The sequence below is a fragment of the Crassostrea angulata genome, chromosome 2 (genome assembly GCF_025612915.1).
Source record: "Crassostrea angulata isolate pt1a10 chromosome 2, ASM2561291v2, whole genome shotgun sequence".
Classification (NCBI taxonomy): domain Eukaryota; kingdom Metazoa; phylum Mollusca; class Bivalvia; order Ostreida; family Ostreidae; genus Magallana; species Magallana angulata.
This window is the reverse complement of record NC_069112.1, coordinates 19,025,637-19,091,904: the sequence shown is the minus strand read 5'-3', so window position 1 is coordinate 19,091,904 and position 66,268 is coordinate 19,025,637. Positions and strand designations below refer to the sequence as shown.

General features: G+C 32.1%; 3 protein-coding genes, 3 long non-coding RNA genes and 1 pseudogene across 6 annotated transcripts; 4 read left to right on the top strand and 3 right to left on the bottom strand.

Annotated features, from left to right (window-relative positions):
• Positions 1-9,616: 9,616 nt before the first annotated feature.
• On the top strand, positions 9,617-11,012 carry LOC128173396 (uncharacterized). Its single transcript, XR_008242497.1, has 2 exons — positions 9,617-9,770; positions 10,738-11,012. It is a non-coding gene; the product is annotated as an uncharacterized LOC128173396 (long non-coding RNA).
• A 5,569-nt stretch (positions 11,013-16,581) lies between these two features.
• On the bottom strand, positions 16,582-17,414 carry LOC128173368 (putative deoxyribonuclease TATDN2; annotated as a pseudogene).
• Positions 17,415-19,279: 1,865 nt separating this feature from the next.
• On the top strand, positions 19,280-22,267 carry LOC128172876 (uncharacterized). The gene is made up of 2 exons (XR_008242377.1): positions 19,280-21,215; positions 21,717-22,267. It is a non-coding gene; the product is annotated as an uncharacterized LOC128172876 (long non-coding RNA).
• Positions 22,268-23,772: 1,505 nt separating this feature from the next.
• On the top strand, positions 23,773-28,934 carry LOC128173763 (uncharacterized). The gene is made up of 3 exons (XR_008242561.1): positions 23,773-23,930; positions 24,688-28,482; positions 28,691-28,934. It is a non-coding gene; the product is annotated as an uncharacterized LOC128173763 (long non-coding RNA).
• A 2,888-nt stretch (positions 28,935-31,822) lies between these two features.
• On the top strand, positions 31,823-36,673 carry LOC128172938 (multiple epidermal growth factor-like domains protein 11). The gene is made up of 10 exons (XM_052838673.1): positions 31,823-31,965; positions 32,562-32,670; positions 32,753-32,760; positions 32,951-33,219; positions 33,968-34,182; positions 34,440-34,553; positions 34,749-34,859; positions 35,226-35,336; positions 35,879-35,989; positions 36,171-36,673. Exons 2-10 carry the CDS (start codon positions 32,583-32,585, stop codon positions 36,278-36,280), a joined length of 1,137 nt encoding a protein of 378 aa, XP_052694633.1. The 5' UTR covers positions 31,823-31,965; positions 32,562-32,582; the 3' UTR covers positions 36,281-36,673.
• A 2,122-nt stretch (positions 36,674-38,795) lies between these two features.
• LOC128173269 (uncharacterized) lies at positions 38,796-41,084 on the bottom strand. Its single transcript, XM_052838988.1, has 3 exons — positions 40,951-41,084; positions 40,538-40,563; positions 38,796-39,122 (listed from the first exon to the last, which is right to left on the bottom strand). The coding sequence occupies exons 1-3, from the start codon at positions 41,015-41,017 to the stop codon at positions 38,856-38,858; spliced, it is 360 nt and encodes a 119-aa protein (XP_052694948.1). The 5' UTR covers positions 41,018-41,084; the 3' UTR covers positions 38,796-38,855.
• Positions 41,085-50,346: 9,262 nt separating this feature from the next.
• Positions 50,347-53,252, bottom strand: LOC128173484 (glycoprotein 3-alpha-L-fucosyltransferase A-like). The gene is made up of 2 exons (XM_052839185.1): positions 53,053-53,252; positions 50,347-51,702 (listed from the first exon to the last, which is right to left on the bottom strand). Exon 2 carries the CDS (start codon positions 51,689-51,691, stop codon positions 50,561-50,563), a length of 1,131 nt encoding a protein of 376 aa, XP_052695145.1. The 5' UTR covers positions 51,692-51,702; positions 53,053-53,252; the 3' UTR covers positions 50,347-50,560.
• Between the last annotated feature and the right edge of the window lie 13,016 nt (positions 53,253-66,268).

Here is a 66,268-nt window from a genome sequence, read left to right as displayed (position 1 = left end):
CCATGTTGCTCTGGTTAGAATTGGTATTTCGCTTTATGGATTTTAGAGATTGTTCACAGTTTGTTATTGTCATTTTTCATCCAATCGAATCTGTAAAAAGAATATCTAAAATTGCAATCCACAAATAGTAGCCCCCCCCCCCCCCCAAAAAAAAAAAAGAAAAGAAAAGAACGACCCCCCCCCCCCCAAACCCCCCGATTGTTTCAGCAATCAAGATCATTTTATGTTCCAGATTTCCTCTAGTATTTTAGATGCACAGAAACAGAAAGAAATCTCTACCCAACTATATTTACTGAGTGTAAAAGAATAAAAGATATATGAACTCAAAAGATAATTATGCATTACTTTTGACAGATTGTGAAATGTACAGTTACCCTTTTTGTGTATAAAAAAGCTACAACTAAAGTGCAATGCAAGTAACATGCTGTGAAATTTTGGGATTTTTCCCCTGTAGTCCTTGGTGAAATGCAATACTAGCATTTTAATACAAATCAACGTTCAATGTTAACCAGTTAAAAGTTGTAATTGCATTTGCAAGATAATTGTGGTCATGTGCTTATTTGAATTGTTTCGATGTTATCTAGTAATATTTTTATTTGTATCTTAATAAAGTATGACTTGTTCGTGTGGTTTAAACAAATTGTGTGTTTTACAAAAAAAAAAAAAAAAAAAAAAAAAAAAAAAAAAAAATAGAAAGAGCTTTTCAAACACCACCATGATTGTGTTCATTATTAAAATGATAAAATAAAAAAACGATCGAAAAAATACACGTTGATGTACAGTAGTACGTACTGTCTGGAGACATAAAACGTACAATCCATATTGACCTAAATGTAGCATATACTGACTGAGAGTATTCTTTTCCACACATTTAGTTAAAATGACTCCCTTATTGGAATTAAAATCATTATTATATTTTTTTTTCTTACGAAATACTACGTGACCTAATATGAAAACCCCTCCTTGAAATTACATAATAACATGAAAAACACTTTAATCCCGCGACAAGACTTGAAATGCCTGTCCACTTTTAGCTCTTATCCATGAAGGCCGTCTACAAAATGCAATTTCCGAATCGTAATCATTTCACTTGGGTCGTTTATATTATGCTGCTCTGTCAGGTAAGGGCGCCCTGGTCCAGTTTTGTTTAACCTCTGTCATACATGATAACAACAACTCCCAGGATGATTGTGTGTGTGTGTGTGTGTGTGTGTGTGTGTGTGTGTGTGTGTGTGTGTGTGTGTGTGTGTGTGTGTGTTGCAAAAGACTGAAATATGAAAAAGGATACAATGAAACACTTGGAATTTCATATCAAATTAATCTACATACTGTTATTAAGTGAAACTTGAAATAGTTACACAAAAAAAAAAAAATAGTTTTGACCACTGAAAAAGGTGTAAACATGTCGAAATCATCCTTTTTACAGAAAAAAACAAACAAGTTTTATAGCATGAACTGATATGTGGTAGGCTTAACTTGAGGACAAAAAAGGTGAGCGGTGTTCAATTGCAGAAACAAAAAGTGGGCTTCGTATGACAATTTTACCCCAAAACACAAAAAAGTTCTAACACGAAAAATCAATCATTAAGAATGGAAAGAGAACATGCAGAGGAAAAACCTTTTTTTTTTTGGCATGAACACCATATCTATCAATGAATTGTCTCTGGCACTTTCTTGAAAAGGGGAGAAAACGTGAACAAAAAAAAAAAAAATAATAAAAAAAGAATAAAATATATGGCACATTTTTTCTAATGTGTTTTCCTGTTTGTTTACTATTTGGTGTAAATATGATTTGCTTAAGTATAGGTTAATTTCAGCAGACAGTAGCTTATCTTGTAATCCGTTTCTAAGTTTGACTTATTTATTTGACTTATTTTTTAAGCCCTTCTGATGATTTAAATACATACGGTTCTTTTTTTTAAATACCATTTAAACACTATGAATTAACTATAATTTCTTAATATTTGAGTAATGTTGAGTGGGATAAAATTTATTTCCTATATAAAAATGAAACTATGCATTTCTGCTTTAATATGTTTTCATTTTATAATTTTGGATAAAGACTACATCCTTTCATTTTTATATTCATAAAGACATGCAATGCTTTATTTATTTGTTTTGTTTTTTTTCAAAATCGACTCATCCGTTTTAAACTGCACATACGAGTAAGAAGTTAATAGATTATCTAAATTTCTCTTACATGTGTATGATTTATACACTAACCTTGCAAATATTTCAACATATATTATTTCTACTTTAATTAGTTTTTTTAGGAGAATCAATAAACCGACTAGCAATTTTACTCAATTTTACGTATTTAGATAAGTCCGATTCTTTGAAGAATTGAAAAAAAAAATATGTCAATAATGTACATACAACTCCAGTGTAACCCACGCTTTTTTGTAAACAAGATGTTTCCACCTATGTGACTTTCATTAAAAATCATTATAAATGAAATAATTCCAAAAGTTAATTCTTTCCATTCACTGGTGAGATAGATAAGAACCCGTAAAATTCTGAGCATTTTATTCCACTCAGAGTTATGTTTGGAAAAATCAAGTCTGTTATTCAAAACCTTTTCTTTTTAATGAAAGAAAGAAATAGAAAATGGACAGAGATGGAAAATTCACAACAGTCAATGTACCCGTCACTGTGTAAGATATTTATTTGCTACCATAATTTAAAAGTGATTTATATAAAATTTGAAGTGTTCAAAACCTCTTCTGGTTAGAATGCATTTTGTCGGACATTAACCAGACTTTACCTTGTATTGAGCCCATTGGCCAGAAAAAAAAAATAAGAAAGAAAGAAAGAAAGAGGACAAACGGATTTTGCCATTCGTAATATGAAACATACAAGTAGCTGGCAATGTGGTGCTACGCTTTAGAATTTCAAGCTACAGTATACGCATGAACTATACAAAATGTTATAGTTTTTGGAAGCTAAAGAAAGAAACAGTGCAAAGTTTATGTATATGATATTTCTGAGAAACATACTGTAACAATTTCAGTAAAGTAAGTTATCATAATGTTTTTTTTTATATTTTTTTTTTTATTTTGAAGCGCTTTCTGATAAGCTAACCAATTCATTTATATCGTAAAACAATAACACAATTATTAAATGTATCGCGTGCTAGTCTTGTTAGTTTGCATTACGTATCATTACGAAGTAAAAAAGATTTTATGCAATGTTGCAAAATATTTTCAGTACTATTTCATTCTCTTGTCTCTGAAATAACATGAATCTTTGTTGATGTACATTTAACAATATACCAACAAAGCAACTGAAAGTCATAGATGTAACATTCAGTTCAATGACCACTTTTAAGAGTACATGTATATAAATTACATTTTTAGTTTTTTATAAAACGAACCAACAGATTTCAGTTTATATTATTTCAGATGGTCCGAGAATTAGAAGATCTCGGGAGAAGAGGCAATGGTATGCTCGGAGTTGATGGACTGCTTTGCCGAAATCGCCGACCAGGACCATATTGAATACGGTGGAAGCTGCATTGTGACTTTTAATGTCAATGGTTAATAAACCAAAGTTCAAATTTTCCGATCATTTTTACCTTTTGTATACTGGACACATTTTCGAAGAATGATTTTAACCACAATAAAGTTCTGGTCTACAAAGTTACCAAAAAACCTTATGAGATCTGTGGCCATTGAACTATTCTATCAACAAGATGTTTTTGACAATAAAATCTGTTTTCAGTGAAACCGTGATGCAGACAAATATCCTACACATGTGATATAATGTATTACACCTGTCAAAATTATTACAAGTGTTTCATAAAAACTGTCAATTCACACACCCATCCCATCGGACATATTTAATGGCCGTCACCATATACACTGTACAAGAAGACAATTAAACCAGTGACCAATAAGTGGTACAGTTACGCATATCTTTTTCCCCCAACATTTGACGTCTGCTAAATCACATGTATATAGTGAAGAGCTGACACGTTTCTATCAAATGATCCTCCTGACTATTCAAAGTTATGGATTTATTGTGTATCCCATTGTGTATATTTAATATAATTTGCAACATGTACATGTATGGTTTAACAAAATTGACAATAACTAAAAGTCATATTTTGACTATACACACGATATTTTTCAGGTAAAAGAAGCGATGACGAGATATGTGTGACATGTGTATTCGGACAAGTGCAGGAAAACGTAAGTCAAATGAATATTTGAATTGAAATACATTTATGTTGGTTAATTTTATTACAGGTGATCATTATAAAATTTTAGAAATTAAATACATGTTTTTCATCTTACCATTCTGGCGTCTTTTTCTAATTATTCAATCAATCCCAAAATTTGATCAGCACATTATACAGGTCTAGACTGATTATTTAACAAACAAACTGAATTCAACATATCTACATTGCAATTAATTGAATAAAGAAACAGAAAGATATTTGTCATAATAGTACATAGAAATAATTTTGAACGACTTTCAAAGCAATCTTTGATGAATAACAAATGTTTATTAAACTTAAAAAATGCTTTTAGAAAGTACAGAAATAGGAAGATCTTAAAATATAAAAAAAACGCGCAGACTTAAAAAAAAAATACTTAAAAAAATCAAAAACTTTCTTTAAAGCAATTCTACTACAAACATTTATTTATAATTCAATACAAGTAATACTAATCTAACCAAAACTAAATCTTCCACCCACTCTTAAGTTTTAAATACGGTTTACGCAAAGTTTCAAAAACAGGACACGAAAGGAGGTTTAAAAATAACATTGAAATACGTATTATATCAAATAAAGAAAAAATTATTTTTTTTTCCAAAATTACCATCTTGCTAAAGTCAATCTGTCATAATTTAAAAAAAAAAGATATACACCCCCCCCTGTAGAATTCCCTCTAGTCCTTGGTGAAATGCAATACTATCATTTTAATACAAATCAACGTTCAATGTTAACCAGTTAAAAGTTGTAATTGCATTAGCAAGATAATTGTGGTCATGTGCTTATTTGAATTGTTTCGATGTTATCTAGTAATATTTTTATTTGTATCTTAATAGAGTATGACTTGTTCGTGCGGTTTGAATAAATTGTGTGTTTAACAAAAAAAAAAAAAAAAAATTGAAAGAGCTTTTCAAACACCACCACGATTGTGTTCATTATTATAATAATAAAATAAAAAAAAACGATCGAAAAAATACACGTTAATGTACAGTAGTACGTACTGTCTGGAGACATAAAACGTACAATCAATATTGACCTAAATGTAGCATATTCAGACTGAGAGTATTCTTTTCCACACATTTAGTTATAATGGCTCCCTTATTGCAATTAAAATCATTATTATTTTTTTTTTCTTACGAAATACTACGTGACCCAATATGAAACCCCCTCCTTGAAATTACATAATGACATGAAAAACACTTTAATCCCGCGACAAGACTTGAAATGCCTGTCCACTTTTAGCTCTTATCCATGAAGGCCGTCTACAAAATGCAATTTCCGAATCGTAATCATTTCACTTGGGTCGTTTATATTATGCTGCTCTGTCAGGTAAGGGCGCCCTGGTCCAGTTTTGTTTAACCTCTGTCATACATTATAACAACAACTCCCAGGATGATTGTGTGTGTGTGTGTGTGTGTGTGTGTGTGTGTGTGTGTGTGTGTGTGTGTGTGTGTGTGTGTGTTGCAAAAGACTGAAATATAAAAAAGGATACAATGAAACACTTGGAATTTCATACAAAATTAATTTAAATACTGTTATTAAGTGAAACCTGAAATAGTTACACACACAAAAAAAAAATAGTTTTGACCACTGAAAAAGGTGTAAACATGTCGAAATCATCCTTTTTACAGAAAAAAAACAAACAAGTTTTATATCATGAACTGATATGTGGTAGGCTTTACTTGAGGACAAAAAAGGTGAGCGGTGTTCAATTGCAGAAACGAAAAGTGGGCTTCGTATGACAATTTTGCCCCAAAACACAAAAAAAGTTCTAACATGAAAAATCAATTATTAAGGAAAGATAACTCTAACAATGGACAGAGAACATGCAGGAGTAAAAACTATTTTTTTTGGCATGAACACCATATCTATCAATGAATTGTCTCTGGCACTTTCTTGAAAAAATGGAAAAAAAGTGAACAAAAAAAAAAAAATAATGAAAAAAAAATAAAATATATGGCACATTTTTTCTAATGTGTTTTCCTGTTTGTTTACTATTTGGTGTAAATATGATTTGCTTAAGTATAGGTTAATTTCAGCAGACAGTAGCTTATCTTGTAATCCGTTTCTAAGTTTGACCATTTTATTTGACTAATTTTTTACGCCCTTCTGATGATTTAAATACATACGGTTCTTTTTTTTTAAATACCATTTAAACACTATGAATTAACTATAATTTCTTAATATTTGAGTAATGTTGAATGGGATAAAATTTATTTCCTATATAAAAATGAAACTATGCATTTCTGCTTTAATATGTTTTCATTTTATAATTTTGGATAAAGACTACATCCTTTCATTTTTATATTCATAAAGACATGCAATGCATTATTTATTTGTTTTGTTTTTTTTTTCAAAATCGCCTTATCTGTTTTAAACTGCACATACGAGTAAGAAGTTAAGAGATTATCTAAATTTCTCTTACATGTGTATGATTTATACACTAACCTTGCAAATATTTCAATATGTATCATTTCTACTTTAATTAGTTTTTTTAGGAGAATCAATTAACCGACTAGCAATTTTACTCCATGTATTTTGATAAGTCCGATTCTTTGAAGAATTGATAAAAAAAAAAGTGTCAATAATGTGCATACAACTCCAGTGTAACCCACACTTTTATGTAAACAAGATGTTTCCACCTATGTGATTTTAATTAAAAATCAATATAAATGAAATGTTTCCTAAAGTTAATTCTTTCCATTCATTGGTGAGATAGATAGGAACCCGTACAATTCAGAGCATTCGATTTCACTCAGAGTTATGTTTGGAAACATCAAGCTTGTTATTCAAACCTGTTTTTTGGGGGGGAGAAAGAAATAGAAAGGGACAGGGATGGAATATTCACAATAGTCAATGTACCCGTCACTGTGTAAGATATTTATTTGCTACCATAATTTAAAAGTGATTTATATAAGATTTGAAGTGCTCAAAACTTCTTCTGAGCAGAACGCATTTCGTCGGACATTACCGGACTTTACATTGCATTGAACTCATTGGCCAAAAAAAAAAAAAAAAAAAAAAAAAAAAAAAAAAAAAAAGAGGATCGGATTTTGCCATTCGTAATTATAAATATACAGGTAGCTAGCAATGTGGTGCTACGCTAAGCTACAGTTTACACATGAACTGTATAAAATATTATAGATTTTGGAAGCTAAAGAAAGAAACATTGCAGAGTTTATATATATGATATTTCTAAGAAACATATTGTAACAATTTCAGTAAAGTAAGTTATCATCATTTTTTATTTTTTTAAAAAATTATTTTGAAGCGCTTTCTGATAAGCTAACCGATTCATTTTTATCGTATAACAAAAACACAAGTATTAAATGTATCGCGTGTTAGTCTTGTTAGTTTGTATACGTATCATTAGGAAGTAAAAAAAAAGTTTTTACAATGTTGCGAAATATTTTCAGAACCATTTCATGCTCTTGTTTCTGAGAGACCATGAATATTTGTTGAAATACACCAACAAAGCAACTGGAAGTCATAAATATAACATTCAGTTCAATTACCACTTTAAGGAGTACATATATATAAATTACATTTGAAGTTTTTTATTATTTTTTTTTTTATTTTTTTTTTTACAAAACGAACCAACGGATTTCAGTTTGGATTATTTCAGATGGTCCGAACTCGCCGACCAAGACCATATTGAATACCGTGGAAGCTGCATTGTGACTTTTAATGTCAATGGTTGATAAACCAAAGTTCAAATTGCCGATCATTTTTTACCTTTTGTATACTGAACACATTTTCGAAAGATGATTTTTAACCACAATAAAGTTCTGGTCTATAAAGTTACCAAAAAACCTCATGAGATCTGTGGCCATTGAACTACTCTATCAAAAAGATGTCTCCGACAATAAAATCTGTTTTCAGTGAAATCTTGATGCGGACAAAAATCTTACACATGTGATATAATGTATTACACCTGTCAAAACAATTATTACAAGTATTGCATTAAAACGGTCAATTCACATTCCCGGCCCATCGGACATATTAAATGACCGTTATTATGTACACTGTACAAGAAAACAATTCAATCAGTGACCAATTAGTGGCACAATTATACATATCTTGTTTCCCAACATTTGACGTTTGCTAAATCACATATATTGTAAAGAGCTAACACGTTTCTATCAAATGATCCTCCTAACTAATCAAAGCTATAGATTGTTTAAAAAAATTGACAATAACTAATATTCATATTTTGACTATACACACGATATTGTTTCAGGTAAAAGAAATGATGACAGGTTATGTGTAACATGTGCCTTCGGACAAGTGCAGGAAAACGTAAGTCAATAAGAATCGAAATAAATTTATGTAGGTTAATTTTATAACACGTAAGTATTGTAACATTTTAGAAAATAAATACATGTTTTTCATTTTACCATTTTGACGTTTATTTTTAATTATTCATTCAATGCCAAAATTTGATCGGCACAGTATACAGGTCTGGACCGATTATTTAACAAACAAACTGAATTCAACATATCTACATTGCAATGATATGTATAAAGAAACAGAAAGATATTTGTCATATTATTACACAGAAATAATTTTGGGCGATTTTCAAAGCAATCTTTGATGCTTTACAAATGTTTATTTGACTTAAAAATGCTTTAAAAAAGAACAGAAATAGGAAGATATTAAAATATCGAAAAACAATCGCGCAGACTAAAAAATATTACGTGATTAAAATCAAAACATTTCTTTTAAGCGATACTAATATACAGTTCATTTAGAATTCAATACAAGTAATACTTATATAACCGAAACTAAAACATCCATACACTCTTAAGTTTTTGATACGTTTTATGCAAAGTTTAGAAAACGGGAAACGAAAGGAGGTTTTAAAATAAGATTGAAATACGTTTTATATCAAAGAAAAAATTTTTTTTTTTTCAAAATTATCATCTTGCTAAAGTCAACCGGTCATAATTTAAAAAAAAGATATATCCAAAAAATAAACAACAACTCAAATCGCTCAGGCAACGCTTACCTCTTTAGTAAGCGAACAAACTATTAGAAAAGTCTGCAGTCATTTTAAGCAAAGCGTACCGTGGACAAAGCGAGCCGTATCGTGCAAGAAACGAACCGTACCGTTCACATATTGAAGCGTACCGTGCAAAAAGCAAACCGTACCATTTAAAAAGCTATACGTACCGTTCATAAAGCGTACCGATTTACACCTTGCGACTGTTGTAGTGGCACATTTCAGGGTGTCTAGCTCATAATAAACACGTTTGTTTCATGCCACAAACAACCAAGGGTATACTTTAAGATTGAACTTTTTAATTTGTATGTTGATAACATTGTCTTGATAAAAAATCAGGGGAAAGAGCGTGAGTCACGTGACTTTAATACATGTATATAAACTATTACATTGGTCGGGCTTCTTATACATCCTAACACTTGTTGCTCGCCATGAATCGCCAAACGTTTTTCGTTCTTTTGCTTGTTGCGGGGATTTTGTTGACTATCTCCGAAGTTGAAGGAAAACTCGGACATTTCAGTAGCGTGCGAAAACCGTTAAGAAGAAAGAGAGGTATGTTTTTTTAAACGAAAAAGAATTGTACCAAATTTTTTACCTCTTTTTTCCCCCGTTCCTATAAAATGAATCGGTTAAAATGAAGCATTATTTAAAAAAAAAGGACCAAATTGTTTATCTATTTTTTTCTATTTTGTTACAAAATAAACCGGTTAAAATGAACAACCTCATATTTGAACCTCAACATAACTATTAGCCGGTAATTGATAAGAGCTCATAGTTTAAGAAAGCAATGTGTTGTTATTCATACCCCATTTTATACTTTTCAAATATCGTTTCGGCGCTTGCAAACTGAAAAAAAGGTTAGTGAAACTTTTTTTCGTTTTGCTTCAAAAGTTTAACACTTTGTATTGAAATACGATTTCAGGTCTGAAATGTCTATAAGAATAAATCCTTAGATAATAACTGCCAATCGCAATAATCTTCTCATAAATTAGGTATATCTAAAAGGTGTTTAAGATCCTAAAGCAGAAATAAAAGAGCCGTGTTATCACAACTTTACTAATATCTTTGGTTCTCATTTAGTATTATAGAGAGCGTGGCATCTAAGGTACATGTACCATTCTAGCATTAATATTCTTTTATATTCCTGTTTTCCCGATTACTACAAAGAGCACCCGGCGGGTGTGACCGGTCAGCAGAGGATGCTTACTCCATGACACCTGGTCCTACCTCTTATTTTTGCAGAGGTCCATGTTTGCTCTGCCCCTATTTTGTTTTTTTTTCCTTTGGACTTTTGCTTTAAAATACTGTTTGTTCTCGCCACATTCCATTTATTTATATATGTATTTATAACCACTATAGTAAAACCCTGATTTATGAGTAAGCATGCTACCGATATTTCCTATTTGAAAAGTTCTAAAACATTTCCCAGTACTCTGATTTTGATGGCAAATGATTCATCATACGACATATATTTTTTGATGGAGGTTTGTTTTCATTTCTAAAATGTTTTATATTACAGAAAATAATGGTTTCCCTGAAAATGGACGATCCGGTCTTCGCGTTGGTCCAAATAAAAATAGCGGAAGAGAAAGTTCTAGAGACGGTAGCAGTGGTTCTGGGTGATTTGCAAACAACGTATTTTGACTGAAAGAAACTGATTTGGACATTTATTCCTGAAACTATTTTTTCCTTTCAATCTTACTGTTGTGTGAAATTTTGAATTATTCTTGATTTGCTTTTACCCATATAACTCCTTTTTTCTCATAAATTAATAAAGACAATATTCAGCTTTCATATTTTGCTTTAAATTTTTTCTAGTAATTGGCAGAAGTAAGATTCTCAATAAAATCTTATTGTTACAAAAGAAATACTATGGAATAAATTTTATTCGTGGTGACACAATATTCGTGAATTCTATAATAACTACGAGCCAACAAGTTTAATCCTCAACAGATTATAAACTTATCTTTACCGAATATTCATGAGGTGGATTAACATAATTACACCTGATCTAGTTTAATAAAAAAAAAACCTGAAATTGTAATCCATATATAGAAGTCCTAAATTAACGATCTCTCGGTAATCAAGATAAACAATGCCCAATGTTTTGTATGGTATTTTAAATGCACAAAAAATATACTTAAGTGTCTTCACCTGAGTGTAAGAGAAAAAAAAGATATACCTACTCATGCATTAAAATAGCTAAGTGAAATGCAATTCACAGGTTTGAAATTTTGCTTTGTTTGTTCATGGTTATTTCCTAGCAGTCCTTGAAGAAATGTAATGCAATCTTTTTAAATATAAATAAACGTTATATATTAACCAGCAAACGGTTTTAATTGCATTTCCAAGATAATTGTGGTTATGTGCTTAGTTGGTTTGTACCGATGTTATTAAAGCTTCTTATTTGTATCCTAGTAAAGAATAACTTTCTCGTGCGGTTTAGACGGATTTTTTTGTTTTACGAAGAAAAAGCATAGAAAAATAGAAAAAGCGATTAAAATACCAATCGTGTTCATCTGAACGTAAAAATAATAAATTCCTATCGCAAATAAAAACATAGATGTACAATTAAGACTGACGTACGATATTATGCACTGTATGAAGACATGATACATGCAACATTCTCTGACTTGAATCTAGCATATCCTGACTGGAGGTATTCTTAATTTCTTTACTAAGCTGTAATTGACTAACTAGCAATGGGAGAATTTAAGCTCTCTTAAACGTTTCGTTTTTTTGAACGATTTTTTCCTTTATTTATATAATGACATACGCCTGGTTTATAAAAATCAAAACAACATTTGATACTTATCATTAAATATTTACAAATGAAGTTTTCACTATATTTTGCTATGAAATATTGTTATTTATTCATTTCTGTCGTTTATATCACACAGAAGAATATTCCAGAATATTTTTGCACGAACACCACATTTATCAATGGATTGTCTCTGACTTTTTCTAAAAGAAAAAAACAATTCTAAAAGAAAGGGAAAAAAATGTGTAAAAAATCTACGACTCATTTTTTTTCCTTTTCGTATACTTCTCCTGTAAATATGATAGACTGGATAGTCAACAAATAAACAATCAAATTTTCCTAAAATTTTAAGATTTAAATTGTTAAGCTTTGAACTGTGATGTAATAAAGAAAATGTCAATTTATTGGGGTATTTTCCTATAGTTTTAAATTGTTAAGCTTTAAACTATGATGTAATAAAGAAAATATCCATTTATTGGGGTATTTTCCTATAGTTTATATAAAACTCTTCTTTTAAAAGAGGTCAATACAGTCCAAAAATGGCCTTGACCATCGAGCCCTCTTAAGTATAGAATTGATTTCAGCAGAGCGTACCGTATATGACTAACTATTTATAAATTTGGCTTATTTCTTTGACTTATATCTTGCGCACGGGTGTGATTGTAATACACATGATTTATTTTAAATATCTATACAACACTTTAAAATAATTAATTTAAATTGTTTGTTATATGACATGTTTAAAGGGATCACATTCATCTCCTATATTAAATGAAACGATTCGTTTCTGACTTAATATGTTTTCTTTTTATTACTTTGAATAAAGTCTACATAATTTTATTTTTATATTAATACAAAGTCTACGTATTTGCTTCAAACTAAACATAAGAAACTGAAATGAAGAGATATTCTGAATTGCCCTTACATTTTAATGACAAATACACTAACCATGCAAATAATGAAATTGATGACCTTTATTATTACTACTTTAGTTCTTTAGAGAAACAATTAACCGACTTGCAATCTTACGTAACATACTTGAATAAGTCTGAACACTTAAAGAATTTAAAACAAAATGTGTCAAGAATGTGCATGTGATTGAAGTGTAAGCAAAGCTTTTAGATAAACAAGTTGTTTTCTTCCATAGGACGTTAATTTAAAATAATTTTATTATGTAAACGTTGTGACCGTTGGGCCGAGCGCAGATTTTATGGTTTCAGAGACAGTAGTATCCGCCTGCCGACACAAATCATAAGCTAAAGTTAATACCAAAACGTGGCGTGCTCAGTCTTCATATTGTCGTAATGTTTTATACGTAAAACGTAAAATGTTTGTCTTCAGAAATAGCCAAAGAAAAGTACGTGGTTTCGAGAATTTTTTTTAAATTTCTTCTTTCAATGCTTTCTCTAAATAGTTTATCCAGAATCTAAAGGGTCGGTTCCTTAATTGGTGTTAATGGTTTTATTTTCCATCTAATAAGTTAATAAGACATACGTGAAACTAGTTTTATCTACTGATTAAAACACTGATGAAAATTAACTGGTTTGCATAGCAAATATTTTCAATACTTTTAATTGCAATATTGAACAGTTTTTGATAAAGTTAATAAACAGTTAATAAACATCGAAAAGCGTCATTCATTTAGTGAATGAATTAACTTTGTCGAAAAAAAGGGCGGCCACTATAGCAGCCTCAATGACCTGGAAGAAAATTTTCAGCACTTGGTACCCCTGATTCATCTTTTATTTTTAAATGCTTTTCTTATATATACTTGTTACCATTAAGTCTCGCCATTAAGCTTCTCGCTGCACTCGGTTAAAATGAAATGTTTCCAAAAATTAGTTGTTTCTATGCATTAAATATGAACCGTTAAAATTCTGTAGTCCTTTTACAACAATTCGTAAGTTAATTCTTAAGTTTTTGTCTCACGAATTTCAAAGTCGTTTTCAAATACCATTTGTGAGTTAAAAAGAAATTTAAGACAAAATCACTTTAATTTATACTTACAAAAAAAAAACTTAACGTACTCACTCGGCAACATAGTTTCATTTTTAACGCAGCTGCGCATTTAAAGTTTCCGGTAGAGTAATTTCTGCTAATATTGACAAAGCAGCATTTTTCAGCGGGAACTAGATTGGACTCCCAAGGAATTGGAAATTTTATCATACAAGGTAACTGTTAACATCAAAAAAATACAAGGGATGTTGTCACTCGGGCTGACAAATAGCCAGAAGAATAACTGCTGGTTGCAGATCGCTGAAAAATGAGTTTTGCATTGTTTTTTGTTTTTGATGTTTTTATGCACACATGAATGTTTTATTTCGGGGTGCTCTACGTATGAACAGTTTTAAAAGCGATTAACAGGTTGATAAAACAGGACAAACAACAGTCTCGAATGAAATCATATTATCGTAAATTCTATAGTCGATACAACGAATTTGTCAGCCAATAGAATCTGCCATTGGATCGCCTGCTGACTGACGTTTTTTTTTTCTTATTGTTAGACCATAATTTCTAACCTAATTTTCTACGATTTTTTTCCGTTTTCCCGATTTCGACAAAGAGCACAAAGAGAGGGTGTGACCAGTCAGCAGAGGATACTCACTCCTTCATGGCACCTGATCCTACTTCTATTTTTTTTAAAGTCAGTGTTTGGTCAGCCCCTGGTTTACATTTTGCCTTTGGAATTTTGATTTTGAGCACTGTTCTTTATCACCACATGTTATTTCAAGCGAGGAAAAAAGGGGGCCCCTAAAATTGCAATTGGTGTCTACTTTCATTTGTTAATGTATGTCCTGCTGTCTTCATTTACAATATAATAAAAGCATTATGCATTATCTATGAACTGCTTACGTGTTTAATTGACACGTGAAATGAGGCAAAGTATACCGTTTCAAGAAAGATAAATCGCATACTGTTACAAATCTCGCTATCGGTGTCGAGTGTTGTTTCTTTATCTCTATTTTAATTTTAAAAAGATTTGTACAATATGATTGTTTGCATTAAAAAGCAACCGTGACCGTTTCTCTCCTGACATGTACCTTAGTAGCAGTTGAGGAACGATTGCAAAAAATATGAAAACCACATCCTTTTAAGCCTAAATGTCTTAATAATGGTAACTTGCAGATAACATTCAGTTATGTTTCACAAAATGAATCTCTTTCATTCGATTAAATGTCATCTAGAAGATCTATAACTCTGAAAATCAAATTTATGACAGTCAGTTTAAGTCACATATCAGTTACGTTTAAAGTTCATGTAAGTTAGATCATAGCTAAAAATTCTAATGAAATTAACATGATTGAATTGTTCAAGGAGAAATGTGTTAGAATATCCAGTGATGGGTATGTATCAGGTTATAAGTAGATCGCTGAACTCAAGGCGTCAGTTCATTCGTATACATGATTAAAAATAAAAAGGTCATACCATAAAGATATAATAAATTGAATAAAAGTTATTCATTTGAAACTTTCTTGCGGCCTCCTTTATCTATACAGATTGGGATACAGGCTATTCATGTAGATGACAACATTGCATTGTAAATTTTGTATTTACGTCCTCTGGCAAATTCAAAATTTAAAACCTGACAATAATCTTTATTTGTAGGTTTATTATAATCTAATGTTTGTCAATGAAAGCTTTTTAAAAATGAAGTGACTTATTTGATTAGAATTTGAAAATAGCGTTTAAGTTGAAACACTTACAGATTCTTAAACATACCATTGGAGATATTATTGTATGTCCAGCTCATTTTTTTTTAAAATATTACTGTGCTTAATTTACAACAAGCGCATTTCTTTACTTTGTATTTTACGTTTACTCTAAGTTACTAAATATAATAGATTTTGGAAAGAACAATTGAGGTCAGGGTAATTATTCCAATAATCAATCCAATGATGTTCAGGTAATTGACCTGTATCTTTGGTTCATCATAACCCCCACCTCGTCATGCACAGTAAATTAGATGAAAAAATGATAATAACAAAGTGTCAACATTCTCACATATCCATAAAACGAAATACAAATTCAAAGCAGAGCAACACGGACCTCATAAAGGATAGAGGTAGGATCAGGTGCCTGGAGGAGTGAGCATTGTTGTAAAACCGATATTATGTAAACATATTACACAGTACATGTGCATAAGGCAATAAGCCTTACCTGAAGATGAACAAACAATGGACATGGTAAACCACACAAAACAAGACAGATATGTGTTAACTGGTAGGCGGACGGGACTGGACTGACTACTCCGGAGCTCTAGGTATTGGGATGGGCAATGGACCAGGGTCAGAGGTCATTCACATAACATGTATTAACATAACAATGTACATTTCACTACATACCTCCCTATTTTATATTAAAAGGGCCTTTAACATAGAGAAATGTACAATCAGATCGGACTATGATAAACCTGAGAATACAATACATCCCTAAAGAATGCACCAGGGACATATATATATATATATATATATATATATATATATATATATATATATATATATATATATATATATATATTAACATTATCTATAAACATCTACCAATAAGACCACACATTTAATGATTTTACATAGAGAGAATAATCTCCTACAACACAAATTTAGTCGGTAACTGAACACCAGACTTTAAATTCCCCAGGAAGATACTGTGCAAGATAACTTATGTCACAGAATATTCCACAACATGAATGTAGCTGGTAACTTAATTCCAGACCGTCAATTCCTCAGGGACTATAAAGTTGATGGCTTCATCTTGTTTAGGTGGCGACCATTCCTTAATGTTTCACGCAACAGGTACTGTATAGTTACTTCCAGTCTGGACGAAACTTGAGAAGGGACGTCTCCTATGAATGAGGAGTGTTTATATCTCCTCCACATGGTTTCATGCAGGTTGAATCAGTCTCAAAGAGAACACGATTCATAGGCACAGTTCTTAGGCCGGAAATCTGGTCCACACTGAAGCTTTCCACATCACCTGTAAACCCGAAGTACACATACGAGAAATAGTCCATCCACAGCTTAACAAGTTCCTGATCTCCCGTGAAACAATGAAGATGAATAGGGTGGTCTGGATCACACATCCTCTGAAGTATATGTATACATCGGGAGTGAACATCCATTCCAATCCTATCAGAAGATATCGTACGCAGGTGGAGCACGAAAACTTTGTCCTTGCGAATAATGGTTAGCACCTGCCTGAAAGCCTCTTCTTGGCGTCTCCAGAGTTTGACGGGAAGAGTACGGTCAAGAGCAACTTCTCCAAGTGCAACGACGTACGGGAAACACAGCAGATCTTTCACATGGAGCAAAATTCTAAATTTTAAATTCTGGAAGTGTTTAGGATGCACATCCACAGAAACTCCACTGGGACCAACCGAAACTGTCTCTGTATGGGAAGCGGGTTCACTATAAACAATCATACCACCGGTGTGATTCACATCCAGTCGAGGACGGCCAATTCTGACACAAAATGACTGTCGCCTGTAACACGCCCATGCACGCGGAACTCTTCACGCTGCTCAGGTTTCAAAGCTGATATCAGTACTACTAAACATCTCCAGTGGATTTATACAGTCGGTGAGTTGACTGGAGCTACAGTAAAATCCTTCTGAAGGTTCTTCCCAGTTCTGATGGTCACATAATCTCCTAATACTTGCGACTGTACCTTGATGAAAAGTAGTTTCCTGAGGAATCTGATGTATCTGGTCGACGTTATTTACTGCTGTGAACACACTAGCATCATGTCCAACAACGATCCTAACCAAAGACTCTAGCACTGTGAACTGTAGTTTGCATAGCTCAAACTCCTCCATAGAGCGAGTCGGTCTCACATCAATGAATATTCTAGGAAGGTGGGATTGTTGACCATGACGCTTGATCTTTCTGTTCTTAACATTGCAGCCAGGAAATGGGCACCACTGAAAGTTCACACGAGGCCTCACGACTGTCGCCTGGATTTCCGGGGATAAACAAGCACGCTTGTCGGCAGTCTTGGAATAGTCCTTCTGCTGGACATGTCGCAGGGGTAATCTTCGCTTCTTTGATACACTTGCATATGAAGACTCCATACTCCCATCACACTCGTCCCCCTCCTCCGTAAGAACTTCCTTCACTAAAGGCGCCGGCTCCATTGGTACACGAGTTACGGGTGACCCTGCTACTTCATGATCAATAGAGACGGAACTGTCTGTGTTAGCAATCTCCATCACAGACTCCTCGGTGTAAGAAAGCATACCCTTTAACTGCATTTTCACGCACAACATCCAGGTTGGGATTGTTTCGAAGACGAATATCCACACACATAGCGGATGGTGACAATAAAGCAACTGTAGCAGTTGAATGTTCTCTTTTCTTGGATTGGAGCTTTGAATAAGTGATTGAAGATTGTCCTCAACCCATCTCTCAGTGCACAGAATGGAACGCGCTTCATTCCTAATCTTCTCAATCCAGTGAACTTTATTCATCTTGTGATTAGCTGTAATAATCGAGGATAGCATCACAAATATCTCTGTGAGAAGTTCCATCACAAAACATGGCCAAGTCATACACGAGGCGAGTAGGCTCAATCAGTCGTCTTGAGGAGGTGCTTCTTTTCACATAGTTCAGGTAATGCTCTCCCCTCTCCCGGCGTAAAGATGAATAATTCGGAGCTGGCTGATATCTCCTATAGCGTGGCATAGTAGATATAAACTATATAATGAACTAGATACAAATGTAGAAAAATAATCGCGGGTATGATAAGGCAACTCTCAGCGATCAAATTTCCTCTGATCGATATGACGTCACAATAAGCAGGATGATGTCATATTTTAATCAGAAACATGTCAAATTTATACTTTATATCTGATTTAAATCATAAAAGCTGCAGGCGTAAAATGTCACTAAAGACTCTTCTAACTGAATATATCTTCGATTTCTCTGTATTACGTATATTTATCATTGATGACGTCACATGCATGTTTAGTAGTGAGGATCAATGTCGGTAGACATCATCAGAATGCAGTGTAAACAATGCCGAAATATGACTTTTTTGATACTGATACACAAGATTTAGATGAATGTCAGTTTGGATATAATCAAGATAATACGGGCATTGATATTTTGTTTTATTAGCGAGTGTTATAAGGTAAGCAGATGGACATTTATGTGGCTTGACCGGCCTTTCCTCTGTCAGAGTGAACAAAAAAGTTCACTGAGATATATAGAGTCGACGTAAGTATGGAAATATATAAATAGTGCCTGTTTGGGAGGGTAACAGTTGAAATTGACACCCCGAGAAAACCATTGTCAACCGACGCGAAGCGGAGGTTGACAATGGTTTTCGAGGGGTGTCAATTTCAACTGTTATCCTCCCAAACAGGCACTATTTATTTTGTTATACTGAATGTCTTTTTTAAAATTTTTAAGAAAATTTTACTGCTTTTATATAGGAATAACGTGAATTCTACAGCGAACCGTACGCGCATAATTTTCGCGCATGTAACATTTTTTAATGTTACCCGTTGCCAAGTGCGTTGCTAACGCTGAGGGTAATAGTAAATATTATTAACTGCGTCTTAACCAATCAGATTTCAGTATTTAACATGAAAGTATAACAATAACAATTGTTAGTTGATAATACGTCGTCAATATACCTGAATGTTGAGTTGTAGGCCACAGCGAGTGATTTATTTTTTTCACGTACAAGGTTTTAATCAATTCTGCTTCACAAGAATACAAAAATAGGTCTGCTAACAATGGGGCACAATTGTTACCCATGGGAATTCCAACAGATTGTTGGAAGACTTGATTTCCGAAAACTACATAGAAGTTATTCACTAGTGTTAACAAATTATCATACTTTTAAAAAAAATTCAAATACAGAATTTGCGATCTGTACATATTTTCTGCAAGTGCATTAAGTGCCTCAATAATAAAGATTCATGACGCACTTTGAATTTTTTTTTTTTAAATTACGCTTAGTTGGTCCAAAATTTAACACACTTTGATAAAGTTTCCTAGGTGTGTTGATTTGGTCCTAAATTCAAAAACAAATATCAAAGTGCGAAAATTTTTTTCTAAGTGCGTTGCCACAATTACTTTAATGGTGAAATGGAAGATGATAAACGAATTACTCCTCCCTTGCAAGACAAACCGCCGCGACAGATTGAAATTTTCAATTATACAGTTTTTAAAGTCTCCTAAACACACGTGTTTATAATGTATCCCAAGCGCTTAATAGTATTTACATTTGCGCAACTCATCTTAAGCAAAACAGTTTTATTATTCAACTTTTTGTTTGTTGTTTTAAAAGCAAATCACAGGAAACGTGTTTACGTCCTTTATAGTCATTATCAAATCTAACGATGTCAGTGAGTTTTCAGTGAAAATATTGTACATGCTACACATAAAACGTTAACGGAGACTAACGGCCTCTATCAGCAAAATAAAATAGCAGGTTGTCAGTTATGATATACAAAGGCAAATGCAATTCAAATTTATCATGGTGCCGTCATTTTTTTTTTATTCATGTCAAAAGAACCCGACTGCTCGTCAAAATATATATAGCGTTACTTCGTACAATATATGTTTTTTAAAGTTCATTATACTAAACTCTTATACTAATTCATATGTATATAGCAGATTGTCGTTAACAATAAAAGTACATGAGTAAAGGCTGATTTCAACGTTTCACGGTGATAAAAATGTAATTGTTTTGAGAAATAAGTATGAGAATATATGCTCTTAACGTTTTATTGGTTCCCATCTGAAAAAAAAAGAAAAAGCAGTACATGCATACGCACTTGTAAATAAATGACCATTGGTGTATTGAGTCGAACCAATCATTCGTTTGCTCTTAAAAAGAATGGGCCATTTTATAAAAGAAGTGAAGTCGTGTTTTTTGATAGAACATTATATCCTTACACTGTTTTAATAAATACAGGAAATGAAAAATGATAAATTACACGACTCCCATACACCGAGATATCTCTATCCGAGTTCATTCATAAGAATTACAAAGTCCTCTATTATCTAAACAATTTATTAACTTTCTTCTACGTCTTTCCTGGGGTTTTTTGATGAAAATCCCCACACTGATTACTATAAATTGACATAGTCTGTTCTTTTCTTTTATTATACCACGGCTGTTCGCAATGAAACCTCAAACGCTTTTTGTTCTTGTGTCCTTGATTGGGATGTTACTGACTCCTCAACAAATTGAGGGAGTTCTGGACGATGAAGCAGTTCAGGCTAATGGTAATATTGCGTTTACTTGTCAGTCTAATCTTATTTGGTTTCCAAATTTAACTGTTGTCATTAAGGCTGTCTTTAAGAATATGATTTTTTTCTCTCTCTAAAGCAACACTAATCTTTTTGCATAAGTATTTTAAAAAGCTTATTACACAGTTACAAAATATTTCAATATGATGTAGAAAAGAATTTTTTTAAATGTTGCGAAATAATCTCAAACCTCAGAATATGTTGTTTTGGAATATTAAATGACATTCAAAAACATGTTTTAAAAATAAAAGGCATTCAGAAGCAGAAAAAACTATTAGCCCAAACCATCTCATTCTCTTGTTTCTGAAATACCACGATGCTTTGATGATGTTCATTTTACGATCTACAGTGTACCAATAAAGCAATTGAAAGTCACAAATGTAGTATCCAGCTAAATAATAACTAATTGATATATATTGATATTTTAAGTTCTTTATCATAAAACTTGCCAAAGGATTACATTTTGAATTATTGCAGCTGATCCTAGAGCTGAATTAAAAGATCCCGGGAGAAGAAGTAATGGTATTTTTGGAGTTGGTGGACCGATTCGTCGGACGCGGCGACCAAGAACATAGTGTACACCCCGGAAGCTGTATAACGAAGATCTTGGAGGCTGTATAGCGAAGACCCCGGAAGCTGTATAGTGACTTTTAATGGCAATAGTTAATATAGGAAAGTTCAAATTGCCCATCAAATATCCCCTTTTGTATGCGGAACACATTTTCGAAAAATAATTTACAACAACAAAGTTCTGTACCACAAAACCCCATGAGATCGATGGCCATAAAACAACCCAATCTACAAGATGCTTCTGACGACACAATCTGTTTTCTGTGAAATCTTGATGCAGACGAAAATCCTACATATGTCATATAATGTAGTTGGACATTGCGGCTTCAAATTAACCAATCTATTTTCAATTTTAATTAGATTCTGGTTTTCTTTCATATATAACTATGTCGTCACATTTTATTGTCTGTATTCCAATCAAAATCTTTTTAGCAATAAAATTGGTCTAATATTTGTGATATACTTTAGTTTTCTATTTTTTTCATGCGATTGAACATAGTTTTACTAATTCTAGTGCATACACTGGCATCTGACGTTTGCATATGACCCCCCCCCCCCCCATGACAAATATATGGACCCTCAACCAAATAATACTAATGGATTCATTTATATCTGTCATATCAGCTGAAATGTTTGCGTGAAATCCATCGGATAAATCTTTGCGATACTCCTTGTCTTTTGATCGGTCCTTCAACAATTAAACAAACAACAAACTCAACCAAAACTGCGCGGTTCACTTGTCATTACTGTAATTTAAATTAAAGCCAATAACGCTTCAATATAGATATGCGATGAATATATAAAAGGAAGACGGAAGTTTGTACTCATATGTAAATAGAATTCCATATATTATAAGTCTGAGTGAATATTTCAAATAAATGCAATGTCAAGTTATGTAATTAAGAGATGTGGTTTTCCAAGGAGATAAAATTCAGTATCAACCGTCTTTTATTCGATAAAGTATGTTTCATTTATTTGTGTATGTACATTTTTTCTTCATCAGACTAAAAAAAAAAGAAGCCCTAAAAAAATAGCATAGTTAATAATGTTAACTGGATTCTTAAACACATCACTCAGAGAATGGTCAAAATTTGTTTATTAAAATGAATTGACAATTACTTTTATATAGCTACATAATGTATTTCTCTTGGATACCGACAATTTTAGGTTAAATAAATTGTTTCCATAGCCAGTCGATATTTTTAAATACAGTCGATGTTTCTTTTTATTTTAATGCTGAATGCCTAAGATGGTGCCTATAAGGTTTTATTTTATTTTTGTCTGCTTACTTTCGGCATTTTTTCGACCGTACATGTATGTCAAGTTGACGGAAATTTGGAAGATAACCCTAGCCAAGGTATGTATGGAGTCCGTTTATCTTCAATTTACAAATATACAGACGGTTGGGGTCCTCGACGAAAGTAGCCAAACACTTACTATATTTATTACTGACCAAGGACGGGAACGTACAACAATTATTTTAAGCAGTTTTAAAACTTGACAGATTGCAATACAGAGCAAGAAGCAAAGCCAACGTATATTGAAATTCGCTCTGTTACACGCCAAGCAAAAAAAAAAAGGAAAAGAAAAAACCTATATTAAATTGTTTTTACTGGGTTCTAACATTAGCTAACATTCGTTTATCAAAATGATTTGAACATTACATCAATATAACTACTGAATGTATTTCTGTTAGATACCAAGCATTTTAGGTTAAGATATATAGGCACACCTCTGTAATAATCAAATATTGGAGAATAAACACTAGGTACTAAATCAGGTCAATCAACACAGACGAAAAACAAGCCTTTGATCTCCTTTATTTAATGTATAAAGGATTAAACTTAACACGTAGAAAGTTCTTGTTTATCGATTAAGAAACAACTACTGTTGTTTTTTCCTGTTGACAAGTTATACAGTGTAGACGTAAAATATCAAGTAGCAAATCCCAAACACTTGTGATTAATGAATAAAATGATAACAGTTGCTGTTTCTTTTCATTTTAATGCTGACTGCCGACGAAGATGATGCCTGCTAGGTTTTATTTTTGCCTGCTTAGTTTTGGGATTCTATTGACCGTGTGTCAAGTTGACGGAAATTTGGAAGATAACCCAAGTCAAGGTATGTGTGGGACATCCCCCCCCCTCCCCGGAGTGTAACATTTTTAGGGTTCTTAATTGTTTTTAATAAAGATTGATAATTCCTTTTATCGATAATAAAAATTACCTATTCTACTTATATCTGAAATATGCCTTTGACAATACATTGCATTACAGATTGTCTTTTAATTATTATATATTTAAAACTGGCCCGATAATTTGCATAACGTACTTTCTTCATATCTCTCTCTCTTTAACATCAAACTACTCAAGCAATGTGGGTGCTCGACGAAAATAGCAAAACACTTACTTTACTATTACTTGCTGTCTACGGGAACACACAGTCGTCATTTTAGGAATTTATATAACTCGACAAGTTGCATTACAGAGCAAGTGGCAAAGCTAACATATAGGGAAACACAAATACGAAACATTTACTACCGTATACTGTGGAATCATTAGAATTCGCGGTGGCTCAATTTTCGTGGTTTTTGTGGGTAGCCCTCACCCACGAATTTACGTCCTCCACGAAAACAGGTTTTGAAAGAGTTAATAAAACTGAAAACCAACACATCCACGAAATTACATCCCCACGAATACGCAAAAAACAAACAATCCACGAAAATTGGCCCCCACGAATTTAAATGATTCTACAGTAACTATCCATGTACACGATAAGGTCGAAAACAAGCATTAGGTTTGATATTGTATCATTAATATAACAAAAAACAATTGAGATTTCAAACCAGTTTGTTTTAATTATTTTTTTTTTTAATAAGATAGCAGAAGGTCAATCCTTAACACACGAGAGGATGTGGAGTCAAGGATCGGAGGTATCTTTCCTGTGGGTCCACTCGTTCCCCGTTTTCCCGGACGAAGACCTGGACGACGTGTAATAGCCGGAAGACTCGGCAGGGAAACATTGATAGAAAAGGCCATTTTACAGTGATTTTTTTGGATGTTGGACTTCATCTAGAGTTTAATTTGGACACATTCGGCAGTATACTTCAGAACATGCGTTATTTTATAATTTTGTGGATTATAGTCTCTTGTTCGTGAGTAACTATGTATACTTAAAGCCTATTTGGCAATTCGTGTCTTAAGTTTTCATTTTTTTTTTATTTCGATTTTATATTTATCAATAAATAATCTAATTCTGGTTGTAACGCGCTTTCTGATTGGCTAAAAAAATATTTTATATCGTGTAAAGATTGTTGCCTACGTCATAGTAAGAAGAACGTCAAAAACGTATTAATACGCCTGACGTTACATTTGAATGTTGTATAATTTTACGTCATTTTAAAGGTCAAATGACCGTTTTTATCTACAACGAAGAGTAAAAAAATTAAATTATAAGCAATGAATTCAACATTTATTTGTTTTATACGATATACAATGGTTTGAAACAGTTAACGCTTTTTTATAAAAAGTTTCTCGGTTTATAAAGCGTAAACTACTCCATCTTTTTATTGCTTAAAAAGATCAACAAGAAAAACGAGAATATTTGCTGATAAAAATATAAAATATATATTTGTACATGACATTTTTAAAAAAGATATTAAGAAAACATGAAATGCTAGGAATTCGCATCAACACCGAACACTGCCTTTTTTAATGAAAAATTACGAATATTATTTCGATTTATTACTATTATTTTCAAAATTAAACACTTAACAATCTGTATTGTTTTAATAAGCAAACACATTTACCAACTATTGGTATATGTCACTTTCACTTATATCACAAACCATTGGTGCATAAAGTTATACATCTATAAAAAACTTTGCCCTTAACTTTTGTGCTTTAAAAATTTTTGAACTTACTGTAACCCTATTAAACTTTGTCCTTGAGTCAAACGTATAAATGTTTTAGGAGTATTATTGTATCGGGGACACGTGCTGTCTCTACTAAGGTACTTCGAACACAGGTCCTTCAGCATGCAATAATGTCATATACCAGAGATTTCACATTGCGTTTGTTAATTATACATAAATCCGTTTCAAAATTACGCTTACTGTGACTTTCGATATTTCACTTTGACGGAAAAAAAAAACAACAAACAAACAAACAAAAGAAATATTTAAATAGCAAAGAAAAAGTGAATATCTTCCACAGGAACAAGTCCAGTTTAAGTTCTCACACAAGGAATTAATTTCACTATATGTTACTATATAGTTTTAATTCAGTTAATTAATTAACAATACTCTCAGCATATAATTCATGAAAGAGAAATTTTAGTTAACTGCTTCAAGAAAAATTTTAGATCAATAAAAAAATAACGCCTTATGCGGTTTCTTAGAGAGATAATTTAGAGTAAACATACCTACCCCCAAGTACACGTGGGTTTCACATGTTGACAAACAGGCTCAGCACCATCCAGGAAGTTGCATCATACATAATATACGTTCATTTCCATCTAGTTTAAAGAAGACCGAAAAATATGTAAATCCTTTTATAAATTCAATCATATTCTTGAATTATATAAAATAGTCAAATATTTATATATTGTCTCTTGCAAATGTTTGTGCTCAAACTAAACCGGAATTGGTTTCATTTAAAACAAAAATAGTTATTACAGTGTAATTGGAGGCGGCTTTTTATTTTATCATCTTTACTTTTACTGCGCATAACCGATTGGATGGTATGGATAACATTAAATTGTGTATATAGAATGCATGGTGACTTGTATAAAGCATTAAAACAATGACAATTTAGTCTAGGTTATAAACATGGATGGTTGTAGCTATAAATATTTAGATACAGTTTATGCTTAAAGTAATTCACGGGTATCTCCACGTAATAAATAGTTATAAAAGTCAAAACCGATACTGATACGGAATATTGTTCTGGATTGACATGTTTCGGTTCGAAATTTACACGGCAAGCTTAATATCCGGTGATGCAGTAATGGCGCGATAGAACAGATAGTTTTGTAAACCTTCAAAGGGAGAGAGATTGAAACGTTTAGCAAAGACCAGAAAAGCAAGATGGACAGAAAAACATTGTTCAGAACCTAGTTGTAGTGCCCACATAGCTTATATAGCATTTCCGTACGTCGACCAGGCTTACAACCCGTTGGATGTTTAACCTATCTAACTGCATCTCATCCATAAAAATACACATTTTTTGTCAAAGGGATATATAAGAGTATTATTTTGCATAAATTGTACTGTTAAATTGATCTAATTTTATCACGATTGTTTGTGATTTTCTTTTTCATGAGTTGTTTTTTAGTTAATTAAAAGCAATGTTACTTGTATTTTTCAGATAAATTTAAAACGGCAAAAGCTACCTTAAATGAACACTTAGTGTTCTGTTCTTTTTTTCGCATTTTTAGCAAAACAAATCAAATTGTATTGTTATTAATCAATTAACAGGAACGCTACTCGATATTTCTACTTAAACTGTTTTTTTTTCATAAACAGTGGAATCATTTGAAATCTCATGGAAGCAAAATTTCATGGATTGTTTCTTTATTTTTGTGGATTATAGCTTATTCTAGGGGATATTATTTTAAAGATGAATCATTTTTGGGAGTTGATTTTAATCAACTCTCCTATGCAGTTACTCTGGCAAACCGAAAGTGAAACAGTGTTTGGATCTAAGCACAAATCATCATCGCTTACAAGACTAAGTTCTCGAAAATAATAGAAAAATATGAAGCATTGTTTTTCATGGAAACTTATCAACACACTTTGTAAATAGTCTGTTTTTTCATAATACGAACAATTTAGATATTTTTACAGTCTCATGTATTCTTACGCCAGAGATGAATATATCAACCAAACGATCGGCTGTCTCGAGCTCCGTAAATCTCCGACAAGCAGAGAGGCTCTCTTGCTTGTCGGAGATAAGCGGTGACAGCCGAGAGTCTGGTTAAACGAGACTAAGAGTTCGATATCAATAGTGCTTGGATCCATACAATTTTTAGAACTGCTTTGACTACTAATACATAGTTTGTAATCTATCTTTAAATATTACAAAAGGATTCATATGGGGTTTCTAAAAAATTTTGTCGGAAAAATAAAAAAAAATCATATTATAAAAAAGTGCGTGATTCAAATACAGACTAGAAACTAATTGCCATGCAAGATAAGTTGATTTTAAAATAAATGATAATCGATAAAATCAACTCCCGTCAGTACTTCAGTACTTTGATTTAGTTACTGTAAGAACACTAACTCTTTCAAAATTTGTTTTCATCGAGGATGGGGAAGAACCTACTTCACTAAAATACTACGACAATTGAGACACAACGAATTCTAATGAATCCATAGAGTACACAATCGACAACCGTTCCTCTAGTTGAAATCGAAAGGAAAGTGCTGCTGCTGATGACCTAGTGTCGTTTTCCTGTTGACAAGTACAGCTCGTGATAAAAAATTCGGGGGAATTTTTCGTCACATGAACTGATGTTAAATCGCCATTGTTTAGTGTTCTATCTCCATTTGTTCGCTAGCCTTCAGCCATGATCACTTGGCGGTTCAAAGTTTTACTCCTGCTCTCTGTGGGGATGTTGCTGACTCATAATTGTGTGAAAGGAAATTTAGGGAGTGTGTTAACACAGTCTGGAGGTAAGAAAAGTACTTTTAAATCATACAAAGGGGCGTGTCATGTTTTCCTTTGTTATTGTAAAATAGTACTATTTGTTTGATGAAAAGTGTGTTTTTGTACATGTGCCTAATATGACTATGTAAAGAAATTTGTATCAGTCAAAGTATTCAAAAATCGTCCGTAAACATGACTTTAATAAAATATTTTATTGATTGATTAATTTTTTAGGGGATGGTAGAGGAGTGATGAATATTACAAGCAGACGAGATAGCATTATCAACACTGGGCCGAATCGTCGTTTACCTGGACCAAGACCTCGGGGTGGGGGGAGATAGTGACAACAAAGAACGATTACGTGATCTATTGTCACGGCAACACCCAAGAATGAAGTGCTGAATTATGGACCCATATTATTGCACCATTTATCTATTGCTTATTGTGTATTTCTACCCATAAAAAAGTTTAAAGTGTGTTTATGTTGTGTTTTCTTTATATATTCTCAGTAGTTAAAACAGTCCGTCTTCAACAATAAATTTTTATGTTTTTCTTCGGTTTCTCGTTTTCCTCTATAAATATTATTTTTCGAGGAATTTTCAAATGCAACTAATTGAAACACAATTTTTAGATCTGATGAGCATGTTTTTATCTGAACAACATTTATATCACAATTTTTTCGATTGTTGATATATTTCAAGTTTTGACAGTTTGTGAGTTTTTTATGAGCGTATATTCCATCGTTAACAAAAAAACCAATCATCTTTGCATGAAATAAAAGACCTGGCTTTTACCTTTTCCACGTTAAAAATCATCGTATGTTAGGCATAACTAACCACCAGGATGAAAAACTGGCGGCGTGAATATTGATACCATGTGCGGAGAAATGTTCCTCCCGGCTTGATTTTCACTTTTTTTGGTGATATCTGTGGGTTATCCACCCCACGAATTTGCATCTTTCACATAAACAAAATTGAAAGAACTATTTTTTTTTATTTTAAACCTGAAAACCGACGCATCCACGAAAACACCTCCCCACAAATAAGCAAAAAACTCAAAATCCACTAAAATTGTCCCCAGCGAATTCAAATGATACAAAAGTAAATGTCATTCAATTTTTACCTTATTCGACAGCTGTTTTTATTAAAGTTGATTAGAAATCAAGTGAATTATATTAAATCTTAGCCATATTTTGGCATTTTTTCCCCAGGTACATGTACTTTTTCCGACAAAAGTTATGTATAAAGGTTTGAGTTTTTGATTCTTTATCACACATTTATCCAAGGCGGTTATCGATTCTAGATTTTAGAGAAAAAAATTAGTAATGCATAATTTTTATTCACAAATAGTAACTGTTATTGATACACGACCCCCCCCCCCCCTCCATCTTCTTGTTATCATGATAGAATTTATTTTGAATCATTTATAATCCCAGCGAAACTTAAAACTTACTTCAAACTTTATAATAAAGCCTGTTTTCATCTACGTTTATCCAAAAAGAATGACAGTAATTAAAAGCGATATACATAATTATAAAATTATGAATTTGTTCAAGGTTACCACTCTAACTTCCGTTTACAATGGCTACGCTGAACGCTGCACGTTCGCGTTCCTTAATTAAGAGTGGAATAGCACCTCTTCCTGTTTTGAAGTATATTGACTTGAAATCAAATGACAAATCAAGTAGCTGACACAAAAGGGTATATGTAAAGTGCAAATCGAAAAAGAAACGAAACAAAAGGCTTATGGGCTACATGGCTCACATAAAAAAAAAAATTTCCATTTTATTTCGAAATGAGGATGCTTGCATAGAAATATATATACATATATAAAAAGTAGCATCATAGTTGTAGTTCTCAAGAAGAATATTTTTTTTTACTCGTATCTCTCTATCATGAACTATGGCCTCCTTTTTGGGCCTTAGAATTGACCTGAGAATCGCCATATGAACAGTTTATTATTTACACTATTTGAGGATGCTTGCATGGTAGTCTCATAGGGTGCAGCATTGAATTTCCTTAAGAATTTGTTTTAACATCTGGTCAACTTGTCAGCTAACAAGTCAACTCTTTACGTTGACTCCTATTCACAATAAAAACTCAATATGTTGTTGTCAATACGTGTTCGTGCCACTAACTGCCATTTATTTGTCATCATACGATTTGACAAGTCGACATCATGACCTAACAAATTAGCATAATTATCTGACAAGTCGACTTCATGATCTCATAAGTTAACATAATTATATGACAAGATTACATAACGATCTGACAGTTAAACATAATTTTCTGACAAGATGACATAACGATCTGACATATTTATATAACTTATGACAAGTCGACATAAAGATTTGAAAATTTAACATGATTATCAGACAGAAAAAACAAAGCCATTGGTATGAAGAAAATTATCATTCTATTATAAGTCTCAGAAAATGACGTTGACTTGTCAGATGTTATGTCAACTTGTCAAATAATTAAAGTGAAATCGTATTAGTGTTGAATTTTGAACCCTTGACTACAAAAAAACTTTCTTAAAATAAAAGGTAAGACACATTTTGATATATTCTAATTTACAAAACAGAGAAATGGAGATTTTCAAAAAACTGGCTGATATAAAATCCACCCCGTAACTCCGCCTTTCAGATGTTGTATTATAGTCTTTGATAACCCAGCATTAGAACTTGGATATGTACTTACCCGGTCATTCGGAGATAAAGCATCGATGCTAAATTCCTTTTGAGTATCAAAGTTTGCTTTGCTTTTTTTTTTTGAGTGTTTTTTGGTTTTGTTTTAGGCTTCATTTCTTTGTTCTTTAATGATTTCTTAGTCAGCTTTTAGAGTAAAAGAATCATCAAATAGCTCGATTTTGGCCGTTTCCGTGCCTGACATATAACATTTTTTTTATATAACTGATAATATGTAAGTAAATAAATATAAATTAAAATAGATATATTTGCTCGGCAGTCAATCAAACGACGGTGTATCTACCAGCTGCTGAATGTCGCCATATCTATGTGTAATTCCTTGACGTCTACAGCTTACATTAAAGCAAAATAATGTATTCTTTGACAACGTTCTCAAATTAAAAAAAAAAATTACGTTGATTCTTGTATTCTTTCTGCAGAAAAAAAATCCAAACTTTTCACTATTTAATTTCATCGATAGTTTATGAGAATTATCATTATGCTTTTTAGAAAATAATATCGTGATCATGATTTGTCAATATATATATATACAACAAATATATATTAGCCTTTATTAGTCAATCCAAATGTCTGTCTCTCTAATCAACCATTATGCACAAAATCTTACTTCCACTTCATTACATTTTGGCTGTACATGCGCACCTGTTGCTTTGATGTTTCCCAAAACACCATCACCAGCTGCACATGTAACGTGCACAGACTTATGAGTATTGACTTCATGTGTCTCAACCTTGAGATGTGAAATACTTTGTGTCAGTAGATTTTTTTTAACCAAAATTGCAAGGCTGATCATATAACATAAGTAAGTTGTTTTGTTATTTGTTTTAAATGCATATAAATTCTTTGTAAATGAGGTACATTCCAAGAAATTTCAAAGTAACCAAAACAAGTTGATACTGTAAAAATGGACATTTACGCTAAAAGTTAAGTACGCGTTCTACTATGGTCATTTAATACGTGTAAGTATAGAATACACGGATGCGTGATTAACCACTTTCTAGTTTAGATTTTTTAACCATACGTCCGCAGTTTTCAGTTTTCCAGGTGCAAATAACCACGGCCATTTGGTTTGTAGAAATATATGTGCACAAAAGCTTTATTTTGTGATGAATATTTTTCTAAAACTGTCATCCACTTAAATAAAACCTGCTCAAAATTACGTCTTTCTCACTTAATGATTTGATAAAACTATTTGCGATAAATGCATGAAGTGATCATATTAATACAAACAATTCAATTTTCCACATCATACAACACATCTCTTAAAGTTTCATTAAATATACAAATATATCGAGTCTTTGAACACGTTAAAGTGTTTGAAGTCTTACTAGATATTCATTCTGTAATATGGTAATTTTCTTATATTTACAGAATTTTTTATTTAAATATTAATTTTAGTTATCTTTGCAGTCAACGACGATGTCGACCAGAACGGTTTTACGTTTAGTCATTCTGTCCGTCTTCCTGTTTCTGTGTTATCTATCATGTTGTGTTGACAAAAGTGAAGGTAAAATTCAAAGCAAAATATCTTGTCAAAAACTTTGAACTAAGTATCGAAATAATTATCTATCTAACCTTGATTTTTGTAGGTGCATACGTAAGTATGTTAATAATTATCACCCCCACCCCCCCCCCCCCCCCCCTCTAAAAAATGTTTTATGTTTTTGTTTTATTTCCTTAAATCCACTTGTTTGTGCTAAATAATCTTATATGTATGGAATACTGGAGTAAGCATAATAACTGTTCCTTTAATTATCCATCATATCTCTATCCTACAACATCATAAGTCTAAAGCTCACTTGATGTGGGTGTACAGACGTCAGAGACGGGTGCATGCCGGGATACGTGTAAGACGCGTTGGCGGATATGGCCGACGTCCGGTTCACAAACCCCACGTGACCCAGCGTCAGTGGCGGACCAGACGTAAGGTTTATAAAAGAGTGACGGTGAAGGTCTCAAGACAGCAAAGAAAGAAAGCAAGACAACAAAGGAAGAACAGGCCGTCCTCAACCTCCTCATCAAGACGTGTGGTGTATTCCAGGCGATACGGCCACAGGTGAGAGAGAGAGAGAGAAAGAGAGAGAGAGAGAGAGAGAGAGAGAGAGAGAGAGAGAGAGAGTTATATTTTTAAAATATTTGGATTTTTTCTTCACTTTATAGCAAACAGTTTATGGCCAAATTTATTAAGTGTAGAATTTTAAGGCAAATTTAACGGTTAATTTTTATACTACATAGCCTCCTTCAATTATGGACTTGGTCACGATTTTGGTTAAAAAAGATTTCTGTTTGTATTATTTTTAATGCTTTAGGAATACATCTTTATTGATCAAATCAAATATAAGAGCCATTCGTAGAGATATAAGCAAGATACAAGGTTCACAATATTTGTCATGTAAACAAGGCTCGTGCCCTGTTTTTGTTTACTAAGGTTCAATATACAATAAAGAAAATGATTTGTCTTCTTATTAACTTTAAGTAAAAGTAAATAGTTTTTAACGTTTAACGCGTTCTTTTTTGGTGTAAAATGGAATTTTCACTTCAATATTCAAAATGTAAACAAAAGCTTTGTTTTACATAGCAAAAGAATGTAAGCTCTAAAACTAGCATTTAACTCAATGAAGAAAACTATACCCTGTGTTGCCTATTAAAAATGCCTAACTGAAGCATTGTAAACAATAAAATCTAATCTAAAATCTGATAATTTTGACCAAAATCATGGTCATGCCCCTTTAAGAACAAAATCATTGAAACATAAGTACGATGCATGTTTTCAAGTCTACTGTAAATATTGCTTCATATACTAGAGTGTACTACAACCGTGCTGTCCAGCCGTTCCCGGGGAGCACCATCACCCACAGGACGGTCAACACTGGACCTGTACTACCCCCTATATACCTGCCGCCCATCCTACCCAATGGGTGCGGCGGAAGGTGCGGACGGAACGCTGTCTGTCTCGGGGGACACACCTGTGTGTGTCTTCCCACCTACAAGGGGAATCCCCTTACTGTTTGTCATCCAGGTGCGTAACAGTTATTGTTGTATCTATATCACAATTCATATTCAAAATCCTGAAAAAAATAGAACATATTTCATATTTTTAAAACTATAGAGAATTTGTATGACAGCCCTAGTCGATGCTGTTATATTGACCAAATCATGATTATTTTTTGCAAGCGTAAATTCCGATTCCGTATTGTGTATATTTTACTCCTTCAAGTTTACAACTTACATGTATATTTATTGAAATAACTGGTGCCAATATGTTGATTACTAAAGGAGGTGGACCGTGTGGAAACAGATGTGGAATCCGAGCTCGCTGTCTCACCGGAACCGGAAAATGTGTTTGCAATCCGGGATACTATGGAAACCCGTTGGTAGCTTGTTTCCCAGGTAAACGTGAAACCAAACTGAAGGTCAAACCTTTAAAAAAGGGGGTTTTGCATAGGCTGATTAAAAATAAATGAAAAAAAGTTTAAAGTACCTTTTGAAACTCGTTTTTAAGTCTGTAAACAAATGTAAGTGGTGTCACATTATGCTTTTTAAAAATATTTTTCTTATCTAAATGCTGTTTGCCTTCTGTCCCAGGGTACCGGTGCCGGCGCGGTTGTGGAGTTAATGCTGTTTGTGACAGAAGACAAGGTCTCTGTAAATGTCGTCCAGGCTACATCGGTAACCCTCACTACCAGTGTGTGTCCCGTAAGTCAACATGTCCTCTAGACAATCTCTTTTTCCTCTATTTTTGTTTCTGTCTCTGTCTCTGTCTCTGTCTCTCTCTGTCTCTCTCTCTCTCTCTCTCTCTCTCTCTCTGTCTCTCTCTCTCTCTCTCTCTCTGTCTCTCTCTCTCTCTCTCTGTCTCTCTCTCTCTCTCTCTCCACAAGGATCGTGATTGTTTAATGAATTTATAAAAGTTTTATAGTTTGTTTATATATGAAAACCTGTTCTTTTTTTCTTGTTATCATAAGCTCTTATTGTCTGAAGGCCAGTTTAGCTTATTGGTTCATTCATATCATAAGAAGGAATGGTGTGAAGTCAATGATTTGAAATTAGTTTTTTTTCATGAAGTGGCTGGATGTCGTGGCGGATGTGGGCCCAATGCTGTATGTAACAGAAAACGCCACGCATGCGTGTGTGTCAAAGGAACAGGACCTAATCCAGTCATAGGATGTAAACCACGTGGGTAGTTTTTAATTCTTATAAAGACATAGTTTTAAAACACAAAACATAATTGGATATCTCATGAATTTTGATTGCAAATCAAGAGATTTTTTTATCACAATCTCTCTATCCTAATTGTTTTTACCACGCTTTTTGTTAATTTTTGATTGACATTATAGTTTTACACGGCACAACACATTTGAAAGAGATGGCACCAATTTTAAGCACACAAATAGCTAAACAAACATACATTTAATGTTTGAACATATTCTAATGAATTTATAAAAAATATTTTATGAAAAGCGTTAGATAATTTACAATTATAACTCTATACTTTTCAACTGTACGATTTTATTACTCTTTGTATCTAGGTCATATATCCGACTTAATGCTACGTATTGTTTAATTATGACGTCACATGGCGAACAAATAGTGTCATATTACAAAAAATAGATGTCTTTAGTGACATTCTTTGCATATTGACCTGAACATGTGATAAAATGAACAAATGAACACACATTTTTCATCAATAAGCGTAGGTATTCTTATCCTCAAAATAGGAAATGGTTGTAAAAGGCATTGCGGGAAAAATGCCTTTTGCGACAAGAGGACATTTAAATGTCAATGTTATCGAGGGTTCCATGGCAACGCAAACAGTGCTTGCAATCCATGTACGTATACACATAATATGAAACAAAATTGAGAGTAATTAGTTTGTTTCAAAATTGCTAAAAAAAACCTGATGTAGACTATTGTATTATCTAGCTTTGATTAAATATGCGACAACATTCTGATATTTTGCTCATCTGTCTTTGTCTGATCATAGCTAATCAGTGTTTCTTTTTATTCAAGTGCCATGCGAAGGGCGTTGCGGAAAGAATGCTCTATGTAAGAACGGCGCATGCGTATGTACCACCGGATGTGCTGGTGATCCATACACCAGATGTTTCTATGTACAATGATACATATTTATTTGCTTTTACCTTAAAAAAAAAAGCTCATGACTTTATAAAAAAAAATTGTAACAATTTCTGCACAATAATGAGTTTTTTTGTTTTTTTTTTTATCAAATGTGTATGAAGTGTATATAAATACTTATTACAGGAAAACAATATTAAGAAACGTTTAACAAGTTGTCATAAGAATTACAAAGTGAGGCAACGTGTGTGCCTAGACCGGCCAATGTTTGTTCTACCATTGGCCCATTGTATTATAGGTTGACCAAATTTGGTACAAAAAATATATATAACTTTTCATGGTATGTTCCCCAGCATGTTAAGCAATAAATATCCTTATAAAAGAGCTTTGTATGAATATATAGCAGAATAATAAAATTTCAAAACAATTGAAAAATATGAACTGTTTTACTTAAGAATCGTTAATAGATAAAAATAAATTGTATCGAAAAATTTAAGAAAGACCTGCTGCTTTATTTGTTGATCAACCGGCCTTCTTGAAGATGTAAAAAAAATATTACGGTATACAGGGAAATATTTGACCCCGGTTTTTTTTCAACATCTTTCTTCACCCTCGGTTTAAGTGGGCAAATTTAAATCTTGGCGAATTCGGCGAAATAATATCTGTTTTAACACAGTCGCATCTGGGTGATTTCAAGATAGGGGGAAGCCGTTTTCAAGTACAGAGGGTCAAAAAGAACACGGAGCGAAAATAGCACTCTATGCAGTATCTTTAAACCATTTTGTCTTGTGAAATGCATTCAGAGAGTAAACTATGCGTTTTCAAATTTATCGAAAGTACTATATTCTTTGTATCTGTCAATATTTGCTACTTTTCGAAAAAAAAAATATTGAAAGCAATGCCCATCTCGCTTTATGACAAATGTTTCTGCTGTGCTTATTTCTACCTCCTTTTTTCTGGCTCTTATTTTGTATTTTCCATCTCAAAACTTTTTATGCTTTTTTTTTATATTAATTTTGACAATAAAAGGTATTGTTTTGTCATTTGTATTGTTTAATTATATGTCACGGTCTAAATATGGATGATTTATTTCATTTGCTGTGCAGTTCGCACCAATACCCATATACTATTCTATAAAAAAACCAAATAATAAACCGTAATTTCGGTAATTTTCCTAACGTTTCATTTAAGGTTATTCTTCTTCTCTTAATTTGATAATTTCTCTTCGAAGAAAGTTAAACACGCAGATACTAAAATGATTAGATTTGGCCTCATTTCTTTTTTATTGGTCTGTTGTCGCACTTTGAAAAATTACGCAAAAGGTTTCAAAGTGCGTTCATAATGGGACCATATAAACTCACTTTGAAAAAAAAATCAAAATGCGTTTCGATATCGTTGATAGTAACGCACTTTGAAAAGTAATAATTGTTCAGGGTTTAATCGAAAAAATAAATACTTTTTAGTACAAAAAATTAATGTTTTAATCTTGTTTAGCTAAATGAAATATATATACAAAAGAACCAAATGCATTCTCAGCTAACATGATAAACACTTTCACGATTGAAAATTTTCTTTCTTTCTTTGTGGATGAAGCAAATAGACTTCTTATCTGATACAATGGGCTATGCAAGAAACAAAAATGATTTTTTTATTGATAATTGAAATATCAATGTATACAATTTTTCAAAATGGCTTCCGTTGCATGTGCCTATAAACAAACATTATGTGAACAAAGAATACGTATATTATGTTTATCATAAACAATATGATTTTTTAGATCATCAGTGCAAGAGAAAAAAACCAAACCCTTATACTTAATTATTGCATATTAACTTTATGTTTGTCTATTTTTTGTTTATGTATTGAAGTGATTTATCAGACTATAATTTGAAAAGTGAATTTATGTTGAAACACCTTATTACATGCTATTGAAGAAATTATTGTTTGGACATCTCATTTTTACAATGCCACTTTACTTAATTTACAACAGAGCTTATTTCCGTTTATGTTCTCTAACGTTTACTCCAAGTTTCTGAATATCATATATTTTAAAAGGAAAAATGAGGGTATGCAACCTTTTTCCTTTAATCAAGTACATGATGTACTAGTAGTTGACCTGTGTCATTAATTCAATTCCAGAATTTGTGGTTTATACATATTTTATCAAAGTGAGTTAAGTATATCGATAACAAAAATGTCTTTGTATTTTCATAACGCACTAAAAAAAATCAATGTGGAATAACTTGGTCCCAAATTTAACGTACTTCAAACAAATACAAAATTGTGTGGGTTTTTTTTAATGTGCTTTGCCACATTAGTCTCTCAATTTGCCTATTAATGTTCAATCGTATCATTCAATTTTCATGTGATAAATGGCTTTGTTAACCGTAGAAACATTGCTTAAAATCTTTCACATTATAAAAACTACCAGAATGTTTTAATATATATATATATATATATATATATATATATATATATATATATATATATATATATATATATATATATATATATATATATATATATATATTCAAAAAATAATTAATGTATATACAAAGACTAAGTTCGCTTTTTTATTGATACTCATATGTGTACATGTATAGCAGTTCACGTCTTTGATCAGTACCCCTGGCTGCTACGGCTGCTTTTTCCTCCGAGATCCTCGGTCGCCCTCCTGTACCTCAATCCGTATTTCCTGTATCTCCTGTATTTCCTTTTCTTGTACCCGCTGCTTTTGCCTTTCCTGCTTTTTTTGCTACTTTTGCTGCTGCTAGATCCGCCCCTGCCTCTGTAGTTGTGGATGTGGACCACATGAATACGTGATAAACCGTGTGATACAGGGGCTGGATACAGCGGATGGATATTTCTGTAGATAATCGATTTGCTCTGCAAGAAATTTTTGTGTATCGTCGCTTTAAAAGTATTATGATTACGTTCTTGGTCAGAAATTTGAAACATACATGACATGTCATTTAGTTCGCTTTCGCGTAATAAAATATAGTGCTGGAAACGTTGCAGAGAAAAATTTTTTTAAGTCAACGAACTTAAATGATTTAATGATTATTTTCCATAAATACATACAAAATGTGTTTTGGAAGTTGGAACTTTTTATTTAATCTTAAAATTTGTATTTATTCAAAACGTGTGATGAAGTTTAAATCTGTGCTCATGCGCCGATAATAGACTAAGTGCTTTGAAGAAAACTGAACGTCGCATATTTCAAATGCTAATATATGGGGAAAATGTACACGAGTGTAAATATACAATTATTGCTGGGTTGTTTTATTTAGGTCAATACGATGATTTAGCTACCCGAGAAGTACAATATTTTACTTCGAGAGTAGCTTAATCAGTAGCTTAATAATATTGATAGAAAAAACAACAGCAATAATTGTATAATATTTCGTTTACACTCGTTACAAAACCTATACAGTGTTTAATTCAATGCACGATGTATTTATATCTAAATAGACTTCAACCAAATCATTTTATCAGGCGCATAGCATCAGGGAGCCCCCCCCCCCCCCCCCCCCCCCCCCACACACACACACACTTTTTTCTCGCAGCAAACATATTTTGTTTTTAAATTGACATATAAAAAATTGAAGGAACAGGAAGCTGCCGCACCACCATTTTCGGTAGAATGTTAGGATTTGAAATGAAAATAAGCAAATATTAAGAGTGATATTGAAAATTCAGTTCACCCCCACCGATTAGGAATATCATGATGTTGGGAATATTTTATCTGGTAGGTAAGATTTTGTTTTTGGAGTGTTAAGTATACTATATACTACGCAATCCCCCCCCCCCCCCCCCCCCCCCCGGGTAAACAGATTACGTAATTCATGATTTTGAGAATCAGCCTTTCTATTTTCCTTGTCAAGATTTCTGATGATTAGTCTAGCCCCATCCCCCTTGTTTGCTTTCTTTTCCCCCATCGTTCCTTACAACGAGCGACATGATTGATATAGCTTTAAACTGGCGGGGTATACTGTAAATTCCTAATTAAACGCGAGGAATTAATATCCGCGTAAAATCGCGAGAAGCCCGTCTCGCGAATTTTAAAATCTCGCTTTTAATTTTCAAACATATGTAAACAACATGAAACTATGCTAAAATTTCGACATTCGCGATTTTATGTTCTCGTGATTTGATGGAAAACCGTTGAATCGCGGAATTAAGTACTCGCTTAAAATAAGGAATCTACAGTAAATTGCTCACGATATCTAATTATACAAAAAATCACTATTGCATTGTGAAGGATAATGAAACGAAACATAATATAAAGAAAAAATACTAACAGGTCCAGGTACAGGTCCTCTAGTGTCTGCATATAAACCAATAGGAAATAAACATATAATGTTGGGTGAGAATAATAAGTTTTACATGTAAAATATCGCTATTATTGCCGTGCACCTCAAACAAAGTTGTTACAGATATCTATAATAAAAAAAACAGTAGATACAATTTTCAAATAATTCAGGGGATTTTTGTTTACTTTTGCCTAAGACAAAACATTTTGAAATTTTACTTTAATGATCCTGATTCAGTAACTTAAGCCCATATGGCCAAATCTTTAAGTAAATCAGATTCTTAAATTTTTTTTAATAAAACGACACAATTTTTGGGGAAAAAAAGCCTAAATCCTATTTAAAGATATAATTAATAAATCCTATCAATTAAAAAACAAATGAATACAAATGTTAAAACTCACACCCAGCCTGGACCAGTACTACTGACAGGCAAAGAACGGCAGCGATGGCGATGATTCTGAGATGCATAGTTACATTCAGAAGTCGTCTGCTGGTACTTTGGCCAGCCGCTGTATTTTATAGCACTATAAAAAATTAATCCCTCCCGGCTGACATCCCAGAAATATGCAGATCTTTCGATAATAATGTGTTATGTTGATATTATTATTCGCTAAGCCAACAATGAACATCATCTGTTTACACCTATTTAATCGGTCATTGGTATGCCTATGGTTTATAAAGCATTCTTTTAAAGCTCGAAAAGGCTTTTAGCATTGATTCATAACATTTTTAGCTCACCTGAGCTGAAAGCTCAAGTGAGCTATTCTGGTCACCTTTGTCTGTCGTCCGCCTGTCCGTACGTCCGTCCGTCCGTCCGTCCGTCTGTCTGTCTGTCTGTCTGTCCGTCTGTAAACTTTTCACATTTTGAACTTCTTCTCTAAAACCACTTAACCAAATTCAACCAAATTTGGCTCAAGGCATTCTTATGGAAAGATGAATATAAATTGCAGAAATGAAAGAAAAATTTTCATTGAAAACGGAGAAAACCTCAAAACTGTGAAGAAAGGGGGGGGGGGGTGCATTTAAAAAAATCTTCTTCTCAAGAACTACTGAGGCAAATTCAACGAAATTGAGCATGAATAATCTTTATGGGAAGGAAAATATAAATTGCAAAAATTATGGGCTAATTCTGTTTCAAATCTGAGTTATTACGAAAATAATAAGAAAGAAAAGGCGTGTTTCAAGCAATTTATAGCATCCATGAGTCTTGGTAAAATGGGTAGGCATGACCGGGCCAGGGCAAAACAAAAGATTAACAGTTATTAATCTGCCAATCTCATTCATCAATCAAGTGTGAGTAAAGTTATAAAATTCACGAGTTAACGCGAGGTAAACAACAGTCATTTAATTATAATGGAGAAGACAAATTAAAGTGTTGAATATTTTTAATTTGAGAAAATGAGCGCATTGAGGTGCAATTTTCTTCTTCACATATATACATGTAGGATTTTTTAGATAAAATACAATAACTATAAATTTTAAAATAATACAATAACTAGTAAGTAGTTGAGGAAGAAAATGTACCTATATGCTCTTATATATTTTGATCGCTTTATTAAGTGGGGGAGGGGGGCAGAACGAAAATACAGGGAATTAGAAGTTATATGACAGTGTACCCCTACCAAATATTTAGTTCTATATCTTGCGTAGGATTTTCTTAATCTGTGTAAAACAGTATTTCATGAAGGTACAATGTCAAAGATTACGTGTATGCAAAAATAAGTGTAAATTCGAATACTTTACAATATTCATTTTTTGTTATTCTACCGAGGGCCATATGGCACAATATCTTTTGAACGCCCATTGTTGCTCAGGTGAGCGATGTGGCCCCATATGCCTCTTGTTTATTTAGAATATACTTAATGGCTCTCGCTTGTTTAATTCACATATGTTGATTTATTCATAGTTGTCTCGATCATTTTTTATGCAAGCTGATTTTAGAATAGCGGTTGTTAAAGTGTAAAGGAATATATAAATTTACTAAAAGATGTAACTTTCTATCTTTGATGTGAACTTTTTAGATTTTGTCAGAATATATGTATGTGTAATAACCTTACACTATTTTTTCTTTATATCCCGCCTTGTGGAAACGCTTTGAACTATAATTTACACTAGGAGAAAGTACAAGTGCAATAAACCTTTAAACCTACATGTAATTGCAAATGAAATTAGATAACTAACCGTTTGACTATATGATAAGCACAGACGATTAGATTATATTCTTGTATATATGTTTTATACAGTCATACGAATGAATGAATTGGCGTGAATGATATTGAGCGCATTTACATCCCGAATAAATATATTTGTATTATAATTGTGTTTATCATATTGTAAATAGTTCGTCTCATAAAAAATGCATTCAGTATTCTAAAAAACTAATATTTATATTTGCTAAAGATACAGTGTTTCATGCATTCGTTTAGTATCACATTCTTTTTTTCAATAGAAATACTCCAGAAAAAATTGTTTTTCGTGAATGTCTGGATTATAAGGCCATATTGACAGAAAATTACAAAAAAGGGATAAAATAAGAAGAAAAAAAGAAAACTTCTTTAAATTCTTAACATCTCTTTGTACGTTTGAATTTGAAAATATTATTTTGATGACGGGCAGTGAGTTACAGGGGAAAACAAACTTTGAAACCCATACAGCTTAACAACACAAGAGAAAAAAAAGATTTATTTTTATTTTATTTTTTTATTTTTCAAGAGAATGTAACCAGTGACAAAACCTGATATATACACAAAATTGCATTGAAGGGAGATTTTTTTTCTTTGTCTACCTTGGCCGATCAAAATAACATTAAAGTCAAGGTCAAGCAAAACTTGCATATTAATGAGTTATCATATCTATTTGTTACGGAGGATGTAGAAAATGTATTTCTTGGATGTAATTTCTTGGAATTCTACTGCTATATCATGATTTTCAAAATAGAACCTTTCAGCCCCAATCAAGAAAAGGTAAATGACTTATAACCCCTATTGTACGAAATGTCTGTTTTCACCACTCCTTTAAAATCATAATATATAGACACTTAAAACATTAACCAATGTCGTAAGTTCACATAAAACCTTCAATCTATTCATATCGAAAGGAATCGACCTCCCCTTTCCAGCGTTACTTCTCCTTTAAATTATATGAATTTGACAAACAAATTGGAAAAGATCCCGTTTTTAAATGTGTGACCTTGTCTTTTGACCTTGACATTGGTTCTCTTAGAAGTGATGTGTTAGAAGAATAGTTATGCAATATATATCAGATTCATTTTTAATTAGGAACATTTTTTTTAATGTTCAACAAGGAATGAATTCCTATATGTATTTGACCTTTGATATTTCACCTTGAAATTAATTGGTTATTTTCAAAAATTAACTTCTAGAAACCAGTTGTGAAAAGTTTACAAAGTATGAGACTTTGAGCGCTCCGTCACTCAAGACCGCGTTTTTTACTACAACTTTGAATAAAAATTCAAGCTTCATAGAAATTATGTAGATATTGGCAAAACTTTATAAACTGTCATTACATCTGATTTTATATGCCTACAAAATTTGAAACGAGATTAATATTGAGGGATATTATCATCTCCAGCGGCATCAAACTACATGTATTATCCCGAGAAAAGAAATTTCATCACTTTGATATACATCAAATTCATGTTCAGTTTACAGAAAACAAATCTGTACTTGCATTATTATCAGCAACCTATAACAGTAGATCTCAATGTTCTAAGAAGGACAACTCTCATTTCTCAGATCCTTATTTTATCTGAATTTAGTTTACATTTTCTTTAAGTTCGTTTTTTACGACTGGGCTGATATACACGACAGACCTTTATTCATTTCCGACTTTCCTTTTTTTTTACCCACACAAGCAAAGAAATTGGTCGATTTCAGACCACATGCGATTCGAAACAACTGGATAATGTGCATCAGTCAAACCAACGGGGCTTCCATCATTTTTAGTTAGTCGCTTGCGACAAGAATTTGACCTGACGTGTTCACTTGTTAGTCAACGCTAGACAAAGGCTCCGAGATTATGATACCAGTGAATAGGAATCCAGTAAATTAAGTAATTAAGTTTTTGCTTAACAACTCAAAATCGGTAAGTATTTTGATATGGCTGTCGCTGGAAAAGATGTTAGTTGGGAATTTAAAAATGTCGTTACAATTTTTTTTGGTCTTGTTGTTGTTCTGTTGGTGTTTTGTGTAACATGGCTGTAAAAAACCTACATGTTCACATGTACCTGTTTTTATTTGGCAAGTTAACGTAAGTCTAGTGCGATATTATTACTTAACAGGTCCAAGATTTTATCGAGCAATGTAATATTTAACTTGTAACCCTTTGTTCGTTACATTTGGGAAACATAAAGAATAACCAAAGCCACACCATTATTTGATAAGGTTTCATATGCTTTTGAGTTTTTGTGAAACGCTTTGGAGAAATTCGGTATCCATAATGTGCACTGTGTGCATCGAGACTTCTAGATTAGAGCGTTTATATAATATGAACTATGCATACACAGATATACTGTGGAGTCATTTTAATTCGTGGTGGATCAATTTTCGTGGCATTCGTGGGTAGCCCTTGCCCACGAATTTATATCCTCAACGAAAAAAAAAATAGAAAGAGTATTCTTTTTTACTAAAAGACAAAACTGACGCACCCACGCAATTAAATCTCCACGAATAAGTAAAAAACCAACAATCCACAAAAATTGGCCCCCATGAGTTTAAATGATTCCACAGTATGTGTAGTAATTATAGAAATGCATAATTCTCAATGGTCAAACTCTTTAAACTTGAAGGTTTTTACCTTCTGTGCCATTTCTCGCCAAGCCTAATGATTTCTTTTTTTTAGCCAAACAAAATTCATTGCATAAATTCTAATATTCCTAAAAACCGAGTGTTTAACCAGCGATCTAAATACCCATCACTCATCATCAATCATTATCTTAATCTCACTTTACGCCTTTGAAATGAATTATACTAAATGTGTTAATATTATACATAAATGACAAAGCCGTTCTTAATAGAGCTTTGCGCCAAAGAAAAAAGGAGATCTTCCACACAAAAACGGACTCTAAAATAAATTGTTTTATTGCTGCACATTGCAAAGGAGTGACGACTCTTTTATTGTCAATATATGGCTGGATTTTATTTTTATCTTTTGAATGTATAAAAATAGCTTACGGTTACATGCAAATGAATTCTATATAAAACTTTGCTTATGTCGAGGTGAGGTTATATTTTGATTTCGGAGAGAGAGAGAGAGAGAGAGAGAGAGAGAGAGAGAGAGAGGGTTACATTTTTGTACAGTACATTGTAGTAGCAAAATTTAGAATTAACAGAGAGAACTTACCGAGACTAAGATATTTGCAATTACATTGAGCATGTCATGACTTCAAGAGGCAAAACTAATCAATATTTATATGCAACAAGGTGTTATAGGATGTCAATTCAATTCTAAAAAATCACCTCAATGAAAAAAAGAATCAAAGTTATCTAAACACTTAGTCAAAAAAATCAACCTACTTTCAATAAAATGTTCAAAGAGCGTAATTCTTTTAAATCGCATCATAAAAGTGCGCACACAATTGATTGTATTCAATATCGATAACCTTACCTTGACATCAACATTTTCGTTGTGTACCCTAAGCATTGAAGTACATGTGCAAGGGGTTGTTAGAAAAGTTCGCGGACAAAGTGAATTGCGGCAAAACGTAAGATGGCGTATGTTTATTAAAGACTATCAATTGAAAATAAGTATGCAAAAAAATCATATGAATTGAAATTTAAAATAAAATAAATGATACAGCGGTTATAACCTTGCATGAATTAGATTTATGGAGCCCCATTTCATTTTTCCATGATGTCAGGTGACGTCAAACAACTGAAAGTAAAGCCTGTAACACTTTTTCAAAGTAAACCTGAAGGTCCCTAAACGTTTAAGTCATTTAACCCATTTATAAAATGCACGTTCATACCATTATTTTTCAAGTTTTTGTATAATGTATTTTGTAGCATATCGTAGATCATTTAAGTCTAAAAATCTCTGTCCACGCAGTTTTGACCTTAGATTTTAGCGAAAAAAAGCGAAATCCATAGGTGCAAAATCAGACCTGTATGGGGGTCTGGTTGCTGAAAGAGCTCAACATACCAGTTCTTCTTTCTTTCAACGTCTGTGAGTCTAAGTGTAAACCTTTGTTAAAAGATAGCAGCATCTACAGTGTATGTAAGAGCCTTTTAATTTCATAAGAGATTTTCCTGCCTGCACACAAAATTAAATGAAGGCCCAGTGCTCCTAGATGTCCATTGATGTCAACGTTTTTGACTTCTTTTTTGAGCGTTGTTCGTACACATTTAAATAATTAAAATTAAGTAAGTGCGACATTCGTTTATAATATATTTCTTAGATGTGTTTTGACATAGATATGTAGCAAGAAGACATTATGATATTAATTCCTCAGATTCAGCCATTCCTTTTGAGTTTAAAAAACAGGTTAAATTTTGGAGACAGAGAGCAAAATTAATTAATTAAGTTAAATGAGTGGGGTTTTTTTAAGATTCAGGAAAGAAAATGGAAATCAAGTCAAATGACGATAGTTCTAACTTTCCACAATAATTTAATTTTCAGTGCTTTATTTTTTTACAATGAAAATTAGGTTAAACTTTGTATAATTGTGTGTTACTTTTCATTTCTAATGGTTATGATTGAAGACTATAATGCTCTTTAATAAGTTCTATTTTATCAATAATATTCGTGTTTTTTAAACACTTCGTTATGCAAATTTTTTCTTATGCTTTAACAAAATTATAGCACATTTAACATGGTATTAGACAATGGAGAAGGTAGACATGAGAGATCTAAGATGAGTTCCTACAGAAAAAATGAAATGCTGATCTCTCGATCTCTCGATCTCTCTTCCTCTCTCTTCGAATTTTAAAAATTGATCATTTGTATCATACCGTTGTATGATGAGGGAATAGAATTAATTTCAACTGAAACTTAATAATGCAAGTGTTCTATGCTAAAACATGTTCATTCTATTGAGTATAAAATATTGGTAGGAAAGTTATCACACTTATATGTTTTACTCTATATGTTTCAACATGAGCGTGTTTTGTTGCGTTGTATAGGATTTTAAAAGTCTTAATAATCTCTTTCTACTTTTACGGACCGTAATACAAAGAAAACTTATGAATTTAATATCAAACTTGATTAAGAATAAAAACAAAAGAAAACTAATAAATGGCAATTGGAATTTACGTTAACCGCATATAAATCCATGCTTAATTTACGTGTAAATTGTATAAAGGCTGTTTTACACGTGTAAATTGTATAAAGGCTGTTTTACACGTGTAAATTGTATAAAGGCTGTTTTACACGTGTAAATTGTATAAAGGCTTTTTTACACGTGTAAATTGTATAAAGGCTGTTTTACACGTGTAAATTGTATAAAGGCTGTTTTAGACGAATATCAAGTGGACTTCTACTTGGATTTCATGTGACATTAATATAAATATAATGTAAGACACACTTTCTTGTGTCATACTTTCTCGACACCTCAACTGTTACTCTGACTCACAGATAACAAAGCCTTAAATGAATTCTCGCAGCACTCGCCTTCCTCATCAGTCACCAATTCCATTTTCACCAGGTAGCAGGTTTTAAAAAAGTAACATTTTTTGCGGGTGTTTCTTTGTTGTAACACTGTGAATCATTGTAAAATAACACCCGTGAAAATGTGTTCAGAATGTTGTCTTTATTGTTGCTAAGTATGTAATAAATCCAAAGGTGCTCGAATGAAAGTTCACGAGACTCCACCGAGATTTGTCCAGTTCTTGTGGAAAGTGTTCGGATAATATTTTCAAAATACGTAAGTACTTGTCGTTTTTCATAGCATATCCTACTTGGGTTTATGTTAAAACATGAACATCTTTTAAGATGTATGTCTTTTCACCATCTAACGGTTATTTATATTAAACGATAATATTCAGAACAGAGTTATCGCTCGTTTTTAACCACGTGTAGAGTGGTTGAAAATATAGATAATGGGTTGCTTAATAAAATCATAGCCATGTTTGATGTTTGTGCTGTGCAATACCATTACGAATGACACAAATGGCGTTCCGTTGGGGAGAAAGTGGGGTTTGTATATTTTCAGGCTTAAGTGGATTTGATCATGCTAAAATTAAAAATGATAATCGTCCTATAACAGTAAAAGAATGTTTCCTTATTCTTTTTATAGAAATGACTGCCCCTTGAATTAGACATCAAAGCAAAAAAATGCATGTGGATTTTTTTTTTTACAAAAACTAAAGCATCGCATTTTAACTGTCGGTTTAAATGTCCTTGGACTATATCTTTAAAGGGTTTTTCCCATATATTTTTTTTTTATTCATAAAAGTACATTAATAACGACACGATCAAACAAATGATGACCTTTGCTCACTGAGTAAATATTTCAACAAACTGTTGTAAGAACTTATCGATATTAGTTTTGAACAGGTCTTAATTAATTTTGACATCTCATGCATTGAAAAAAACCCAAAAAACTTTTGTCGATTGGGGCTTTAAGAATTTCCAGCAACGAATGCGATTTGAATAATTGATTTTTTACTCAAAGGCGTGTGAATAGTCAAGAAATATCAAGGTATTTTCGGTGCAATGCTCAAAGATATTTTTATACGAAACTCTGCCAACTGTATACCAACGATAAACAGAATCGTAATCTATACTACTATAATACAATAATAGACTCGAATTTTTGGGCATCACTACCGAGAAATCGGAAGAGTACTGCTTTTTGTTATATATATATTTTAAACATCATTAGTATTTGAAGATTACCAATTTGTTTTTATTTTTTCTCAATCAAGGTTTGCTTAATCATAATAATCAACGAAAATTTCTTTTAAAAATCCGGAAATCATCTGGATTTTTTTAATTTTACAAACTAGCGCATGCGCAATACATTTATGCTAAATCACGGGAGGCTCTTTAGTTTATGTTTCCGCAATATTACATTTGCATGGACAAAATCTCACAGAAACGAAATTACAAATGCGTGTATATTTTCATTAAACATTTGTCATATACTAGTATTCTGTTCATAAAAGGGCATACGGGAGATATCTCTAACTCAAATCCCGAGAGTTCCCAATGTCAACATGGTATGTAAATTCGAAGCTAGTAAAAACGTTGGTGGAAAAGTGGTAAATTCTTCATTAATATAAATTAAATTAAAGGTATTTACAGCCTCAAAATAGTTTGCTTTGAATAATTTGACTGTTATTTTCAATATGGCTTCATTAATTTCTCCAAAATCGTTTCAAGTCTATTCTGCAATTTTTTGCTACATTACGTGCATATGGGAGGCATTTTAAATGTTGTGAAGGCCTGTTACGAGACACTGTTAGATTATTCTAACTAATCAGAGTGTAATGAAATTAATAACATTATTGCAGGCTTAAAGCTTGGTTATTGAAATGTAAACAATACGGTGTGTCGCTTTATTTATTTCGTAAATGTCCGATATCATATGCAATGTCAACCCGTGCACGCGCGGGTCAAAGTCTAGTAGAAACTCACTGCCGAAGCAGTGATCACAAATAGGTCTTTCATACGATTTTGAAATCTACCCAACCACAAAGAATACGTACAATGCTCAAACAAATTTTATCTAAAGCGCTTTCGCCCTACCGGGCTCTTCAGTTGATTTTTATTTATTTTAAATTGAAAGGTACAAAAAAATCATATGAACAATGTCAGTTCAAACCTCTTTCAATTTTAAAACAAAATACATATGTGCACTACTGTATCTGCTTTCGTGTCCAATAAGGGGACTGTTATTGAATTCTGGACAATTTTAAAGCCGTAAAATACGAGAAAAAGATTCTTAAAATCAATTATGACTTCATAATGGTTCAAGCTAAAAAAAAAGACACTCTTGAATCATTTAATAGATCTTGACCTTAACATGCCACAACAGAAAAAAAACATGGTAACTTAACAATCATTTTTAAACATGTCTATCATATCCGCTTTTGGCAAAATTTTGTTCCCTTCCATCTTATCTAGTTTCTGACAAACATTACATATCGCTTCTCGAAAAATCTCAGGTTCATCTAATGAATTGTATTTATCTTTTTCTTTCAGATATTTAATATATAAAATTTCACTTGATCCGATTTCTTTAAGCTTTTTTGCCAACGCCGCTGGAGAAGCATAATTCAATGTACTTAAAAAGGTTCCCTTAGGTAAATATTCACTTGCCTGGGGAGGACCATTTACAACCGGTATGATGCTAAGGTTGAAATCATTTTTATACAAGTTAAAAACCTTTTCTGTAGAGTAATCCTTACATATGTTATTCTCGAAGGAAAAATAAAATTTATATTCCCTAGCAAGATTCGTTAAACAATCATTCTTTAGCACAGTTCGAGTCCCACACTTTGTCTTACCACATGATCCAAACGTGTCAATCGGTATGTACTTCTGCAACTTTTCAATGTATATTTTACGACGAGATGGAACAGGGCAGTGACCAGACATCCAGACACCGAATTTTGTCTTTTGTCGAAAAATCTCAGAATAATTTCTTTCTAAACGTTTGTCCAGTCTAATGATTTTACCATACGGTCTTGGAACGTCAGCATTTCTTCGATAAGACATGATCCATTCAAATTGATTTTTCCAGGCGGTAGTTGGCCTCTGTGTATAAGCTTTGTTTTCCAGAGTATTAAACATCCATATCTGGAATTTACTCTTCAGGGGAGGAGAATCTGGTAGAGACGAATGTGTGAAGATCACAACACTACTGTTATTGATATCAGAGTTGTCTGTTGATATAACACAGTTTGATCTCACATGTTCACACTTTTTCATTTTAGAATACTTTACGTAGAGATTTAGATAAGACGGAATGTTATACCATAAAATTACCCACGTCTTATTATACAAAAAACCGTTTTTCACATTGGATAATGTGGCCTGTGTTTTAATAGCTGTATTTCTCTTGATTGTGGGTGCAATGAACATAATTGTTCTTTCTTCTAGGGTTTCGAGAACTCCAAAAATGAATATGCCAAGCACAGCAGAGAAACCAAGGACAAGGAAAATGTTCTTTATTGGTTCCATTTCGAAAGAATCTAAATGAAAATATTTTTGTGAATAACAGTTACTGTTCTTAAATTTGTTTGTGATCACATGCAAATCAAATATTGTAACTAACTAGATAACTAGTATTTCAACATAGGACTCTATGTTTCTAAAGCATCCATAAAACGATTCAGGTCGCAATTACTTACGGTTTCTAAAATCTCGAGGGGGAAAGTTTTGAAAAAGAAAGATTCATAAGAATTTTAGAATTTTAGTACCGGTATTTATTAAATAAAGTATTGTAGAGATGACATATATAAGGTTAGATATTGCATTATATTATATTAATTATATACATTGTACATTATTCATTCCATGTAAACTGACAAAAATGAAAAGAAATATCCATATATTTTACATTTTGATATTTTCCTATATATTTTTATTTGTGACTCTTATTTCAAAGGAGTTCATTATAGTCTGAAACTGGCCACAACCATCGAGCCCTTTAAATGTAAGATTTGCGGCTTGTCTTTTTTTGGGAATGGTATCAAGGTTACATACAATTCCGTTCACATACAAAAGTCGTTATTTTCTAATGAAATTCAAATGATTTTGCCGGACCTTTTTTTAAAAGTACTAAAAGTTAATGTTTATGATTTCAAATTTTTTTCATTTTTATGAATTGAAAATAATTTTGTTAAAATATTTACATTTTATATGTGACTATGAGGTATAATTGTGAAAAAAGTCACTATTTATATCATAATTCATTTTTTTGTCTTTATTTAACTATTCAAAAATAGAATGAAATGCAACAACTGTCTAAATTTTGTTAAAATTATGTAAACAAAATCATTTTATTTGAAATATTTTAAAGTCCACCGATTTTATGAATAACCTGTCTTAATATATATACGTGTTATCTATGTTTGATTTTATATCACTATTCAAAATCATGAAAATGATAAAATGCTTGTATTCTGTTGGTTTTTTTTTCTATGAAAGTAAAAAAAAAAACGAAATGAAAACCTGAAATCATTAATGTCAATTTATTGTTGCTGTCGTTGCTTAAATAAAGGGTAGTTTGTGCTACTTCACAATGAAAATCTGTGAGTTATCTCCATGTAGGCTGTAACTGCAATCCCTACCTTAGATATGAAATGATGTTTTCCCTTAACTTATACACACTTTAAAAATTAAAGGTTTAAAACGTAGTAAGATGATATTCAAAATACGTTCATATATTAACTTTGATTTTCAGTATTTAAATCGTCACGCAAAACAATCCATTTTTTCTGAATTCAATCTGTTTATGAAAAAAGGTGTTTAAATGCATTTTAGTTTAATACTAATATATATTTAGTGCCATTTATTATATGTATACTGATATAGCTTACCTTATGATCGTTTTAAAATGGAGTGTTCCAAATAAGTATCCTTGACACTCTCTTCGCAATAGCTTCAAAGCGTCTGGTTGAACGATATCACTGAACGATTTCATTGAACGATATCATTCCATAATAATATTTCATAGTACCTGCCTTCCTTATAGGACTACAACAGGGCTGCAGAAAATCAGAAATATAAAAAAAACCCAGTTTTGTAGGCAACTTTGTCGTTTTGTAACCAGCCGATCACATAAATAAAGACATAAATGATGGCACACATTAATGTATTATTAGAGCAAGCGTCTTATAGTCGGAGGAAAAGTTCATCTTGTTTGAACACTTTATTAAAGTAAAGAAATATAAAACGATGGCTAAAGGGAGCAATTATCCAAATGAAAACGTATTTAATAAAAAAAAATATATTGAATATTAAGTAAATTTGCTTGGTTTATAAACCATAAGTGACACCTAAATTTAACTGTTCTTGAAAAAAAGATTTGCTTTCAAAAAAAAATGTTTTGCACAATCCATTGAGAAAAGAGTCAACAAAATGATAACGTGAAACCGGATGGTCTTTGATTTTGATTGATGATGTCATGACCTTCGCAAATACCCATTGATATTTGACTGTTACTGCAATATCAACAAACAAACTTTGCTTGGACTTCATAATAATTCAAGGGCATACATTATGCATACTAGGACCTCTCAGCATATTAAAAGTACGCTGAACAGAAAAGTATTTGTTCTCAACAGAAAAGTATTTGTTCTCAAATATTTGTAATTTAAATTTTATGAAATCCAGTCTTTGAAATCTTCGTTGTCTTTTTGTCGGATGAAATAATTCGGTGGTGCAAATTTTTAGAATATATTAACTTTGCTCAATGAAGTATGTTTAAGATCTCATTTGAAATTAAAATGATCTCTTTCGAAATGAAAAATACTTTACATCTTCTTGTAAACATCGTATTGCAAGTCTAAAACAGCTTTTTTCCTATTTTGATGTTTCACATACATGATCAACATGTATACATGCATACAAAAATGCGAGCCTTACTATCATGAAATGCAAATTACACACGACTTTTGTACCAACTTACTGTTAAACACCATTAATTGTCATTTTAAGAAGTACGGTTTAATCTTAATAAATCATATCTTATAATTATTAACAATCAATGAATTATCATAGCACATTAACCCACCCACCACCTCTCCCATGTACCCCGGCAGAATGATTTGAAATATAAATGCTAACCGTGTCGATTCTTAATTATATATTTGTGTTTTGAAAAAAGTTTGATAAATATTCATTTTAAAAATATATATAACTTTTTTTTTACAACTAGAATTCGTTTTGACAATGTCTTCTGGGTCTATTACCCACATTAAATCACACAGACCTGGCATTGAACAAGATGCTATGCATAGAATATACACATTTTATGTACATAATAGTATGTGTCTTTGGAGAGTTTCATGTTGGCTCTCTGGCCATTGTTCATTGATTGCAATATTTTGAAATTATTTTATTCTAAATCAAATACCAAACAGTACCAATGTAAAAAAAATACAATTTGTTTTTATATTTATTGAATGTAATACATGGTATATAATGAATGTAATTAATTATGTAACCGGTATTAAAATCGAGCTATATAGTGAGTGCAAAGGTGTGTTTAAAAGTAAGATTTAACAATACCCTCTTTTTCTCATGGTGATTAGAGCAATGGTATTATAACTTCAAGCTTAAAATTTACAGATATACAGTTTGTTTTGGAAGATAAAAATGATTTCCATGGTAAAAAAAAATGTACAATTCTATTAATTTTTGCCATTCTTTAAAAATATACTTTAAAGTGTCGTTTCACATTGCTGTTGACGATATATACAAAAAAAAAAAAAAAAGACAGTCATACAATCTTGTGTTCGTGACTTTTGTTAATTTTGCCGTATATGCATTTGTTTTCTTCCCATGAAGTTTTATGAATCTATCAATTATATTGTTCCTGAAAGGAAAATCTGAAAAGAAGAATTCAAAGATGTGTTCCTTTTAAGATCAGACGACCGTATTTTTAAAAAAATGCTCATTATTTTTCGATTTTTAACGGCCTGATAGTTAAATTATTATTATTCATAATCATTTTTAAAATGATTAAAATTTTAAAAATATATATATTTAGCTCACCTGAGCTGAAAGCTCAAGTGAGCTATTCTGATCACATTTTGTCCGTCGACCGTCTGTCTGTCCGTCTGTACGTCTGTAAACTTTTTACATTTTGAACTTCTTCTCTAAAACCGCTTATCCAATTTCAACCAAATTTGGCACAAAGCATCCTTATGGGAGGGCAAATATAAATTGCAGAAATAAAAGTCCGATCTGTATTCAAAGCGGAGAAAACCTTGAAACTGTAAAAAAAAGGGGGTGCATTTTTTAGATCTTCTTCTCAAGAAGTACCGAGTCCAATTCAACGTAGTTTAGCATAAATTATCCTTATGAGAAGGAAAATATAAATTGCAAAAATTAAGTGCTAATTCTGTTTCAAATCTGAGTTATTACGAAAATAATAATAAAGGAAAGGCGTGTTTCAATCAGTTTAATAGCTTCGGGTTCGGCAGACGGTAAAATGGGTAGGCAAGACTTGGCCTGAGCAAAACAAAAGATTGGCAGTTATTAATCTGCCAATTTCATTAAAATTTCAGGATATTTGATGGACCAGTATATTTGTATTCGCTGTAAATATTGCTGCAAAATAATGCGTATTTGAATTGACGATTGCCGATCTGCCCCGGCTTTTATTTTGCCACGGCCCGGGTTTGCATACCCATTTTACCAAGACTCGTATTCCATACTTCTAAAACGAGGTTCTTTGTTTAAAGCAACCATGACATTATACGAAAAAGGGTCGATCTGACTATGATGAATTTGCTTGTTGTGCAACAGTTCGAGTATGAGGGGAAATTTTTGAAACATGCAAAATATATTGATGAGGCTAAATATTTCAATGCGTTGACAGTTTTCTCACATGACGTTGGTGTTAGCCTGTTCTGATTTTCGTTTCGTTTTCATTATTTATGCTTTGTAACCTGGAAACTATCGTCTGTATTTCGTGATTTATACGTATGAAATCAAACAGAGACTTCGGTAAATCAAACAGTTAACTGTTTACATGCGCAAATTAAGCAAAATCTGATGTATCAAAAAAGTACTTAAATACAATTTATTCTATGGGTAATTCGGCATTATCTTTTGCGTAATGGAAGATTAATGAAATAGGTTTTGTTGAGATGCTCGGCATTTTCTCGAGTTCATTCAGTTTAAATAGAGTTTGATATCGCTGACGGAAATATGCAGGTATATACATGTATATATATAATTCATGTCGGAAAAATAAATTGTGTTCTTTATTTGTTATTGTGCATGTTTCTTTTGTTTAATTATTTACATTTATTTCGAATTATAAGCAAGATACAGAAATTTGCTCACAATTCTATGTTTGCACACAAATCTTAAAAACTAAAGATTAAAAAAGTAAAAAATTGTTCAATATTTATTAAGAAAATTTTCAAAGTCTGTTCTTCCATAAACCAACTTTAACAACTAATTGTATTGTAAACCTAACCTTTTTTCGTCATTATTACCCCTACTGTAAATGTGATCCTTGACTGTGTTTGTGTTCATTGGTATAAACTGATTTTGAACCTCAAATACCATTGAAATGGTCTTGAGTGAATAAAAGAATTGAAAATCTTAGGCCATTCTTTTTTTTTCCATTTTAAATGCTGAATAGGAAATACCAAGTTAAAAATCTTAAGCTGAATGTAATAAACTCATGTGAACAAAATATGACTCAAACCTAGGCGAACTGTGAGCTCTGTATCTTGCTCATAATTCTACGATTGACGCTGAAATTTTGAACATTAGAAATTTTATATGAATTAGAGTATGTTAAATACTTGTACGAAAAAAATAAAAGAATGATATTCTTTAAATACCTACTCTCTGGGGCCCCCTCGTAATAAAAATAATAATGTGAAATCTACATCAATTTTGATAGCTTTTCAGACACGAGTAAATAAAAACGACATCTTTAAAACAGTTTCCATAGTTCTGACACTTTTCTGTTGCGGGGATAAAATAATTATCGCTATTCCTTAGAAAATATCACAGCGGAAAATTATCCTGGTTTGTACGCGAAGTAAATAACAGTCATTTAATTATAATGGAGAAGACAAATACAATTTTTGAATGTTTTTAATTTGAGGAATTGAGCACATTGAGGTACAATTTTCTTCTTCACATCTATACATATAGGATTTTTTAAATAAAAAACAATAACTATTATATATATATATATTTTAAATACAATAACTAGTAAGTAGTTGATGAAAAAAATGTACCTATATGCTCTCATATATTTTGATTGCTTTACAAAGTTGGGGGGGGGGGGCAGAACGAAAATACAGGGAATTGGAAGTTAACAACTTAACAGTGTACCCCTACCAAATGTTTAGTTTTATATCTTGCGTAGGATTTTCCTATTCTGGTAAAAAATAGTATTTCATGAAGGTTCAATGTCAAAGATTAAGTGTATGCAAAAATAAGTGTAAAATTCGAATTCTTTACAATATTTATTTTTTGTTATTCTACCGATGGACCATATGGCACAGTATCTTTCGAACGCCCATTGTTGCTCAGGTAAGCGATGTGGCCCATGGGCCTCTTGTTTATATTAGTATTATAAGTGTATTTGAAATTAGATTATATAGGAAAGTGCATAGTCTAGCATCTTGCACAAGCGCCTGGTAACGTTCCCTAGAGAAAGCTTGTCAAAATAGTGGTAAATCAATTTAAAAAATCCTGGATCAAGTTGTATACGTGTCGTCTGACCTTGAGGCGGAATACCTTATTTTCTTCATATCATTTTGAGAATAGTAGCGTCATTTCACGTTTGAGAGATATTACTTTTAATCAGTCTTCAAGATGACGGATTGTCTGTTGCTCCTCCTAAATGATAAAATAAGTTTAGTTCAAATTATCACATGATGAATATGTGCTATACAGTCAATTGCAATATATTTACATTTAGTGTTTATTTCCCCTTATGTTTGCATTGGAAATCAATTTCCTATGAAAACATTTAGCCTTTGACATGAGTACAATTTAGTAACTACATACTATTTCTATCCATTTGGATCACATCTAAAATATATTACAGAATTAAAGAATAATTTAAAGACTAAAATCATATAATAAGTAGTCTGTTACATGTATTAATCGAGAATACAAGTGTTAAAGAGTCAAGATTTCGGCCAAAACTTATGTTTCCGATTTTCATATTTACAATGCTTCAGAAAGGCATTTTTAATAGACAAACGAAATTTGATTGTTATTTGTTGAGTTTTGAGCGAGATACAGAGCTTGAAATTCTTCGCTATGTAAACAAAGCGTTTGTTTACATTTTGAACGTTGAAGTAGTCATTTCAGTTTTAATTCTTAATCGAATGTTTCAAACGTAACGAACTGTTTATCTATGCTTAAAATAAATAAAAAGATAGACAAATAAGCTGGAAAAGAATTTTTGCTGGTATATTGAACCTATGTTAACAAAAACAGGGCAGAGCCTTGTTTACATGACAAAGAATTGTGAGCCCTGTATCCTGCATATATCTCAACGAATGGCTCTCAAATTTTATTTGATCGTTAGAAATGCATTTCTAAAGCATTGTAAATAATAAAAACATAAAAATTGAATTTTAACAAAATCGCAACAAAATGCCGCTTTAAGAAAATGTGTGATGATACCAAAGCAGTTTTCAATATTTACTTTGAAGATATGGTCATTCTAGAAATTTATAACTCAGATAATGACACAGATTCACTGTTCTTTAGAATAACTTAGGGCAAAATCCGGACTTTGACTAAAATCAACCAAACCCAGGACAATCTGATCCCTGTGACCAGCCACACAGTAAGGTATTTATAAAACTTGAATTTGCTATTCATTTGAATGCCTAATTAAGAATGACATAGTAAACATATTTAACAAAATTAAAATGTATGCATTGTGAACAAACCACATTTGTCACAAAGATTCTAAACTGTAACAAATGAGAAAAAGGAAAATCTGCTCGACTCCAGACATGTGTTTACTGCAATTTGACATAAGTATAAAATTCTTAAGATTCAAGAGTTGTTGCAAAATTTACCCAACCAAACACAAGACTCCAAAAGTTACACAATGTCAGTCTAAAACACATCTCACCATTCTTAGATTGGAACATGGTACTACATTGGATTTGCAAACAGTAAATGTGTCAACTTTTACATGCCAACTTGCATTTCTATTGTGAAGCCATGTCCAAAGAAGAACTTGATGATGATGATGATGATGATGATGATGATAATGATGATCCTTTGTACCACTAAACGCTTTGATCAATATCAGAGGAAAAATAAATCGCAATCTTGCTGAAATTCGGAGAGATTTTTAATAGAGTCCGTGACAAGGAATCAAGAACAGGCAATGGAATTTTGGATGTTCTCTTAAAAGAGGGAACCCGACTTGCTCTGTAAAAACAAACAACAACCCACAAAGATATTATTGATATACATGATATGCAGAACATTTACCATGTTGTATGGTACTTTCTATCCATAGATTTGGTAACTAGAGGGTAAGAGTTCCACCACTAGATGAATCTTAACAGCTTTGTCTTCTGCATGGACGAAACATACTTACATACCAATAGGATTAAAATCCCAAATCTTTTTTATTTAGGAACCAGACTTGGCAAGACTGTTCACTCCAAACTAAGACTAGAAGGTAGTAGTCTTAATCTTCATTTGTTTCAAAGAAGATTAATCACCTGGCCTCTTTGTATTTGCGGCTAAGTTGAATCTACTGACCATTTTTTATTACACTCTAATACATTTTCCAGAGTTTAGCTCAAAACAATCCTGACCCTTCCTAATTTTTTTAAGTTGAATTATTTTTTATATGTTAGCGCTAATTAATTTAAAAGTGAAAACAATATTTTTTACCTTTTCCAGAAATATCTTGCTAAAGTAAATGGATCTGAATTCACCTGTTGTTTAACTATAACCATACAAATATAATTTGTACAGTACCGATCAGACCAAACCTAACAGAAAGTAAACCCCAACTGTACCCTGGGTTTACTTTCTAGGTTTACTCTGGGTTTACGAGAGTGGACCCAGGGTAAACCACAAGTAAACCAAGACTGGACACAGAGAGTAAACCCCGATCAGAAATATACCCTGAAAGCAGACGCTACATGTGTATTCGGAATATACAAGGGGCTGGAAGCACAGACAGTAGAATGATAAGTTAAAATACAGGTCTGCTTCACTTTTCAGTGCGCATAGTTGACCCCAAAAGCATATCTCGAGTAAACCCAAAGTAAATCCCGAGTTGACCTAAAGTAAACCCCGAGTGGACCCAAATTTTCAAAAAGTAAACCCAAAGTAAACCCAGAAAGTAAACCCAGGGTTAAGTTGGGTTTACTCTGGTGTTAGGTTGGGTCTGATCGGTACTGTATGTACCTGTATATCCACAGACATGTAATGTCTATATAGAGTTATTTCACAACCTTATGTGTCACTATTAAGATCAAGTAACTTAAGTCGATTAGTATAGACATTATTTAGACATTATCTATTGTTTTGTCTCAATACTTAATTCCAGCTATTCTTTTCCTAATCAATGTTTATGTGTAATGTTATTGTACTTGAAAACTTCACTTCCTCTCATTTGAAAACTGACGAAAGTGAAATTAACACAAGTCTTTGGGCTTGTTTCTCAATCTGTTATATACTGTGCTATAATATTCATAAATTTTGTTTAAACTAAATTGTTGCAAAAAAGCATCTAGTCAAACGATATCAGTTCATAATAATATTCCAAAACACTTCGCTTTTTTTCAAATTCTGATATAAAAAACACGATTACATGAAGCTTTCAGATAATCAGAAAGCCAGAAATTAAAAAAAGTGTTGTAGGCAATTTTGCTCTTTTGCAGCTAGCAATTCATTTAAATTAGGACGGTAATGATGTCGTACACGTATGTTTAACCAGAGCAAGCGTCGTATGGTCTGAGGAAATTAGGACGGCAGTAAGCCATCAAAATATGTATAATCGACCAGAGCAAGCGTCTTATAGTCTGAGGAAATTAGAACGGCAGTAATGTCAACAATATATGCATTATCAAACCAAAGCAGGCGTCGTATAACCTAAGAAAAACACAGTATGTTTGAACAAAACTAAGTTTAAGTTTTTCCGTTCATCTAAAATAAGGTGTGTGCAACAGCTTGGACGGGGTTGTGAAAAATGCAAACGGCAATCTTAGTCTCCAAATAAGGGTCTTCTTACAATACAGTAAAATTCAGCTTAATTTTTTCGGGCAGACCATTGATATGGTCGTATTAGGCTACGTATAAAAATGTTTAAAACGGACTAGATGCACATTTTTACGTTAGAATTATACCATAGTTATTGTGTTTTTACACTTAACTATAGATCAAATGAAAAACCAACAACATTGATTTAAAAACGTGATTTCATACGTTATAAAGTGACTAAATACTTGTAAAAAATTGCTAAGAATAAATGTATTTAATGTCAAGATCAAAATTACTACATGTTTGCATTGAGGTTCATTTTGAACCAAAAACGTAATTGAAAAAGCTGAAGAGCAACTCCGGCATATGGAGAAGACAAATATGAAATTATGGCCAAATGGAAAATGGAGCAATTATCCAAATGAATAGAGCATTGGGTAAAAATATTTTGCATCCATAAAGTTGTGTTGTAGTAGACAAAGGATTTTATACGACATGAACTGCTTAAAATTCAATCGATTGCGTTGCCTTTCAAATTTTAAAACATGTCATTGCTTGCAAAAAAGCAGATTTAAATTTTATCCCAAAAAAAATAGGTCACCTTCTATTGATTTTATGGGAGATATTTGCGTATGGTTATGGTGAAAGTGTTGATTATTGACAATCTTCATCGTTTCTTTAAAAATGGCTTAGGCCCATCGTGAATAGTACTTAATGACATCATTAATTTTGACCAAGATATAGTATTAGGACTATCAAATGATAAATTGATTTGAAAGCGATTTAAAGTAATAACAACAAACTGTAATCAACAGGAGTATATATAAAAACGACTCATATTACATATTTAATGTTGGTGAATTTCATCTAGATTACTTTATTTCTCTTTGGAATTTTATCTAGATTATTCCAATTTCTCTTTGAGAAAAAAACTGAGTTTTCAACAAATATTTATTATGTCACCAAAGGATATAGCAACAATACATTTGCGGCTGGTAATATTTAAATATTTCGATATAACAAAGAACTTCTCTGAAATTTGGAAAAAAAATCATTGCTTGCCGCCAGAGAGGGAATTTTTTTTTTTGCTGTAAGAGTTTAAAATACATTCGATTAGCCTTACACTTCAGCTGAGTTTTGAGTTAGTTTACGCTATAGCATTCATGATTTAGGGAATAATCTATAGTCAAGTAACGCTAAAAAAGTATTTTAAACAACATAAATAATATGATTTATTCAAGGGGATTCACCCTTGAACCTACATAAGGACCTTAGAACCTGGCATTATCCCACTCTCTTGCATTTTACAAATTCAGGACAGGCCGCTGATTTGTAAAATTCAAAAAAAATTCTGAGACTTTAAATCAAAAATATATATTTAATATAAAAAAGGTTATAAAAAACTTCTTTAAGGTTATCATATCTACATGTATACCAGACTATATATGATTAAGGTGGAATTCTACACCAACATTTTATTTTATGGATACATATTTTTAAAGAAACGTGTTCCATATAAAGGTAATGAATGGCCATCATGTTTAAAAATGAAATTGAATCAAAATGGCGAAATTTTAGAGATATGGCAAAATTTTCTAAATTGAACCACACCCGATCGAAATTAAACTGATCCCGACTTGAATGATAGAAAATTTAATATATAACAATTTCAACAAAAAACTAGGATGTGTAATTTGTGATTTGTAAATTAGGAGAACAATTAAAAATTCAATTGATTTATTGTCTGCACTTGAAGAAATATTGTTGATTTTCAATTTTTTGCAATTAAGATCGGGATCAGTTTGTTTCTAATCGGGATCGGTCAAATTTTGAAAATTAGCAATATTTTTTAACTTTCGTCAATTTGATTCAATTTCTTTTTAAAAAAGTTATTGCTTATATTTCTTCTCCATAAGACACGTCTCTTTAAAAGATTATAACTTTAGCTTTCAACAAAATAAACAAAAGTTATTTTTATTTACATTAATAATTTTTAGACGGGGTCACGTGACCCCGTCTATTGGTTTACTGTCAGCCAAAGTCTCAAACCGGAAGGCACGCGTAGAACACATGAATTGAACCTACGCGTAAGAAAATAGTGCAGAAAGATTTCACGCATTTCAGTAAATATGTATTATAAAAACACGCATAAGATCTTTTGAAGTCCTCTGTGTATGAACAAAATTCTATTTAGAAAATAAACAAATAGTTTTATTGATCAAAATATTCTTGCTCGGGTTCAAATGTGGAATGAGTAACGTAACTGAATGCACAGCGCCGTTGACGATTCAGTTCGTGTACGAGCTCATTAATCAATAGAAGTGGTTGATGGTGGAATCGAAATTAAAGTTCCCAAACGCAACGTACCATTTTTTAAAAGTTGTGAAGTTTATTTTGACAATCTTTCACCTTAATACTACCAAACTTCATGCGCAAGCCTAAGTTAAAATCGGGACGGATTATACACAGATTTTTACAAATTAAATATGTGTTTCATTGGCTTCCAGTCTACTTGCGGTATGACTGCTGTTCGTCTCTAAAGGAATTTTGTACAAAGAAAATAAAAACAAGTCTGAATTTGCCTTCTCGTTCGTTGGCTCTTTAGTTGATTAAACTGAATTAAATTTTAAACAATGCATTGTAAGCAAAATCTATAATAGATTATACATTTTGGAAGACTTATACATCATATAATATATACAATCTTATGGATTGAAGAACCAAATTAAATGTTAATGTTCATGTTTTCCGGCTTAGTTGGAATCAGGCTTGGGGTGAATTACATTGAAAAATAATACATTACATTACCATCACTTCATGAATTATAGCATTAAATTACCATTACCATTACTTAATTTTCTTTAGGTAATGCATTACATTACCATTACATGAGTAAAGTAATGCATTACTATTTCTTTGTGAAAAGTCAAGTTTTAAAAAGGTAATTTAAAAACTAAATAAAGAGTTATTGTAAATATTTCATAAAAAAGACATGCTTGAAATATTTACAAGTTTTTGTTCACTATCAGGTTCAAATTTAATGACGTATACAAGATTGCTTTGCACTTGTAGTTCTCAAAGTAAGGTTGGTCCTGTAACATTTACACGCTAATGGCGGAGTTGACAATCTCTGTTATTTATGTCTCTGATTTTCGGAGTACGATTTTTAATGAAAGTAACGGTTGTATCGTAATTCTTGTAGGTGATGCACGAGTTTACACAAAAAAGTTTTGCATGAATCGCAAATGAAGAAAATCGTGTCAGATAAGTCGGTCTTAAAAGCAAAATGGCGACCGTGACAAATCTTTTTATTGTCAAAGTTCTTTGAATCTTATTGTAAAAAAATATTTCAAACGTCAGGTACCTGTGTTTGTTATCGGTATACACTTTGTTCACTGATTTTGTTAATTCAGCAGTTTTAGAGTTTTGGGGTTTTTTATAAAACTTTTATTACGGATACCGTCTGACTTGTGGATTTTCTCTTGGATCACAAAATTAAATAAATCTAATGATTAAAATTATCTACTTTGTTAAAGTTGTTTGATTTTCCCGGTAAGTAGTAATTTTTAAAATTTTCCTTGGGGTCTTATTTAACATAATATACCGTTGTGTCAAATTTCTACAATTATGAAGGCCGGGATTGAGTAAAATTTAGACAATGTATCAGACAATTGCAAAAAAGCTGAATTAACATAGATTGTAACAACTAATTCAAACTCATAAATTTTGGAAGCATATTCGAGGAAATCCAGGACAATTACAAATTCAAACTTTCAAGACCCCGTCTTTCAGTAATCTCAGTACTTTGATTTTATAAAACATCTTGTTGATATTACTGGTCATGGTTTATTAGATATTTATATCATGCATTTATTCACATTAAATTTTAAACTATACAGTGCGTTACTTGCAAATTTCTACCCTTTAGTAAAAATTACAAAAAAAATCGTACAAAAAAATTAAGGACGTATATCCTTCTTTGAACAACACAATCTTGCTTCAGAACTGATACTCTAACGATCCATCAAATAAAATGTCATACTTATATCACAAAATGAAGAATTGTACGTATTTCTTGAGGGATACACTACCAAAGATATTTCTATACAGAACTTTGAACCTCTGCTGGACCAAATTATTTGCATGGGTTTGTGGTTGTCGAATTTATAATAAACACTATATTCGGGCATTCTTCGCAGTACTAATACAAATGGTGGCACTGAATTTCGTTGTGGTTCTTTTTAAACATTTTTTGAGACTTAGGATCCCAATTTGAGCCCGTGTTCGTGATTCTTTAAAAATTAAAGTTCACATTATATATACAGGGCAATTGCACACTAAAGTTACAAATTGTACCCTCAACATTTTTTAGAGTAATTCAACATTTTCACAAGATTTAAACACCTCCTAGACCATCAGTTTTGGGTTTGTTTGTTATTTTTTTTTAGAATCTACAGTACCTAAGGATACTAAATAAATATACCCCAACGGTAGGATTTCATTTCTTGAGAGATGTTTAAACGTTTCCCTAAGATATTCTATGATGAAGATATATATTACGAGCTCAATATACGAATATGAAATAGATGTAATCAACGTTTAACAAGGCATTATATATGCACGCTTAAAAAGATACGTTTTCTTTTATATAAATTTATGTAATATTTGGGGGGGGATTCTTTATTGTTGCAATTTAATGAACCATGGTCATAGAGCCAAATTGAAACTTGGAGTCCTCAAAAACACATTATGTTACTTAATAACTGTACAATATACTGTATATCTACCATCTTGTTCAATGACAGGTTTTGTTTCAGAAATCAACAGCACTTTAAAAAAGTTTAACGGGATATGACATTGGTT

What these genes read in the sequence shown, in the direction of transcription:
- LOC128173269 (XM_052838988.1), bottom strand. Translation starts at nt 41,017, where the DNA reads ATGCATCTCAGAATCATCGCCATCGCTGCCGTTCTTTGCCTGTCAGTA. An exon ending in AGTACTGGTCCAGGCTGGGT is followed by an intron (nt 40,564 to 40,950) that starts GTGAGTTTTAAC and finishes GTTTATATGCAG; the next exon opens with ACACTAGAGGACCTGTACCT. An exon ending in GAGGACCTGTACCTGGACCT is followed by an intron (nt 39,123 to 40,537) that starts GTTAGTATTTTT and finishes AATTTCTTGCAG; the next exon opens with AGCAAATCGATTATCTACAG.
- LOC128172938 (XM_052838673.1), top strand. Translation starts at nt 32,583, where the DNA reads ATGTCGACCAGAACGGTTTTACGTTTAGTCATTCTGTCCGTCTTCCTG. An exon ending in AGTCATAGGATGTAAACCAC is followed by an intron (nt 35,337 to 35,878) that starts GTGGGTAGTTTT and finishes TCCTCAAAATAG; the next exon opens with GAAATGGTTGTAAAAGGCAT. An exon ending in AAACAGTGCTTGCAATCCAT is followed by an intron (nt 35,990 to 36,170) that starts GTACGTATACAC and finishes TTTTTATTCAAG; the next exon opens with TGCCATGCGAAGGGCGTTGC.
- LOC128173484 (XM_052839185.1), bottom strand. Translation starts at nt 51,691, where the DNA reads ATGGAACCAATAAAGAACATTTTCCTTGTCCTTGGTTTCTCTGCTGTG.